Below are 72,089 nucleotides of genomic sequence, written 5' to 3' on the forward strand. Positions count from 1 at the left end.
AGGGAAACAGACGTGACCTACCCCCCTCCATCCCATCCCATCTGCATCCTGACATCTGACAGGGGCTTCACACCAGGCCAATCCAACAATATGTGTGTATGTGTGTGTGCTTGAGGTGCCTCATAGCCAAACGAAAGGTAATAGTATGTAAATGACCCCACATATGTCATCCACCAGAGGATGGGGATGGACACACACACTTTCCCCCCTCTCTCCATTACACCCACTCACACACACACACTTTATGCCCCAAGGGTTGTGGGGTCTCGGCCTCTGTCTGATTTCTTTGGGTCAGTTTCTCACAGTTCTGACAGGGTCACACACCTCTCCTCTCATTATTAACCTGCAGTAAAAAACCCACACAGCCAAACATTGAGCCGTATATATTGGTGTGTGTGAGGGATTTAGAGAGTGAGGGAGAGTGTGTGTGAAGAAAGGAGAGTGACAAACTGCTCATGTGTCTGTGGGAAGGTGATTGAGACAGAGAGAGATGGAGAAACGGAGGTGTGTGTATAGAAAGACAGATAGATAGAGAGTCACTTGGTTCTGTGTGTGTGTCCTCGGGGCATTACCTATCACATTAGCAATATGACAGACTGCCCAGCCTCCTCTCTCATTTCCTGTCAATCAAGCACAGAACATCACATTCAGCCAACAATACCTCACTTTAAAGAGAGCAACCTGCAAATTACAGCTTTAAAATAATACCACCGTGTGCTTCAGGACAGTTATGTGACATATATATGAACATTCGGCACTAGTTAGTAGCCGTTACCCTTTGTGGCCATTTCCCCGCAGCCATTTCCAGTCACAGATAGGTAGCTTCAATACTAATACTACACACAAATTGCTGTGAGGTAGAACAAAAATCATAAATATTTTAACAAAAATAATAAGTGTAGGGAATATTTGTAAGTTGTCTCCTTTTATTTAGGTCACACACTGAAAACTGAAGAAGAATTACAGAGGAAAGGGGATCAAACTAATAACAAAACATATTGCAAAAATAATAGAAAAAGACAAGTGTGAGTGTGTGAGTATGTGTGTGTGTGTGTGCGTGTGTGTGTGTGTGTGTGTGTGTGTGTGTGTGTGTGTGTGTGTGTGTGTGTGTGTGTGTGTGTGTGTGTGTGTGTGTGTATACATGCATGTCTGGAACCTCACTTTTTGCTATCATGAGTCACAGTGTGCTGTTAGATTTATCAAGAATTAAATCCCCTCTAAATTCCATCAGTTTCTGACAGGATTACAGTGTGTGTTTGTGTGTGTTAGTTTGTGTGTGTGTGTGTGTGTGTGTGTGTGTGTGTGTGTGTGTGTGTGTGTGTGTGTGTGTGTGTGTGTGTGTGTGTGTGTGTGTGTGTGTGTGTGTGTGTGTGTGTGTGTGTGTGTGTGCAGTGACAGGTGATGAGAGAGTCCTGCGGTACTGTGGTCACTGCTGATGCACAATAGGATTATGACCAACACCTACCTGTGTGTAACTGTGTGTGTGTGTGTGTGTGTGTGTGAGTGTGTGTGTGTGTGTGTGTGTGTGTGTGTGTGTGTGTGTGTAACTGTGTGTTTGTTTGTAAGCTATGCAGTGACCATAGAGAGAGAGGCTCCTGAATGATAAGCAGTGACTACATCCGTCTGTGTTTCCTCTTCCTTTGTCTTTATCTATCACTCCATCTATCTTTCCAACCATCTGGACCCCCCCCCCCCCACACACACACACACGCACACACACACACACGCACGCACACACACACACACACACACACACACACACACACACATCAGCCCCTAAGCCTTAACACACACATACATATGTTTATACACATGTTAAGTAGTTCATGTGTGAAGTATCAACATATGCACAGAAATTATGGGAATGTGGACATGACACATCACTTGAGTGCATCTTGCATGTAAAATATATATATTTTTGAATGTTTAATGGTACATTTTGAAAGGAATGTATATTTTTTTATTGAAATATGAGTGGAAAATGTTCTTATCAAGTGTGGGACTTTAACACTGCAGATCAGAGTTCCCCCCTTAGTCTTAAATGTGATTATGTTCAGCCAAAACAACACTTAAGTTCAGGTTAGGAAATGATTGTTGTCATTTAAATGTTGTTAAAGAAGATACTTTGATCGCTTGCTTTGAGTCACTTTTGACTTTTTCAATATCAAAAGAAATTCAACAATTCAAATCTGCTGCATATGATGTGTTTTTATGCGGAAACGTACAAAAAGTGTAGCTTGAGTCACCTTAAATTGTTATGAAGACAATGCCTGCATGTGTGAAGCAATGAGTGTGTTTGTGTGTGTGTGTTTGGCCCCCCAGGCTTACTCCATCAACCTCCCCTCACCACCAGCTGTCTCCCCTCATTTACATGCTCTCTCCTCCCACTAATGGAATTAGCCACAAGTTTCCTGAGGTGAGGTAACACACACACAAACACACACACATAGAGAAACAAGTGTGTGTACTGTATGGTTTGTGTGCATGTAAGATATTGTGTGTATTTTGGAGGTCAATCGGGCGACGCAAAAAGATCACGGCTCAGTCCAAAACTACTTTGCCAAAACAACAAAAAATCACAAAAGTGATTGTCAGAGCTTTTCTCCTCAATAGAGCCAGGTTGGTGTTTTTTTTTAATGAGTAAGCCACACAAAGACAAGCAAGCCAAAAAAGCTAACTCTAATTTGTCAAACACAGACGGAGACAGACATTAAACAAAAAAGAGTTCTAAGTGATAAGATAAATTTGTTACTGTACCTCTTAAGTTAAATGCCTGATTTTATGAACACTTGGCTTTAAAATAAATGGTACATTCAATGTGTACGATCTAACAAATTACTAGTTTCATCAGCCTACACAAGCTAACTGTTGTTGCTTGCATCCAATTCAAGACTGTAGTGTTTTAATACCTCCAAGATGTGGTTGAACCCCAGACGAATGTGTGTCTGGACAGTTGGCAGCCCAATCATTGTCCCTGCAGTCGCTCTTCTCAGTTTAGGCTCGTCTCTGTTCAGGCACCACTGTTATGCAGCAGGCTGAAAACACAACCATTTAAACATGCCAGGCTCGCCCTTTTTTAGCATCTCATTTACAAAAAACAAAACCAGAAAATATGAACAACCAAAATCCTGAGCATGGGACTGCAGCACTGAATACAATATCAGATGTTGGTTTGAAAATGATCCTCGTCATTATTAATTGTAGGTAAAATGGACTGATCCAGACAAGAATCATTTCCTTCCCACGCCTCTTCCCCTTTATCCTTACCCATGACCTTGAAAAGTGTTCTAAGGTCCCAGTTAGCGTACTCCTCCGGCCTTTTTCTCCTTCTGTCTGCTGTATCGTCTGCCCTTCTTCCCCGATGGTGTTGTTTCCTTTTGTTTTGTCTTCTATTTCTCTGTCAGCAAGTCCCGTCCATCAATACTGAACTGTCAGTCATTGGAGTAACAATTGGCAGCTGTCGATAGGGTGTAGAGGGTCGCCAGTCTGTATAAAGGCTTCAATTCCTAAAATGCTATCAGCTGCCAATACATAAACTCACACATGCACACTCAGGGCTTGACATGCACAAAGGTACAAGCACACACACATATACACACACACACACACCTTTTCTCTTTGCATCCTCATCACACTTGATCATCGCTGACGCAGGAAAATGTGGTTTGATAGCAACGAGATCAGATCAGATGAGGAAACAAAGAACCACCTTCTGACTATTCAATCTTTAGAAGAACACACACACACACACACACACACACACACACACACACACACACACACACACACACACACACACACACACACACACACACACACGCTGATGAAGGTCTTTGACACAGACTGGAGTCACTGACACATGGCTCCCCCTACTGGAGACCTATAAGACCTTTGGCAATGACATTCCAGTCCCTGGTTACACTGTTCCATATTAACATTCATTGATTGATTTGATCATCCATCTTTTCATTTAATCACTCCTCCCTCTCTCTGACATCCTCTCCCACTTTTTCAAACGAATCCTTCTTTTCCTCCTGCAGTCTTCTCTTATTCATTTAGTCAAACTTTTATTCTTGTACCTTTTCTTTCCATAGAAGTTTTTACCTTCTTCCATGTCATTTTTTTCCCTGCCTTGTGTCTTTTTGTATGACCTTTGTGATTATGTGATCTCATATCAAAGCGTCTACCGGGTGTAAGAGCAGAACAATGTTCAGGTACGTGTCAGCCGTTTATAAACAGTGTCACTATCACAAAGTATGTTTGCCTGAAAGGTTTGTAACTGTTAAGTGTCCTGCTCAGACTAAAAGCATGCCAGGTGTTTTATTTTTTTCAGCAATTAAAGTGGCGAGTACAACGTTTTAACTGACACACCCCAATCTTCTTTGAAGTTTCATTCAGAGACCACCATTTGTCTGCCTTTGTATATCTCTACGCCCGTGTAAGAATACAAAAAAGAAACAATAAAAACTGATCTGGTCCGGCCTGAGACCTTGAATCACAAGAAGTTCTTTAGAGCCAGATTAAAACAGAAGAGAGAACAGGGCAGATAAATAGAAAATACTGACAAGAATTGGGAGGGTCTGCCTGCTTTTCTCTTCTTTACGCCCATGGCGTCCATCCGTATGAGAAATGTGATTACAAATGAGTGTGAGTGAGAGTGCGGAGTGCCGCAGCTGGCATGGCATCTGGCTTGGCATACCGTTGCCCGGCCTCGCCCGCTGCCTGTGCGCTCTAATGTGGCTGTCGACAAGCCCATTAAGAACCCATTACTAAATGCTCTGTCTCCGCTCCTCTTCCACGCCTTATAGCACAGGCCCGGGGGAACGCCAGCAACTCACAGGAGAGGGAGAAGAGAAGAGTGAAGAGACAGACAGGAAAGAAAGAAAAGGCAGGGGAATGAAGGAATAAAGACGGGAGAAGTTTGAGTTAGAAAATGACAAGTAGATTTCATGCTCTTACTTTTGTCCTGTGTCTCTGACTGAGCCAGAGACAGAAAGTGATGGAGACTCTTGACTCAGGTTATACTTCTGTGAGACAAAGTCCTGCCTCAGGGCCTACAGTTGGAGGAGGGGTCATGGCAAGTCTTTACTCTCACACAAAGTTCAGCACTGGTCCCAGTATTTCCAAGAACTCAAATCATGACTTGAATATAGGTTTTAGTTTCATTTGAAATCACACATTGCCAAAACTCACTGCAAACAAAGTAGCGAGGTTATAGCATTAGCTGCTGATTTACCTAATGTTCAGCCATTGATGGTTGATTAAAAAACATGATACAAACCCAGGCATTCTGTATCAAATCATAACAAATATTACATCTTCTTACTCAGATCGGCCAAATAGTATAATATGACATTTGTATCCGTTTTTTTGTCTTGCTTTAATCAATTAAAGGTGGGGTATGTAATTTATTTCAGAAACACTTTTTGTTATATTCCATGGAATGCTCTTAACATCCCGATAGCAATGAATATATTAAATGCTTTGACAAAAAATCCATAAAAAAATGTCATCAGTGGAAGCCGTAGCGCTATAAAAAGCACGACCAATCATCTGAGCCGGCCCGGCTAAAATGACTGGATGGCCTACCTGCCTGTCAGCCTTCCATCTGTGCACAAACTTATCTCGTGCCCTCATTGGTCATGTGCGCGTTCGTGTGTGTTGGAGGAGGGGCTCTGTGAGGAAGTGGCAGATTTTTTTCGGTTGTGTATTTTCAAATTCTAGCGCACTCGAGCCGGTTTCTGCAAAATTACCTACCCCACCTTTAATGGTTGTGAAATCACCAAATATATTCTCTACCAATGCTGTTGATTTAAGGTTTTTATTACTGGTTAGGACACTGGATTTCTGCTATTGAAATAATATGTGATATGAGTGTCTTTCTGACTCAATATATACAGCATACAGTGGACCCAGTAAGCCTTTATAACAGTTCAGAGCTTTTAGGAGACATTTTTGTATATTTTCCACAGCTGGTAGTATCATTTTCTACATGCGCATGTGCTGTCCCTTATAGATGAGTCACCAGATTACACTTTTGTTGCACCTTACTATTCGCTGCCTCAAATTCAAAACATTATCGACGTACAACTCATATGTTAGGTAGCAGCATCCTGAGAAGGTTTTGACTTTGAGAAAAAGATGACATGAGGTGAATTCTAACAAGGCTGATAAAACTGAACTTCAAGACTCAAAGTAAGAACATGTTCACAAGAACACTGAAATAAAAACAGTATAAAAAAATATAATAAGCAATATTTATTTATTACTTCTCAGGCCAGAAGAAGGTGTATCACATAAAGCGGCCTGCCTTGGAGTAGAGAATGATCAGAGACGCTGTAGGTGGCAAACACTGTCTTCATCGGCTGGAGAGGAGGAGAGGAAACGCAGAGAAGGAAGCAGAAGGAGGGATGTAGAGAAAGATGTACACAATTAGGAACAAAATTGAGAATACATTTGATCTATAATAAATCCACCACCCTCTTCAAATGTGTGCTATTTCATTCATTCCAGAATGAGTCTTGTGCAAACCAATCATGGACCCAGAGTGGATCTTTGATCTATCTTTATTCAGTGGCTGTGAACCTGCTGGAATTACATCTGGATACGTACTGAATGTTTCCAGCAACCTGACAGGCCAAAATGTATTAGAGTTGTCAGGGTGCCATGTGGTGAATTGCGATTGAGGCTTTGAATAGTGGCGGCCAGGCGAACATGGTTTTAGGTGGACAGTTTTCATATCATTCTAAAGAGAAATAACATTATCCAATGAAGATGGCTGAATGACACTAAGGCTGTCCAGACAGTTTGTTCTGGCTTTCATAAATGGGGATGAAGGTGCACATCCATCCAGTATGATTCAATGATACACTCACCAAGACCATGTGTAACTTCCTGCTGTGTGTGTGTGTGTGTGCGCGTGAGTGTGTGGATTGCTCTTTTCATGAGTGACTGTGACAGGTTTCTCATCAGGCCCTGAAGCCTCCTCGCAGTTAGAGACCATGTACAACTCAGCCCCCAAACAACTAACACACACCCTCACATGAACGCATGCTGTACTGGGTGGTGGTGTAAAAGAGAGACTCTCCTGTACACTACAGAGCACCTGAGACATACTTGGTACCACACATGGGAGTGTGTGTTTGTGCGTCTGCACCGGCTGCTGGAACTAAGCGGGGCTCTTAATCACGGTTGTAACGGGCAACATTACCGGCAGCGGCAGCAGGCTAATGATGAATGCCCGAGTCTCCGTGCAAACCATGACCTCCTTTTCTGCTGCGATGCACAAAAAGCTCTCTCACCAAAACACACACAGACACAAGCATTTGTGTACACACAAACAGGAGTACGTTTGCACCAACACATACATCCTGACAAATAAAATCAAACGCACATGGATAGAAATGCTTGCACACACACAAACACACACAATATTTCTGAAGTATGGCACTGTAAGAAGACCGAGAGAGATACATTACAAAATAAATGAGAGAGTGAAAGGGGGGCAGAAAGAGAAGTGGAGATATAAGAATATTAAATGAAATGTAAATGAGAGGAAAGGAGCCGGAGAAATAGAAATAAAAGAGAGAAAGAAAGATCAGTACGTGAGAGAGACAGATGGTTAAACAAAGAAGCAAATGAGAGAGGTTTTACAACAGAAGGAGTGACTAGTTATAAACGACTGTAAAGTTTTGATGAAGGACAAACTAATGTCAGGGATTGGGGCGGTTCGGGCTTCCTGCTCCCCGGCTACCACATGTGATCTCGCCTGTCACTCACACTCCATCGCCATGACAATCATTGTAATGCCGACGCCTAGGGGCGGGGACAAGCCTGTCCTTGTAACAAACAGAACCCCTCCGCGATCTGACGCCGACAACTGCCGAGAAGATCTCACACACACACACACACACACACACACACACACACACACACACACACACACACACACACGACAAACACACGGTGATGCCACACAAATACAAACTCACAAAAGTTGAAGCACATTCCTGTCTAAATTCAGCCACATTTTTTAGTAACAATGATGTGATGTGATGTGTTACTGTCATGGTGTCCAGAGCATGCTACACGTTTTGTCAAACACATTCATTGTTTACGGTGCAGCATGTACTGCTGCATGTGCATCTGGTATGTGTGTGTGTGTGTGTGTGTGTGTGTGTGTGTGTATGTGTGTTTGTTTCTGTCGATTTGTGTTTGCTTTTACATGTATTCATTGTAAGTATTAATATAGTGCATGTGATTCTGTTATTGGTGTGTTCATATATCATATGTGTGTGTAAGAGGGATTTGAAAGAGAGAGAGATGTTTTTTGTATGTGTGTGTGTTTATGTGTGTGTATGTGTGTGTGTGTGTGTGTGTGTGTGTGTGTGTGTGTGTGTGTGTGTGTGTGTGTGTGTGTGTGTGTGCCATGGGGCAGTGAGCAGACTTGTCAAGCTGAGGAAGAGATGGCAAACTGGATGGTGATGCCAGCTCTGTGTGACAGCTCCTTCACACACATATGCACAAGCTCGCACGCATGCACATACACACAAGCTATAACCCCCGAAACCTACCCTAGCCCACACTCTGGAGCTGTGAAAGCTGGGACGCAGAAAGAAAACGAGACTGGTGGAACCTCCTTTTATCTGGAGGCTGATTGCTGTGTGTGTGTGTGTGTGTGTGTGTGTGTGTGTGTGTGTGTGTGTGTGTGTGTGTGTGTGTGTGTGTGTGTGTGTGTGTGTGTGTGTGTGTGGGAGGTGATGGGCTTGCAGGGAGGGAGGGAGGGGGTTCAAAGTGTCACATCAATTTGAGGTTGAGCTGTTTCTGAAAGAGGCTAACCCCACTGCCACTTAAGCTTAGCACAACAGTGAACAGCATACTGTCGGACAGGACACATACAGTACATACATGTACATACATGTACACACACACACACACACACACACACACACACACACACACACACACACACACACACACTGTATACCGTCTACAGTTTGAGGGGGTGATGAGGGAAGATGCCGCCCCCCTTGTTAGCAAAATGACCAAACTGCGCCCCCTTGGTAACCTGCCACCCCCCTTTCCATCCCTCAGTAGCAGAGAGGGTGAAGAGACATTGGTTGCCTAGTTAAATAAACGCAATTGTAGTCTACCTGCCTCATTTTTATTTGTTGTGATTGAGGTTTGTGCATGTAAGAAATAGGGATGCTCCGATCGATCGGTCACCGATCGATATCGGCCGATACTCACTCTCTACCGATCGATCGGTGCTCTCTAAACATGCCGATCGCGAGAGCCGATCGCATGACGTAAAATACATGACACTTTTCTCTGTGTGCGGCAAAACAAGCTCGCCAACATGGCTTCACCGGTCTGGCATTATTTTAAGGTGTCCGAAAAAGACAGTAAAATAGCGGTATGCAACGTGTGTGAAGCAGAAATCCTGCAGCTCCGCCCGCCAGACAGGTAAGCGCAGCGAAACACACACACAGGGAGAACCAGACCGCAGTTCATTTCCTCATATTCCAAACGAGAAATTACGGTAGCAAATCACCCGGTTCTTTACGACCAGAACTATTAACGGGATACAAACCGGAGGAACCAGGCATGGAGGGAGGTGGCAGAGACAGTGGGTGAAACTGGTAAGTTTTCGCCTGTTTGGGGAGTTTATATATATATATATATATATTGCTCGCATAAAATCCCCGGGGTTTTTTGCTTTGTATGTCGGGGGCGCGAGATTCATGTGATTGGTTGTTGGTCGCAAAAAATCCCCAAGCTTTCAGACACGCCCAGCTCCAAGATTTTCAAGATTTTCAAAAAGCTGCTGTGTGGACGTACCGTAAGAGTTAGACCTAACACACTTAGCTATTTTATCTACCTCTGGAACAAGCTAAACTAGTTATTATAAATATATTTATTCTTCATTGTCGGGTCACTCATTACTGGATCAGTGAGCTGCATGAGATACTGACAGGCTGTCTGTCAGGAGAGAGAGAGAGAGAGAGAGAGAGAGAGAGAGAGAGAGAGGGGGAGAGAGGAAAAGAGAGCGCTTCCGCTAATTTCTCCCGTGTTATTATCCAAAGTGAATGTAAACTTGAATAATGTACATCATTTGAATGTAATAATTAAGTTGGTTGTTGTTTGTGGAAGCTCCAGTGAATGAGCCCCATTAACTGAGTTTTAAACATCACTTTAAATGGAAGATTTAAAGTGATGTTTAAATCTTCCATTTAGGCCCCGCCCACTCGATCGGATCGGCGATCGGTATCGGCCGATACTGATTCCGGCGATTGGTGATCGGCGATCAGCCCCGAAATTGGCGATCGGAGCATCCCTAGTAAGAAACTTTGGCCTCGAACATGGCTCTAAAATATCAGTAGCCTAGACCTAGGACATGTGTTGCTTCTTTATGCTTGGAAAGTCAGTCTCGTGCTGGGTGTCTGCTTTTGTACCAACTTTCAAGGACGCAGAGGCAGCTTGCGCATGACATTGGTAAATCATAATTAAAAATATTGTCCAGGCATGGATAGTAAAGATCTTGGTAACCCTGCATTAAAATGATTTAGTTCTTCATTTTAATCATATATTTTTTCGAGAAAAAGGGAAACCTATTGGTGGGCTATGATTGGTTGTTCCTTCTCGCATGCCATTTGGTGCACGTTGCTGCATTCTCAGCAGAAGTTCTAAAGGGTGCAGCCGTCGAACCATAAAAAAAATAGGCACTTGTGTCGGGGCCTAAACTCTGCTGCGTAATGTTGAATCCATGCGCTGTCCGCGGTGCTGAAGATGAAGCCGGATTGTTAATGGCATTTTGTCTTTCTGCAGAACATTATTATTTCCGTACAAAAGAAAATCACTCAGCACCATGCGCCGTAATGTGATATTTGAGGTAACTTGACATACAGCGGGGCTTGAGAAATGGAATACATTTCAAACTATCACTACCGGACTTGATGCATGGAAGGACTGCTTCCAACATCTGCAAACAAAGATAGTTTAGCTGAATGTCATTTACTGCAACTCAATCAAAGCGTTTGCCTGAAATTATATTTTGGTTGGTTGTTCTATTGTGCCTCTGAGCCTAGAGCGCAAGCTGCCAACTGAGGTGAGGTTGCTGGTTAGAAGCCCCCAGGGGTGACCTGGCCCAGGCCCCAGACCACTTTAACCACTCGTCTCCATTAACAGCCTCCCAGATATCATTATGCTCCCTGGGGACCAGGCGTGCTCTAACCAACCATTTACCCTCTCCCTCTCTCCTCTATTTCTCCCTCTCATCTCTCCCACTCTCTGCCATGATGTTACTCAATGAAAAAAGACAGCAGGGAGAAAAAAATATGAGATTGATTTATTTGCTTCAGTGTTCTTTGGGATGGAGTCCTCTCCCTCTCTTTCTCTCCCATTCCTCTCTTTCTCTGCAAACTGAAACCAATTAGCGAGTAGAGCACTTGTAGCGGGGAATGTAGGGCAAGCGAGGAGTAATAAAAAAGTATTGACTTTTCTGTGACTGTACGCGGCGTGAAAGGGGTGCCGCGGCCTTGTCCGACATGAAAGGAGCTCCATTAATTTCACTTATTTCACCCAGGCCCCTGTCAGGAGGCCCTAATGCGTCCCAGGCACACTTCTCACATGCAGACACTCAGACAGCGCAACGCAGCTCGAGCCTGGTTACCAAATGAGTTTACATTATATATCAAAGCGAGGGAGAGAGGAGAGCACTACAGAAAGGAGTCATTTCTAATTCCCTGGTTGAGACACAAAGCGAGGCCTTTCATACGTAGCTAATTTTGCTCAAGACTGATGAGGAGGTGAGACTTGGGCATTCTGCATCACGTTAAGGCCACAGCACCAGGACATTGACCTACAGTACCACACCATATCAGACTGAGAATAAGATAAGACACATTGTTTCCAATGTCCTAGTACATGGGATATCTATTGGCCACAGAGTAACAGAGAGGAGATCAATTGGAGAATGTGGCTGTTTGCAACAGTATAGTGGCACATCATACCTCCATTCAGCTTGTACAAAGAGCCATGAAACCTTCAAAAGCAAGTCAGCAACCTGCTACTTCCTGCTTATGTCAGGGCCTTAGATTATATGCTTTGTCGTCATGCAACTGAGATCTCAAAACATATTGCACACATCTCAGCAAACAGTTCAGTGGAACGCTTGCTTGTCACACTTCGTATACAGTCAATTCATTTCCAATGAACACATCTGAGTTAATTTCCCAAAGTTTCACCACAGTTCTCTTCAAAAGGACTCCTGAATGAATCCTAATTTAGTTAAGCTAGTACGCAATGAGAGGCTCCATGAACCTTTCCAATCAACTCCTTAGATTGACCTACTGTCAGCTAAAGTCCTACCTGGAATTGTAGCATCATTGTGTGTGTGTGTGCGTGTGTGTGTATGCATTTGTGTGTATGCCACAGATAGACGGACCACAGAAATATGTGTGTGTGGGTGTATGTGCAAAAGAGCGAAGAGTGAGAGGCTATCTGCAGAGAGAAACTAATCAGTGTGTGTGAGATAAGAAAGCAGCCTTTATGGTGTATGGTAATCAGCCCCCCCTCAGCCTGCCACCGCCATGCATAATCACCACGACTTATTCACATGATTGATGAAATATGCGTGTGTGAAATCCGAGCTGCATTTGTTATCATCCTGTTTCTCCTCTCTCTCCCCCCGCTCGTTTCCTTTCCTCTCAATCTTTTGTGTCTCTCTAAACATCTCTCCCCTGCTCTGCAGTGGTCAAAGATGTTTGGGACCATGTCAAAACTAGAAATTACACACACAGCATGGGGTCCCTCTTGAAACTATGCACAAACACACTCACTCAACACATACATTTCCCTAACAAGATAGTAATCTGATGCATGAGGGATGCATGAGAACATCTTTTGAGGAAGAATATGAAGAGAAGGAAAAAAGAATAGATAAGCATAAGAAGAACAAGTAAACGAGAAGACACATTTATTGTTCTGTCCTGCAGAGAAGTGTTGGCTGGAGAGAGATCGAGTGATAAAAGGACCTAGATGGATAGATGCTCTAGAGATGCTAGAGAGCTCTTGTCATTGACAGTTATTCGCATGAATCAGGGAACAGATGCAAAAATCTAAACTGATCAATATAGAGAAACCAAGACACCATTTAAACAAAAAGCACCAGCAAGTCCATACAAGGACACGACTACTGAAGAATGAGCAGCTACAGCTTACAAGTGTCTTAAAGGTGGGGTAGGTAATTCACTAAACACTTTTTGTTATATTCCATGGAATGCTCTTAACATCCCGATAGCAATGAATATATTAAATGCTTTGACAATAAATATATACAAACATTTCATCTGTGGAAGCCGTGGCGCTGTAAAAAGCACGACCAATTATCTGAGCCGGCCCGGCTAAAATAACTGGATGGCCTACCTGCCTGTCAGCCTTCCATCTGTGCACAAACTTATCTCGTGCCCTCATTGGTCATGTGCGCGTTCGTGTGTGTTGCAGGAGGGGCTCTGTAAGGAAGTCTGAAGGAAGGGGCAGATTTTTTCCGGTTGTGTACTTTCAAATTCTAGCACACTTCTCCATTCTTACCTACCCTACCTTTAAGTGCATACTGCAGTAACAAAAATGAATACCTCAAAAAGTAATAACTGTGAAAGCAGTCTCATATATGATATCACCAACTTCCAGGAACGTAGTTTCCATCAGAATGACTTAACAAACATCTTCTGCCTCCAGAGGTCTTGTTAGTTTTGCAGTTTTCTTTACACACTTTAAGTTAGTTATGAATACTGAGCTGTGCTTTACTTACCGAACCCCCCATTATGACGTTGCAGTACCATCCAAGGAAATATACAGCAAAAATGATTTGTAAAAAAGACATTATAGAGTGTAAACAGTTTTGATCACTTCAGCTTGATCGTTGTTATTATCATGGTTCATTTCACTTTTGCTTAGCCATGAATTTGCAGGTGAGATTCAGCTTAACCTGCTCAAGTGGTTGTTACAAAACTCATGAAGATGGTCCAGCCAGAGGACTGGGCAGAAGAAGGTTGAGCATTAAGAACTGTTGCTGCAACACAGCGTCATCCATCAAGGTGCAGTGTTGTCTAATGTAGTGTAAATAAAGTGAACACTACATGATGATCATTAAGACAAAGTATAAAGTGATTCCTGCTGTGATAACTACCCAGAGTTGTAAAATCCTATTATTATCAAACTCTGTCCCGTGTTTTCTTTTCCAACAGGCCTTTCAATGTATAGATGTACTTAAACTGGTCTTCGTGTATCATATTTCGTTGTCCTACTGATACCGTGTCCTCACCAGCGCAGCCCCTTTTTGCTGTTTTGCACTGGGCAGCTTTCAGTGTGAATGCCTGATTAGAAAGGTGAACAGGCTTTGGCCCAGGACTTTCAGGGCTTACGCTGATGCACAATGTAGGATAGTACTAATAGAGACACATCTTGGGACGAGAGCTAGGACTAGGACTGATTTGGGTTGAGAGTGGGCCATGGGGGAAGGTGAGAGCTGAGACTGGGGGTAACATTAAGACTGAGGCTGGTGAATTAAGGCCGCGAGCTTCAGGGCGCTATTACAAATCTATAATGAGAAACGGAGAAGAGGGGGGCTTGTCTCTGCACCTCGGCACACCTTAGATTAAATATGCACAATTCCCATGCAAAATGGGCCAGGAACAGCCGGGACCAGCATTGCTGTCTAATCCCCTGTGCTGGAGTTGTTTCAGCCAGGGTTAACAGGCTCATCAGTCAACACAGACTGCTTAGCACAGGACATCAAGGCCATTTGCAGGTTTAAGTGTTTGTGATTGCTTCCCTTTCCAGATCCCAATGCCGCCCCAGCCCCCCACACACACTCCCCGTGCTGGCTAGTGAGCACATGAGGCTGCAATAAGACACACAGAGGCATGCACATGTATCAACCATCTAATAGCATAGGTAAAGATGTGGCCTTCACATAAACATCAGGCTGCTTAAGTGTACAAAACAAACAAATCCAATCACAACCAGAAACATTGGAAAAACCCACATGCAATAACATGTGATTTTGCCCAAAGATACAGCTTTTGTCACAGAAACACACGTATTTGTTGTTGTTGTAAGACAGACAGACAGACGCATGAATCGACACTGACAGACATAACACAAGAGCAAAGAAAAGGTTCAGGAGAAACTGAACAAGTACAATTGTAAAGGAAACAGGCAATGTAAGAGAATCTAAACACATCTTCTACCTGCTATTAGAAAATATATTCTTTGGCTTTTTTGAATGCAAAACACACATGTAAGTATGTATCCTGTCTGCCATGTCCTCTGTGCGGTCTACACCATAGCTCCATCCCATCCATTTGCATTTCACAGACAGGGTTGACTTCTATCACCAACACACCACTGCATGAGAAGCCTGTCATGTTCCTCAAGTATATCTATGTGTGTGTATGTTGGGGGGGCAGGACAAAAGTTGCAGCTAGGTACTGCAGATGAAGAGGACAGGGGGAAAAGAGAACAAGTGTGAAAATAAACAAGACAGCGAGTGAAAGAAAGAGTGATGGCAGGAGATCGAGAAAGGCAGTGATTATACCACACTACATACAGTACGGTTCAGTGGAGCATATCTGCACAGGGACAGGCGCTCCATTAAAAGCACAGACATCCTTATCCTGCTTGTCTGCCTGCTTTCTCTTACATCCATGTATACATGGAGAGGAAACTATCGAAATAAACAGACAAGCAATCTCCACTTGTCTCAGAATAACCATGATGACAAAGCATTCTTTTTTTTCATTCATTAAATATTGATCTCGTCAAAATAATGTCTTAGAAAAAATGTATTTTATTTTATAACTATATACTAATTTGCTTTATAGTTATTATCTATAGATGGACATCACTTTATTTTCGCTACCTCTGTATTCTGGTTCATCTTGATGTATCATGTCTGCTGAATTCTATCACTTGAGTCTCACTAACGTCATGCATACATAATTCAGGGTTTGAAAAATGTCTCAGGGAAAGACTAAACCACTAAACCCTAACCCTACTTGACTAACACTAGAACTAAGATGTATTATATTAATGTTAACAACAAGATTAATGTCAATTAGTTACTTGAGAAATACAAGTTCTAAGGTTCATCTGTGCTTTTGATTTACAGGTCTGAAGGTTGCATTGAGGCCTAAAGAAACAAATCCAAACGTACTACTGAATCCTCAACAGTTTGTAATAAATTCCTTAGATTAAGTTAGAAAATTGGCCTTAAGTGACCTGAGTGAATCTGGTCAAGTCAGGTCCAACAGCTTTGGACATAAATATTAAAGTCTGGTGTCATGCTTTCTCTTAATTCACACCAAAACATGATCGCTAATCATTTAATTGAGAGTGTCCATTTCCTTTCATAACGCATTGTTACTCTGTATGCAGGCCTCGCAGTGCAAAATGCCACCGTAATGGAAGCAAGGTGTTGGGTTAATTGATAAATCTGAGGTCCTGAGTAGGAAGGAGTGTGGCAGAGAGAATGTTTTACGGCTGTGCAAATGAAGGGGCTGCAGAGTTTTACACACGCCGTAAAACGGTTATGGAGAATTAGCGTTCTTTCTTTCTCACCGCAGTAACCCGGACACTAATGCAGCAGAGCCGGAGAGATGGATGGACGTGATAACGTAGGAAATACATACAGACACATAAAAGGCGAACCCATATGAGTTCACGCATTTGCTAACCCTGACCCACCTAATTCCATTGTCTCTACTTGTGGCCTATTTCAGTTTAGGGTATTAATTGCTAATGAATACTGTTCCCATTAAAATGATCAGTTGTATGCATCATGGTGATATATTATAGCTGAGGTCATTAAGTGAGCCAGTATGTGTGTGCATGTGTGTCGACACACTTTTCCTGTCCCCATCGCCTGAAGCTTTGCACCCACAATACAATAATGATAACAATAAAGCCACACCAGTGTCTTGGAGAACGGTGTGTGTTGTGGCGAGAGGAGGTAACAAGGACAGCGGTGCTGCAACATTAGTATCTGTGTAGGAAATTGACAAATGGTCTGTGTATATGCATGCATTCATGTGTGTGCATGTCATTGTCTATGTTGAAGGAAAGAAGGGATGCCTGTGCGATCGTGTGTTCTGGTGTGTATCAGTGTGTGTTGGTTCTGATCAGACATTAGCTTTTGAAAGTTGTGACGGGTGTCAGTCTAATGCGAGGGGAAAGAAAGGCTTGGAGCGCAGACAGACACAGACGTGACCACTCAATGTAGTGTACTTGATTAGCACGTAGCCTCCTAATTAGCTATCCTCTATGGTTACAGGCAGTACCGCTGGTGACATGGCTAATAACACAACCACAAAATTAGCATGGAAAGAGAGGGCTTTCCCATATCTGCATTTGAAATGAATCATTGCTGTTGCATACAAGCTAAAGAACCTTTGAGTATTTTATCTAACAATGAACAGTACATTGCTGGCTGTATTAAACAGATAATAAGTCACTAACTCACAAAAAAACAAACCTTTTACAATAAACAATTCACAAAGTAATCACACCCAAAATGAGCAGGAGGGTACTGTAAGATGCAGCACGGTAACCCATGTAGGTAGAATACAAATGAAAGTTTAACCAGCATCACTTTTTTGGTTCAACAAATATAGGCAAAGCTAAAAGAGTAGGAGGTATTATGAAGGAGAGCCTTACATATCAGGCTGATTTCAGATAAGGATGCTTTGAAATGGTTTTATAAGAGATTAGGGATGGAGCTGTCGATCTAATCTATAGGAACCTGGAAGGTAAAGGCATGGGCACATGCTGTAAGAGCTGAAGAAAGTCAACCATTGCCAAGCCCCCCTATGAACCCCTAAGCCGGGGCCATATAGTTCTTGGAGAGCTAGGGATTGGCATCTATGTGATTTTGTCTGGATGGGTGTGCCCTGACATGCTGGGACACATTTGAATTGATAGATGTTTGACTACAGATGGCTGAGGTCAATAAAAGTCCAGGAGTCATGGGCTATTTCTAGGGCAAGCTTTGAATTTGGGATGCTGAGTGCATACTGCCCAGAGCTGTGATGGTCAAGCCAGAAAGCCATAGTCTGGAACTAGGGAAAAAAACTGGGCTATGTTAATGATGAGGCTTCAGGCTGTGTAGATGGCTGAAGCACGGCTTAGGGTGATGATTACAAGCAGGGCTAGGTAATGTGGCAGAGGGCTGGGTGAGAGGGCTGTGGCTAGGGTTTGAAAATAATTAGGAGCATGGCTGGACAACATAGCTAGATAATGTGGCTGGGGGGAGGCCGGCTGGGCAGGGTACGAAGATGATGAGTACCAGGGCTGAGCTGTCCACTCCATTGGCCCTCTGAGCTGTGACAAGAAGCTCTGCTGGCTGCTGCCGTAGCTGGGGGTGATGCCAGCGATAGGACTAATGCACTAATTACCACAGAGAGGGAGAAGAAAGAGAGAGTAAATAGAGGTAGAGAGAGATACAGAAAGATGAAGCGTCAGACCGAGAGATGTAAGGGGGGAGTCTGAGGTCTGATGAGCTCTGAGTGACAGCAGTGACACGACGGGGCTGAGAGCAGCCACCGCTATCTTCCTCATCTTCAACATCTTGCACAGCAACGTTATCACTGAGGAAGTGGAGGTCAAGTTTAGCCAGCATGTATGCATGTGTGTCTCTGGCATGTATGTGTGTGTATCTATGTGTGTATGTGGGTGACTCCATGCATGTGTGTTTTGATATGTGCATGTGCAAATGTGTATTTGCAAGATATGGTTCAAGCAAATGGTAAGTAGAAAGCTGTCATTCTGCAGCATCCATCATAGAGACAGTTAAATGATAGGAATTAGCTATTTGTATGTGTTCCCTAAAACACAGAATTTAACTGATATTTTGGTGCACTCTTTGACCACTGTGATGATGCAGAGAAATGTTTGGAGAAGCCTGTCCAATCAATGTTTTTATCTTGCATTAGATAGAAGCATGTGTATACCATGAGCATGGAGTGATGACGTGATGATATAAACCAATGTCAAATTATCAAACGGTAGATACATTTCTATCATCTGATATATATATATATATATATATATATATATATATATATATATATTACATTTAGCTGACGCTTTTATCCAAAGCGACTTACAATACAGTACATTCGACCAGGAAGACACAACCTTGAAGAAAACAGAATCATATAAGCAGGGCCGTATCCAGGATTTCCTAAATACCGAGGTCCAAACATGTTAGGGGGGTTCGGGGGATACCCCCCGAGATTTTTGGGATTTTCATGATCTACTTAGGTGCTTTTTAAGTCTTGTGAGGGGTCACAAATTGGATAATATATTGATTTCAAACCATGTCAGTGGGCTGACAATGTCAGCATCAATTATTTTTGAAAGTGTAATACATAAGAATCAGTTGATTGTTACTATTAATGATCTGGACATGCAGAAGAGGCTAAAATGATCACAACACATTGTCAACATTCATTTTCCATGTCTCTCTCCTTTCTATAACCTGCAGCCTCTCTTCCATCTTCTTTAGTCTCTCTGTCTTCTTCCTGTTCATTACTCTCTCTGTCCTCTACACTTTCTCTTTGTTCAACCTCTCCCTCGTTTTTTACTTTTTGCTCCTCCTCACTTGTCGCTCCTGCCAGTGAATTAAAAGCAATTCAGCCATTTAGTTCATTTCACTTGTTTGTTTGCATTTTTTTTAAAGTTAAATCTGTTTTGTTTGATTCTCAAAAGAGAGCAAAGATGTAAGCAAACGGTGTTGTATACAATTGTATGTTATTATGACATAACTGCAATAGATGTATGTTGTTTTAAAATTATGCCTATTGTTATAGATAAACAGATAGATAAATAGATGGGGTTCTTAAGCCTACATTCTTTTGTGTGACTGTACCTGCAGTTCCTCCCTGACTTCCATCACTTTCCCTCTCTCTTTCTCTCTGCCTGTCCTGTCTCTTCCTTACCAAAGCTGAGCTTCAACTGACATAGTCTTTTCATTATATCTGAGTCAGTGTAAAAAGAAAACAATACAATGTTATATTTTCAATGTTTTACTCAAATTGAAATGAAAGAAAAGCATTACAACGTTTGTTAAAAGGTAATCCTTCTGACATTGGATGAATGTAATTAACTTTAGCTCTCTAGCTAGTTTATTCACACTATTTAAACCAAAGTATAGCCTATAGCTGCAATATAAGTTAGTGTGCATGTTGTCGGAAGTCCACTGACTAACAGAGGGTTCACACAGGATCTGCTGGTCATATGATGTCCTGATGAACAGGAACACAAGCAGCCCGCTGGACTCAGATCTCTAGATCAGTGGTTCTCAAATGGGGGTACACGGACCCCTAAGGGTACATTGGGGTACTGCAGGGGGTACGTGAGATTTGAAAACAAATAAAAAAAGTTAATAAAAAAAATACCATGCATGATTCCAAAAATAATCTTAATACAATAAGTTAAATAGAAAACACAATTTTATATAACATAGTCCTAGAACCCACCAAGGGGGTCCTCATATAAACATGTCAAATTTGTGTATTGTATTTTATAGTTTTGCATAATATATCATTTTGTTCATTGGTTTGTTAAACAGATATTACTTCAGTTGAAAAACTCCTTGGAAAAATCAGTTTAAAAAATGTTGTTATGTTATTTTTTTTCATGCATAAAATGAAAATATCCTTAGTTTGTTGTAATGCATGCATGAAGGAGTTAATAAATCACACACTGAGGGAACATCACTATATTGTAATTATTTGTATAGGCTTTTTCGATCAAAAATGTTCGGGGTCGGTCAGGGGGTACTTGGCTGAGAAAATGTTTCAAAGGGGGTACATTACTGAAAAAAGTTTGAGAAGCACTGCTCTAGATACTTCATCACTCCTTCGCTGCTCCGATACAAGTCCGGGCTGCGGTGGTTTGTTGATAAATGTCATCTTCTTCTGTTTGCTTTAACAGAGGCTATGTAGTTATGCAGCGCCCTCATCGTCAGTAAATGGAAGTACTACAAAGAACCCCGTTTAGTGCAATTATTTCACAAGTTTTGTTATACACAGCTCGGAAAATATTACCGAGGTCCGGACCTCGGTGACCTCAATGGTGGATACGGCCATGCATATAAGTACATCAGGTTTCATAGAGCCAAATATTTCAAGTGCTACTCAACTGGCTATAGATAAGCCAGTCCTTTATTAGTATATAAGTGCTCTGTTAGCAGTTCTTTGTTAATAGTTATATCGCTCGAAGTGGAGTCGAAAGAGATGAGTTTGCAGTCTGCGCCGGAAGATGTGCAAGCTTTCTGCTGTCCTGATTTCAATGGGGAGCTCATTCCACCATTTTGGAGCCAGGATAGCAAACCCACGTGTTTTTGCTGATGGGAACTTAGGTCCCCCTCGCAGCGAGGGTGCAGCGAGTCGTTTGGTGTGTACAGTTTAACCATGTCCTGGATGTAGGATGGGCCAGATCCATTCGCAGCATGGTACGCAAGTACCATTGTCTTTAAGTGGATTCTAGCAGTTACCGGAAGCCAATGAAGGGAGCGGAGGAGCGGCGTGGTGTGGGAACATTTAGGAGGGTTGAAGACCAGACGAGCCGCTGCATTCTGGATGAGCTGCAGAGGTCGGATGGCACATGCAGGTAGACCAGCCAGGAGGGAGTTGCAGTAGTCTAGGCGTAAGATCACGAGAGCCTGGGCCAGAACCTGCGTCGCTTTCTGGGTCAGGTGGGGACGCATCCTCCTGATGTTGTAAAGCGTGTATCTGCAGCAACGGGTTGTAGCAGCGATGTTTGCAGTGAAGGACAGTTTGTTATCTAGGATCACACCCAGATTCCTTGCAGTCTGCATATATAAATACTATCTAGCAATGACATTTACAAACCTTAACATTTATTTATTTTTGTTCGGTTTGTTGAAGTTAGGATAAATTAGAGCTGACTTTGACATCCGTTAAACACCTGAAACTGTTGAAACAACATCCATAACATTCATCTGGCTGCTATTTAGAAATGACTGGATAAAGCGCTATATAAGTACAGTCCATTTAATACATCATATTCCGATAACTTGCATATAGACTCTTATTGCACTATTTCACTTTTTAAACTATTTTTCTTTACTATTTACTATTTACTTGCACTATATTTTTCTGTTTACCTGTTGTATTGTGTTGCACTGTTGGAGGAGCCTGTGACCTAAGATGTTCATCGTCATAACTACACTTTAGCTATGTTCGTATAACAAAATAAAAACCTTGAACCTTGAACTTGCGGCCTTCAATGCGTTTCAGCTATAGCAACTCTCTGCGTGTAGGGTCTCTTATTTAAATGGTGAGCTAAATGATCACCAATGGTTTTAATTGTAATGGCCTCAGCGAAACCTTCATTACAACACATGCTCAAACACAAAGACCCTACATGCTTTCCATCAATATTGTATTTTTACAAATATAGCATACACCTGCACCAAGCAAAACCATTCTTACTCCCCCGGCCCCTGCTGTCAGCAGCAGGAGACCCCACTCACCCGCCCACTCACTCCACATACTTATTTATCTCCACTTCCTGGGGCCGTGTTAGTTCATTCCCCTGTCGCTGCTCTCTCCTTCTTTCCCTACTCCTCTCTCTCTCTCTCTCTCTCTCTCTCTCTCTCTCTCTCTTGTTTCACTCCTCGTTTCCGGGCAATTGGGTCTGGGTGCTGGTGGTGGGGGGTAAGAGGTTGGGGTGGAGCTGCTGGGAACTTTGTGTGTGTGTGTGTGCATATGTGTTTGTGTGTGTGCTGGGAAGTGAGCTAATAAAGGACGGTGATCCATGAAAGGCCTTGAGCAAAGACACAGTCAATTACCTAATGCCTGGACCAGACCGCAGGGCCCACGCACACACACTCTCTCTCCAACACACACACACACACTCACACACACACCCATGCATACACCTCATTTACGTATACATTGAAAGAGGGCATTGGAGGGCATAACTGGGAATTGTGTGTATGTGTGTGGGTGGGTGTGCATATGCGTGTGATGGAGAGCGCCGATTTATTAAATTGCTGTCACTTTTGACAAATTTGTGCAACTCAAGTTGAAAGGGTTAGGCTGCACAGCGTCTCTGTTTTTCCTCTTTTTCTTTTGGAGGAGAATTATACCTTTCAGACCAAAACCCAGGAAACCCGGGGATAAACCTCTGACTGCCATCCGTCAGCAAATGTGTTCTGACTGGGCTTCATGTCCCAGCGCTAGACCTGGGTTTAACAAGGATCTGACATTGATGCAAAATGGTAAACACGGGTTTCTCCGCTGTTGCAGCTGTATGACCACTATCAAATGATTATAGGATAACTATAAACCTACAGCAGAACGATGTTTCTCAACCACCATAAATGCTTTTTCTATCTCAAAGACTTTTGACTCTTGGTTGAAGAGTTAAGGCTCATGTTGAATTTGGAAACAACTTCTTTAAATGAACTGAAACACAACAGCACTGATTGTGCGAAAGATACTTTATCTATCTTCTTAGCAATTTAGTCGTAATATGTGTGGTGAAAAACGTTGTTTGACAGCATGTTTGACAGCAGTCTTAAATAAATGAGTAATATGCAAATGTGCAAATCTTTATTGTCCTGTGCAACACGCGTTGCTGTAAGTGTTCTCCATCTTGATGGTTTCTGTGTGTGAGCGTTGTTTTGAGGCCCGGCAGAAAAGGAACCCTTCACCACATTCACCTTTTCTGAATAGAATGATGCCTAGTCAGATGTGTAAGGGTTAACCTAATTCAGGCACTTAGTAGGTATACCCAATAACTAAATGAAGGTTTGTGTTTGTAGTGTTCAACCTACCTCCTCTTGGAGTCAGAGTGTAATCTACAAACTGACGCTGTTGCCGCAGGCTGGCTGAGTAAAGGATTTGCTGTTGTGGCTCAGATGGCGGATTATACTTCCTGTTTCTCTGGATTGCCAAGAAGGACAAAAAGAATAAAAACATTATTTGTTATAAAGGTTGCAGTTCAGCTTAGGTTAGTCTTATGTAGAATAGCCTACTGACACGATTCCTACATAAAATGTATGCAAGCCATGAAATAAAGAAGTGACAGGCTGTTTCAAATAAACCCAGTCTGTGCAGACTTAGAATAATCTCCTGGCATTAACCCATTGGTTTTCATATTAAGTGTCTACTTGTGTATGTTTAAAAAATCATGTACGTAGTGAAGAAAAACCTTTTTTTGACAAAAAACTCATGTTTATATGTGTGCGATTGTATAAAATGCTTTTGTAGTCTAATTCTGGGTGTGTTTAAGCATGTAGTATGCGTGTGTGTAGAGTTCTCACATTCTGCCAGAGGGGAGTGTCATGAACTTGTGTTGTCGAAGCTGACTCTGGGCCTCCTCCAGGTGTGTGTAAGAAGTCTGCAGACGTAACGTCAGGTCAGGACAACGCACACGCTGCTCCCACACTTCCCCTGGCTCTCTGAACAGACCCTGGAATAATCACAACCGCATAGACACACACACACACACATCAGATAATGATCACTGTCTTTCTTTCTCTGATCCCTCTCCCACAGGTAGTGATGGCTTACAGCATAAACCAGAGGCCAATCCTCTTCATGTCTCCTCCTGTGACACACAGGCCAAGAGGGAAGCAGAGGGACAGAGGAAAAGGAGAGTGAAGGAAATGATATCAGGTGGGAGAAAAAGGAGACCAAGCAAGCCAGAGTGAAAGTGTAGTGAAGTGCGGGGAAAACACAGAGGGACATGGAGTAAAGAAGGTGGCATCATACACACTCAGCTGTATATCTACTATGTAGTTTGACTAGTTTCAGAGGCATTCGTTGAAAAAAATAAACAATAAAAAAATATGTCTTTAAAATGCTACTTTAGTAATTATTTTTTTAACTGTTTTAACTGCAAAATTATATTTCTTCATAATGAAGGCATAAGATATTTTAGACTATGGCTCCAACGACACCAACGGGTAAAACAATTCCTAGTTTTTGTCTTTTCTGGGGATTTGTTAATAAAAAATAAAATGCCATAGTTATCTATCAATATATATCTGATACATCTATCAGTATTTTATACATTTCAGTTGAATTAAATGTATATACTGTTTTCTCAACCTCCACACAAATCTCCGGGACCGAATCTCAGAAAAAGGTCAGTTAAACTTCAAACAGCTGTCCGTCATTTCATTCCCTCTGCATCTTCTTGACATTGGAGCTCCTACCCTGGAGTGATGGCTTTCTGATGTCTTCTGACATGTCAAAGTGGAAAAGACAAAAAAGGTTGTTTTTAGCAACACATTTTTGTGCCAATCATCGTCTAACCTCAGTTCCCACTTAAAATCGCCTTAAGAATGTATCATGCTCATCACACTGAAGGCCATGAATACACTTGAAACATATTCAATAACATGGTTGCCATCTTAACGAATAAATCAAAAGTGATCTCACAAATCTAAACAGGCTGGATTCTTGTCATTTCCAAAAGCCCAACCTGTATTCTGTTTAAGCCAGAGGAGAATGCGATCTTTAAAACTCAACAGTCAGCGGATGTTAATTCTATTTGATGGTATATAGGGAATATTTGGTCTATTTTCCACATTTCTCAACATGCATTACTTTGTGATCTGTGGGAAAGTATAGTATTTTTTGTGAGGGTGATGTGTAAACTTTGTGCAGTGCATATTAACTTAAGTGTTGTTGCTTTGTTTGAGGTGACCTTCAGTTGTTGTTTGGTGTTAAAAAAAGGAGGGAGGATGATGGGGGAGAGATAGAGGGAGGGACGGGGACCCTGTCCTTGCTCCTATCGCCACGGGATCGGTGGCCTGGCCTGACCACTTCCACAGCCAGCACCTCAACCTTATCCATCACTACCAGATAGTTATCACACCGGGGTGGGAGGGGGTGGGGTGTAAGAGTGATAGCAAAAGAAAGAAAGGGGGACTTCCTGCACTAATCACACACACACACACACACACACACACACACACACACACACACACACACACACACACACACACACACACACACACACACACACACACACACACACACACACACACACACACACAGGCAGGTAAAGAAAAAGACACATAAATAAATATAAATAAAAATAGTACCCTTCTCCATGTCAGCACCAAGAGACTAGCTGACACTACTAATGAACTCACTCTAATCATAGCCAGCTGGAGTATGTGTGTGTATGTGTATGTGTATGTGTATGTGTATGTGTGTGTGTGTGTGTGTGTGTGTGTGTGTGTGTGTGTGTGTGTGTGTATTTGTTTGTGAAGGTAGCTTATAAAACAAGACACATCCACACCTCATTTCTGCTCACTTATGTTTTGCATTATTAGAAACTGATAATAGGGGACGTGCTTTGCAATAAAAAGCTTCAGAGCGCAAATAACACAACATGTGAAATGGCTTCTCATACCAATCACATGCGATCATAGTCACATGAAACACACAAAAAAGTAACAAACACACAACTGGACTATACTAAATGAAGGATATATTCTCAAGAAAGACAATCTCTGTGGAATGCCCATGTTGTTGTGTATCAGAAGTATTGTAAGTTTATCTTTCAAAAAAGGGCTGTGGTCAAAAGCTGCTGATGCAGCTTTAATATAGTATCATAAAAGGTCCCTAAACACACAAAATGACAACGGGTACATTTACAATAAACCCTTGTGTGCCTGTCAGAGCTCTGATTAAACTGGTTTGACAAGTCGCATTGAATAGATCAGTATTAGAAATGAGAGCTGTTCATTGGATGGGCTTCTGATATACACACACCGTGGAATACAAACATCTGACAGACACATGAAGCCACACAGTCACACACAGTACAGCACTCACTGCATTACAGACACTAAACGGCTCTGTGCAGTAGCTCCCCAGAGAGCTGTCTGCCATGTTTTAATGATGTCATTCTTCTTTTAAAGGATCTCTGCTTTCATCAAGAGTCATCTCCAGTGGGACAAGAAGAAGAGGTTCGGGGTCTTTAATAATTAGTATGACACTTATTACTCTCTTTCAACTGTTTTGCATGCTCTACTGCTTTAAACATCTCATTGTATACCTTTAGAGTCTTTTATACTGTCACTTCTGTTTCTCTGTCTGCACCTGCTCGTGTTTGTCATGGTCCCACATTGAACTTACTCACCTGCTGTTTCTTGGTAGCAATGGGAGGCAGCACGGGCCTGGGTGAGAAGCCGGTTCCGGTGGTTTTGTTCAAAGGGGACCCAAGAGTCCCTGGGTAACTCTGGGCTGCAGGGCCAGGCATACCCAAGAGACAAGACTTGCCACTGGGGGCCAGCCTGGTGGGGGTCTGGTACTTGACCTGCCTCAGCAGTAGCTCCATCTCATGGGGGGCCGGCCTAAATGGAGAGTTGAAGACCCCAGGGCACTAAAGAAGGAGAAAAGAGGGAGGTTAACCCTATATGATAGGAAGTTGAGAAATTGAGAGAGACAGAGTATCAGTATGAAATATTTAATGATGATTGGGATTATAAGGCAAGGCAAGGCAAGTTTATTTAAATAGCACCTTTCAACACAAGGCAATTCAAAGTGCTTTACAACAATGAAAGCCATTAAGAAAATGGTATTTAAAAACAGTCATTAAAAAGAGATAATAAAATAAACATTAAAATAAAAAAATACATGGATAAAAGTTACAGTGCAGTCTAAGATATGAATAGTTCAATTAAAAGCAGCGACAAAAAGAAAAGTCTTCAGCCTGGATTTAAAAGTAGTCAGAGTTGCAGCGGACCTGCAGGTTTCTGGGAGTTTGTTCCAGATATTTGGATTTGCATAATAACTAAACGCTGCTTCTCCATGTTTAGTTCTGACTCGGGACAGAAAGCTGACCAGTCCCTGAAGACCTGAGAGATCTGGATGGTTCATCATTTAGCAGGAGATCAGAAATGTATTTTGGGCCTAAACCATTCAGTGCTTTATAAACCAGCAGCAGTATTTTGAAATCTATTCTTTGACACACAGGAAGCCAGTGTAAAGACTTCAGAACAGGAGTGATGTGATCCACTTTCTTAGTGTTAGTGAGGACTCGAGCAGCGGCGTTCTGAATCAGCTTAGTCTTTAGTGAGACCTGTGAAGACACCATTACAGTAGTCGAGTCTACTGAAGATAAAAGCATGGGCAAGTTTTTCCAAATCCTGCTGTGACATTAGTCTTTTAATCCTAGATATATTCTAAGCACATTTAGCCACTTACAAGATCTATTTCTGATTGACTATGAGGATATGACTAACATCATGCTCTTAGTTTATCTTTAAACAGCAGTGTAGTGCAACTGATAATATCATGGACAATATAACAACAGTTGAAGTGACGACATGCAATAGAGGCGTTCAACATTCAAACAAAGGACATTTCAGTTGGTTTACTACTATTATTATTTTCAGGCACCATGATGTCCTTTTGGGTGTTTTACTCCCCTAACAGTATAACATATTCAAATCCATTTGGAGTTGTAAAACTAAAAGTAATTTTGTTCATCAGGGGGACCATCAAATAATAGAACGCCCACCTCCTGGGACAGTTTAAAATGGAACCAACAACTGTTAGTCAATCAACTATTACGGGCAATATTCCGAGGTTATTTGAACAACTTTTCATACATATAGTTTTTCATCAAGGCTTTGCCCTTCATATCATCCATATTAAACTACACTTTCAGAAATGCATCATTCTGTATCTCTGTTGACAACAGTTGTTGATCTTCACTTCCACAAGTGGATGCAGCATGGCGCCTGGCCAACCAAAAGCTTTGCCAGGTTAAATATTTAGCTGGAGCCGTTCACCGTGTGCACTTATTAGAAAAATAAATAAATAACAACAAATGACCACAGGAAAACCCCACTGCATCATTATCAAATATGGCATTATTGAGGACTTTAATAACTTAACCAACACACGGACAAATACACACATGCAAAAGTACAAAACATTGCTTCCCATGTTATGAAGTGGGGTAGAGATTTGCCAGAGACGGCCTCACTTATAATTATTCAAATCACAGTGATCCTTTTGCCTGTGTGTTAATTACCAGACCAAAGCTTTGAGTTGGAGGACTCTGTATCTACTCTATATGCTAATAACACCGCTTGCTATTTAGGCCACTCTAAAAGACTGGGAAAAACGTAAAGAGAGGAGAGAGAAAGGACATAAAATTACTCTAACTATATCGACCCAAACCTCTAAAATCACTCACTCTAAAATAACATATTAACAGACTGGTTAATTAGTAACTGTTTCATTATTACATCATGAGTATGTCTGATTGTAATGTCAAGTGTTGCAGAATGAGTAGAGAGATTGATTCAACACCACTGACCCTAATTTATTTAACAATGGGTTTGTAGAGACAACTGGATAACAGCAGATGTGTTAACTATTGGGCCCTTATGTATGTGCAGTCTTTTCTGCGAGCACAAAGCTGGCGGTAGAGCTAATGCATTATTTCAGTTTGGTCAAAATGGGTGGACCCCCTCTTCAAGCGAGAGTCATTTTCAGAACTCATATTAGCAGAAGCACACTTGCATGGAAATACAATTTTTAATCTGAGTCACATCTGCTCTAGATGTGTGGGTGAATCATTACAACTCTAGATTCCTTCAGCTTAAGGCAAGATAGACATAAAAACGAGTGTAAAATGTCAAAAAGACTATGTTGTTGGGTGCTATGAAACCAAACCTTGCCACCTAGGCAACCAGAATGCACTCACCAAGGCTTGCAAAAACTCCAATGATGAATGTTTACTGAACTACAGCAGGACAACAATTGTTTATTAGGCACTGACACCGTACTGAAAAAAGCTTTACTATAACTAGGTGTATCAGATAGTACGTGTGACTTAATACAATGTTCCCACATGGTGGTGTACACAGTAGACCCCTCAGCATCATCTTAAGGAGTTGAATGCAACATTCCCATTATCCAAATGTTCTGTTTGTTTAGTGACATTTATTTAGTGTTGGGTATTAGTCTATAAAATGCATTGGGGATGAGTGTACATACCTACAATATCTCAAACTGGAAGGGACAGAAGGTAGGGGACACACAAACACATACACAAATACAATCCTCACTACTCCTACACACACACACACACACACACACACACACACACACACACACACACACACACACACACACACACACACACACACACACACACCACACACACACACACACACACCCACACACACACACACCCACACACACACACACACACACACCACACACACACACACACACACACACACACACACACACACACACACACACACACACACACACACACACACACACACACACACACACACACACACACACACACACACACACACACACACACACACACACACACAACGCACGCATACAAGCCCAAAAGTACCAACCTAGCTACGGGAAGAGCAATGATGTTGACCCCAGGAACACACCATCTCTGTCTCTGTCATAGGGACTTGGGGCCTTTTGGTAAGCTGTGTGTGTGTGTGTGTGTGTGTGTGTGTGTGTGTGTGTGTGTGTGTGTGTGTGTGTGTGTGTGTGTGTGTGTGTGTGTGTGTGTGTGTGTGTGTGTGTGTGTGTGTGTGTGTGTGTGTGTGTGTGTGGGCTGGGGTCCGAGAAGTGAGGAAGGATGAACTGTGTGGGAGAGCCATCTATTCACTGCTGACAAGGTCAGAGCTACGAAGGGGAAGAGTCCCCAGCCGTATGCAGAGAAAGAGAGCGGGAGATATATAGAGAGAAAGAGATGGACAGAGGGCGGGAAGAACATGCAAACTTTACTTCTAATTTATTTCCGACATTCCCATTCGAAATATACATATTGTCATAGTAAAGTTGTATATACAATTAATTAACATATAAAACAATAAACAACTGAGTGTATAGCCAATCCAAAGCTTTTGAAGTGTCAAATATGATGTGACAGAATCTTACTGCTCATCAACTTCATAGTGAAATGTTTAGAAGTTGTGTATATCATAGTGTATTAGGTGATGCCCGCCACATGAAGTAGGAAGCAGGAAGTAAGCCAGATGATGACGAGGCCGGTCGCACAGGCATGAAGGAGAGAGGGAGAGCGACAGGGAGGAAGGGGAGTAGTGGTGCTGAATCAACAGTGACCAGTGTGCTTTGTCTTCATTATGATCCCAGTGGGGAGTCACAGAGATGCGTTGTTGCCACATACACACATACATACATGCACATCTGTGCCAGGGGAAGCACTAAAATACTCCACTCAGCACATCAGAAGAGCCATGAGGACACATACTTACTCATACACACACAAGCACACACAACTCCATACAGCCCACCTGTGATTTTCTTTCGCTGTAGACTGTTTATGAAGTTGCTCCCAATCTGTAACTCTTATCTCATTGCCTATTTGAGTCCCTACATCTTCATCTGTGCATTCCTGTGTATGGGTATGTTGGTGTGAAGTGGCTTCAGCCTTTCCTCTTGTCCGTCTCCCTCCCCCTATGTGTTTCCTTCTTTCTCCCATCTGTGTGAATGATGTGCTTCAGTTGTGCTTCTTGTGTGTTTGCATATCCTGTCCTCTATCCAGAAGGTCATGTGACTCAAGCTCTAGCTGTTGGGTGACACCTGGAAGCTGCTTGACATCCTCTTTGATGTTCAAAAATGTTTACATTGTAAGTATCAAAGTGTCATTTGGATATTTTTATTTGATTGTGTTGGTTTATTCTGCATTGACCATTTTTAGAATAATGTAACATTTGATACCAGCCTCTGGCCATGTGTTGCTCTGTAAGATTGTGTTTGAGTTCCCGTCGACTAACCTGCTTGGTACTGAGGAGGTGGTGTAACCGGTGAGCTTTGTAGACCTTTGCAGTCTGCTCTTTCACCATCTCCAGGCAGTCCCTCTCTCTCTTCTGGAGTTCCTCAAGTTCACCCAGCTCCCTCCTACAGGGCACACACCATTCACAATTATTTCTGCAATTCAAATTCCAAATTTCCATTTAAAGTATTTACATGATAGGTGTTTGATGAAGCTCACAGTCCAAATGAAAAATATGATATACAATGCCCGATATATAAATACAAAGATGAATAGTTAAGTTCATAATTGTACTGTACACATCTAGGATACTATTCTGTGGCTTTGTAAGTGATCATATCAATCTAAAGACAGAGGAGCTGTGTGAGAAAAAGCGGGGAATGAGACAGCTTGGAAGGAAAACAGCAAAGTGAGAGCACGAGAGGCTATAAGTGGGAGGATGATGGATATATTTCATCACCGCAGCCAGGACAGGTCCGTCTGTGACATCTGTTAGCGAAGCTGGCTAAATGGGATGCATTAAAAGCCCATACACAGCAATTTCATTCCGCAATCACACAGCCTTATTGTTACAAGGGGGTAATAACTTAGAAATGGAATGGAAACAATTACTTAAACACACAGGACATGGTAATGTGAAAATACACACAGAGACACACAAGAGTAAAGCCAATCTAATTCCACTAGAGCAATACCAATAAGAGTTTAGCCGTTGCTCATCAACAATCCTTCGTCTCCTTTCGCTTTTTTTTATTCCTGCTTTTTTCTCTCCTTCTTCACAACGGTTTCTTTCTCTGCCCAACTTCTGTTTTCAATTACAAGCCTCCACAGAGGAATCAGAATATTCATAGTGTGTCTGTAATGTGAGGTTAACACATTCTGCGCGGCTACTGACATTTAAAAAGAAATCACAACACCGTTCCCGTTGCCTTTGCATTCTCATCTCTTCCTCCGCAGCAGATTAAATTACAAAATAAATGAAATATGCAGAGCACTTTGTGTGTGTGTGTGTGTGTGTGTGTGTGTGTGTGTGTGTGTGTGTGTGTGTGTGTGTGTGTGTGTGTGTGTGTGTGTGTGTGTGTGTGCATATGTGTTGAGAATGAGAGCAAGTCTAAATGTGACTGTGTGCATTTATGCAATATTAAGCTCAGTAATTTAAGACCGTGTGTGTATGGATGTGTGGCTGTATGTCTCTATATATTCTTTTGTGTGTGTGTGTGTGTGTGTGTGTGTGTGTGTGTGTGTGTGTGTGTGTGTGTGTGTGTGTGTGTGTGTGTGTGTGTGTGTGTGTGTGTGTGTGTGTGTGTATACTGTAGAGGTTACACAGCCTCTATTTGTCATCCTAGCTAACAGGAATATTACTGATTTTGTGAAATATTAAGTTAAGGTTTATTGTTGGACCTTCTGGTTCACAAATCAATCGGTGCATGTGTATGTTTACAGTGTGGGTGTGTCTTTCCGTTCGTTCATGCATTAATATCGACTTAAAAAGAGACTAGCAATGTTTTCGGGGATCAGGACCTGTTCTCATACGTCTGTGCCCGTCGGAGCTGAAATTATTTAAGTGTGACTGTATCAGTGTGTGCATGTGTGTGTGTGTGTGTGTGTGTGTGTGTGTGTGTGTGTGTGTGTGTGTGTGTGTGTGTGTGTGTGTGTGTCTATCAATGTTCATATTACTTGTTCACATAATTGTGCTTGTATGTGAGTCCACACGCCTGTGTCCTTATATATATGTGAGTGTGTCCGTGTGTCCGTGTGTGTGTCTGAATGGGTGACCTTTGCTTCCCTGCCCCCAGCCCCAGTGTTATTAATTGCTGTGTAGTGGACAAAAGCCAAACAGATTTGTAACGGCTGAAGGCACCTCGATCTGTGTCGACCCAACCAGCCGCCACAACATACAACCCTCATTAGCCCTGTTCGGCAGGCAGCACGTGCCCTGAGTGTGTTTGTGTGTCTGTGTCTGTGTATTTGCTTGAATTTGAAGAAAGACAGAAGCTTGGAATGTATCGATTTTTGTTATATGTCATTCATTAACATACGCTGATACCTTGGTAGGAATCATCGTGATCAACTCAACTTTGGAGTTTATCTAATGCTTATATGAGTCTTCAGCTTTCTGAGCAACACAAACCAAGTGGGGATCTGCCAAAGCCAAAGCAACAGAAAGACTGCAGAGTTTGTCCCCCCTCGCTTAACTTGAAAGTGCATTAGGAAGTGGTTTCTTCATGGCCAGTAACACAAGGAGTTATTATAGATAGCACACCTGTATCAGTGTACATATTGACACCTGGTGTCGTTTTAAAATCAACATGAAGTTTAGTTAACCTATGCATAATGCTTGTTGGATATTGAAAAATATATTTATGTCTTTTAAGAGATAAGAGTATTACTACGAATGTGATCTTTTAGCTATGTTACTTATACAGTTTCATTGTGCAATGATATTTTCATTTTTGTTGACATTATATTTGCACATTATAACATAATTTTAACATTGCATTTATTTAAAATTATATAGATTTTTGGTTGGTTTTGATGAGCTTAGCAGGGCATATTATGGACTTCCAGCACTCTGACTACAGATTTATTTGAATGACTTCTGAAAAGTCAAGCTTATCAAACACACTTGAACTTCTTTCAAATCATTTAAACTCTAACTGAGATGTTCACCCTGGACTGTTTACTTATTTAAATGGCTAATATAGTACAGCTAAATTCTTACTTCTTCCTCAATTATTCACTACCTGGTTCACAACGGGGCGTCAAAGGCTGATTGAATATCAGAAAGTGAGGCATTGTGGGACAGCAGGCCACACCTGCGGTCATCCAGGCCAGCACCGGAGCAGCTAATTGGCCAGGTCTAAATATTTAATGGAGACTTGACCTGATTGGCTGTTTTAATTGCTACAATTAAATGATTCAATAGCTGGCAAGGAGAGGGTAGTCAGCCAGTCAATTTAAACAGTGACCGGTTCAATGTATTGAGCCTTCAACAACCTAATAACACAAGGTTTCCATTTAAGTGAGTGACTGATTGATTAACTAAAGTGAAGTAGCAACAGTGATGTCCTCAAAAGGTGTGGTAGAAAACAATATTTTCAGACTTAAAATGATCTCTAACCAATCCTTCCAAAACAACTTCACACATTTTACATACTTTTCTCCATTGTTTTTACTTTTCAAATTCATTTTCTTAAGAGGCATAGGCACCCAGATTACACACACACACACACACACACACACACACACACACACACACACACACACACACACACACACACACACACACACACACACACACACACACACACACACACACACACACACACACACACACACACACACACACACACACACACACACACACACACACACACACACACACACACACACACACACACACACACACACACACACACACACACACACACACACAAATCCAATCAGACTGAAGGAGTGAACTCGTCTCCACCCAAACTGGATCAGAAAGAAAGAGCAGCAAAAGAAAGACTGACGCATAGAAGCGGAGAGCGATCGCAGGCCCGCACTCTCTTCACCATCGCAGCTCTCCTTTCATGAATGTCCTTGAGAGAGACACAAGAGAAGCTGGAGTAAAGAGAGAAAGAGAGACAGCATAGCACCAGAAGAGAAGAATTTAAAAAAAACAGTAGCGCTGCTCAGCCTAGCAACACCAAGTCCATAAATTCTCCCCTTGTTCTCTTTAGGAGAAGTTAAAAGATGTTGCAACATCACAGGGAGAATTATTTATCTGATTATGGCAGTAATAATCACCCTGCTGTTTATTGCAGATAGAGGAATAATTCATGCAGTCAACAGGCCGTGTTGGTGGCGGCAGCGATGACACCGGCACATTTAGTAAATATGCAAAGCGGGCCTGCTCCGCTTTCCTAATTGCCCCCATCGTCCCACTCCCTGCCCTTATTAAAGCCCGGGAACTTTAAGTGTCTCCCTGACAAAGTGATAAATTGTTGGGGTATCAAGGAAAACTGTGGCAGAGTGGGGACTGCGCCGGGGTCCTGACTTCATTAGGCTATGCAGAAGGAGAGGAAGGATGAATGAGGATGGACACTGAAGCACTGAGAACCAGAGGCAGAGAGAGGGAGAGAAGGATATAGAGCAAAACAGATTGAGAAGGAAAAGGTGAAAGCAGAGATTGAAGGAGGAGGTGAGGAGAGGGCAGGGGATAGAAGAGGGTAGTGTAAGTATTAGCTGGATGCTGTACCTAATGAAATGACACAGATGGTTTCGTGTGGGGGAGATCTGTCATGAGAGAGAAAGAGGGACTGGAACCGAGTCAGAGAAAAGAGGCAGTCTATGTATTACTCCTATATCATTACCATGCGCAGCCGATCAGCCTGCACTAAACGGGGACCATTAGTCCAACTTTGAATAATTTATGCAGTGGGACGGACACACAGACTTATAGGAGGGAGGGAGCGTTGTGGTGGATTAAAAAGCGGACCTCTGTGGGGTGAGTGATCAGGCAGCGTGCGATCCGAGGGCTCAGCGGCTAACACAGAAAGGATATTTTAAATAAATACCGGCACGCCGTTAATTGATCGTGACCCCGGCAGCACTAAATAAACATGTGATTAACTGGAGAAAAAGTGACCTCAACACCCCAAACCACAGTGGAGGAGGGGCTGTGTGTGTGTGTGTGCGTGCGTGCGTGCGTGCGTGCGTGTGTGCGTGCGTGTGTGTGCGTGCGTGCGTGTGTGTGCGTGTGTGGAGACAATTGATAATAAAACAGTTTGAATCAAGAGAAAAATAACATTACATCTTGTGTCACTTGAATTTGTTTTTACAATTCCACATTTCTCTGATCTATTCTTACTCTAATCGTTGTATATAATTGTATATTTACCTATAGCAATATTTAAGGTGTGAAGGTAACAATAACTGTGAATACAAATGTCACACAATGCTATGAGCAGCAATATGCAAACCCATCATCTCCATCCTAAAATGTTTAATGTATGAGGGAAACAAATGTAGTTTACTGGTTGGCATGAAAAAAATATTAAGCTGTGTAACCTTTACTCTTATTAAACATTACAAATATATTTTCTCTAATACTCATTCAAATGTTCATTGTGCTTTATAGTCAGGTTTGAAAGAGAATACGCTGTGCAGTATAGGAATGAGGACTACTTTCTGCAAGGCAAAGTGGAACAAATATATTATTATAAACACAATTGTATCGGTTCAAAATCTTTTGTCCCCTATATAGCGACTAAAGACTTGACATTGACAGTAGTGTGTGTGTGTGTGTGTGTGTGTGTGTGTGTGTGTGTGTGTGTGTGTGTGTGTGTGTGTGTGTCTTTCTGTGTGTGATATAATGCTAAAGTGGCATCACTCTTAATGGACTTTAACAGCCTAGTTCTCCCTACCTCTAAAAGGGGCACGCCGTGTGGAGGAAAGGTGGAGCGCTGCTGGGGCCGTGAGGGGGAAGTCAGTGATCCAAGGAGCACTTTAACAAATTTACATTTAATTTTAGCAGAAGCCTAAAGATATTTTCTGGTAAAATATATTAGCAACATTAAAAATGTGACTATTAGCTAAACGTGATGTTTTTTTTTGTCAAAAATAAAAGATGGCGTATCTCTAGCAGTAAGCCCTGGAGCACAGGATGTTTTATTAATGCACGAGCTGCGGTTCAAATCAGAGGCTAATTTTTAATTTCTTCACATCGTTCACTTCTCTCTCTCTTAGCCTCGAGCGCTTTAGAGGACTTCCCTCTCTCTATTTCTCTCTCCTCTACCTCTTTGTCTCTCTCATTCCTTCACTTTCCTTTCCTCATCTCCTGTCCCTGCTGCTTTTCCCCCGAGGTAACAGCTACGCAAATACAGAGCTCTCTAACACACACATTTTGGGTTATACGTATATAAGTACACCTTTTAAAAACTGCCTTTACCCTAATCAAATCAATTCATCATGTCTGACGTGTACCAGCTGAAAGTCCTGTTACGGGTCCCTGCGCAAAAATATATGTTTTAACACGACACATAAGTGAAGATACAAAAACACGGCTAGACAGAGAGAGAGAAAGGAGAGAAAAGGGAAAAGACAGGAGAAATAGTGAAGTACTGTATTTAATCGTTTCCTTTCACCTTGTTTCCTTCTTGTCACTGAGGCACCGGTCTTAACCTGTATAATGTATAATGTGTAGTATCCTTTCAAATTACAATGATATCAAATGTTCTGCTCTCTTGAGCCTTATTTACAGAACTAATTATTTTTGTTTCTAACCTGACAAGTGCGTTCTTCCTGGAAAGTCCTTCCAGGTATCTCTTGCGTGCGTAGAAGTTATGAATATATTTCCTCACAAAGAATCCTCTCCATCTCCGCTGGATCTGTGAGGGAATAAAGGAGAGGTGTTTGTTAGATGTTTTCAACAACAAATGTATGACCAATGCAGGTGTGTGGCAACCTTGATGCCTCAAATATATATTTAGTATTTGAGTAGCAATTCTTTCAATGATTAACAAAGTCAGGGATGCCCTCACAAGCAGTAAGATAAAGCGTTATGACCCCTAACCCTGATGTTACTGTTTTTTGAGTTCTTAATTTTTCAAGAGACATTGTTTTGAGTTTTTGAGTCTTGTCATTGTCATCTAAATAAATACAGGGTTTTATTCATATTACTTGAACCTGCAGAGAACACATGAAAACATAAAGCAACATGAAATAAGAATACAGTGCAGCATGCAGTTTTAACTCTGCAGTGGTGGAGGGACAACCCAAGGGAGGACAGACAGCTGTCACAGCTCCATACGTTTAACTGTATCAGTCCACATTGATTGTGGAGGCTGCAGATTAGCTAGCACACACCCACACCCACACACACCCACCCACACCCACCCACACCCACCCACACACACACACACACACACACACACACACACACACACACACACACACACACACACACACACACACACACACACACACACACACACACACACACACACACACACACACACACACACACACACACACACACACACAACACACACACACACACACACACACACACACACACACACACACACACACACACACACACACACACACACACACACACACACACACACACACACACACACACACACACACACACACACACACACACCACTGGACCGTTTTAAAGCAAGGGGGCGGATGTCCTTCAGACTAATTAGGAGATTAAAACAATGGCAGGTAAAAGAATAATCACACTATGAGAGGAGGGAAGAGGAGAAAAGAGGTGGAGTGGAGGATGGGGAAAAACAACAAAGAGCAAAATGAGAATTAGCATTGATCTGCCAGTCAATAGATAATTTTAAATAAAGTAATTGCCGCCTCCCGAGTTCTTGCTGACCTTTGTTGACTAGTGAAATCGATGCTGTTGAATCTAATACAAATCCGAGGTGCGGCATGTAAACACTGGTTTCTATTACGGCCCTAATACATTATCCTCTGTTAGCTACCACGCCGTGATAAAGAAAACAGGAGGGGAGAGAAGGGGAAAAAAGAATCAGAATTGATTCAAAGGATGTGTCACAAGGGGATTCTGAGATGATTGTTTCTCCCTTTCGTTATCTCTATTTACACGTTGAATATTTATTTGGTAGAAGATGATCTGTGAGCAGAAATGTCCCTCTTTTGAACTGTGTCCTTCTATTTTTCTAAACAAAAGGTCAATGTATCAGAAGGGCTCTTCTGAGGTTATACTTTAGCGCTAACAGCTCTGCTACTGAGGCTAAAGACTTTTGCTAATTGCAGTGGCAGACGTGTTGCTAATACCTTCATCTATGTCCTTTTGGTGGGAGAACATTTCAGAGAAAAACACAATAAAATGCACACTGCACAGAAAGGCCTCATTTGGCCCATGTGGGGTTGAAACCCAGTACCTTCTCCAATTGCTAACCATTGACCCACTTTGCTTGCCTCTTAACATACATTTCATTTCCATTAAAATTCCTATTGCTTCCTTTAGGAAACCGTGGTTATTTTATATGTGCAATAAATGCCTCTTAGCTCAAACTTAAAAAGCTTCTGCTCCGCTCTACATGGTGACATCAACCCTAACCTTTCCCCCCCTGACCTAAAAGCACTGCTCCTGGTTCTCTGGCGCTCCTATTATGTGACATTTATTGGAACAACCGGGTGGTCAGCTTTATATGTTTGGGTTTCTATTAAGAGTTAAACGTGAAGCCCTCAATTTCCAGTCTTTTTCACCAATGTGAAAATACTGCAACCATCTCTGTCCATCTGGACGGCAACACACCCTGTTCAATAAACACTAGTGGATTGTTTTTGTTGGCCTATAAAACCCTTTTAATGGTTTAGCAGAACGAAACAGTTAGCCAAAAGAGTCGGCTATATGGAATTGTAAGAATATAAGGTTTCTGAGTAATTTCCTTGTGTAAAAGTGCCAAAGCATCAATCACAGCCACGGCCTTATGATTTATGAGTTGTACCTTCTGAGGGGATAGAGGAAGAATGTGTATCAGCACTGAGAAAGATCCATTTATGTTGCTAAAATGATTAAAATGAAATACAAGCAGGATATTTATATTGAGAAGTGACTTTAATCAGAGGGCTACTTACTAAGCACTGTGCATGAATAGAACAAGGTTAATGGTTATGTATAAAAAGTGGACAATGTTGTAAGTGTATAGGAACTAAATGATGTCTGATGTGTTGAGACATTATAATGATATATCCTTTCTTTATACCAGGGGTGTCAAACTCAAATACACAATGGGCCAACATTTAAAAATGGGTACTAGTCGAGGGCCGGACTGGTTCAATGTTTATTGCAAAACTTATTGAAATGAACTTATTGCACCTGGAACTAACAAAGCTTAAATGATTGCCTATAAAAACAACATTAAACATTAAATAATCAGTTGCATTCATTTCGTATGGCTCTATCTGCAGAGTCATTTCTTATGATTACATTTTTCCACAGGCCAACAACAGCTTAATAAAACAATTTCCCTCAAAGAACAAACCAAACATGCCCTGTTGTCTCAAGAAACAAAGTGCAGAAGGAATCATCCATGTAAACTCAGTGTGCTGCTCTGTGATGCTAGCTCAAGCAGATACTTGGCATCTCATCTTGGGTGCAAGTTCATCAATGTTTGGGCTCAGGCTCTGAGCGGAGGAAATCCTCAAGTTGAGTTAAGGTGTGGGTACAATATACCGGCGGGCCAGATCTAATAGTAATTAAAAATTATCCTGCGGGCCGAAATTAAATCCACCAAGGGCCTGATTTGGCCCCCGGGCCTTGAGTTTGACACGTGCTTTATACCATAATCAGAATTTGCTGTATGTTATATGTGATTCTAAAAGGCCTGAATAATGTAGGCCGTGTGTCAACGCAGTGCCATGTGTGAAAAGAAGACTGCATGAAGGATTTATAAAGTCCCTATGATGGACCTCTTTTCCAATGAAGTGGTTTGATGAAGTTGAACAGGTTGCTATTCATGGGGGCTCCCTTTCACAGCACACACAAAGAAACAGCGTGTCCCCACCACGACAATCCATTTGCTAAAAACAAGTCGCTGTGGTGATATTTACCCTGACCGCCATCTCCTCGTAGAAATTCATCTTCATGATCAAATATGCCGCCTGTGAACACAAAGGAAAAGATGGCGTTACATCTTGTCTCCCAGCCCTCTGATCTGTCCACAGCAGGCGTCAAAGATAAAGAGCTCTTTATACATAATACATTGCACACAGGCAGCCCAGATAGGGCCATTGTAGAGGGGGGAGGGAGAAGGGAAGGGGGCCGAAAAGAAGAGAGGGAAAGCAAGAGAGACAAGAGGAACAAGAGAAGAAGTCAGGGGATGGAGAGAAAAAAGAGAGAGAGAGTGGTTAGCAGGACTTTGTATCAAGGGGAGGACCGTGCTCTCTTAATACACCGACGCAGACAAGGGCCAAGAAAATCTATGGTAGTCAAGCAGCGAGCTAATGGAGATGTATGACGGCCAAGCGCTCTCCTCTGGATTTCATAATCAATGACAGCGCTGCCAGAAGTGACAAACAAAAGGCCAGAGAATATTCAGCGGCGCACTCAACGAGCCGACGCACACCAAATGTGTCGGCCGACCGCTGGGGGCACATTTCAGGAGCAAACTGGAGAGTCGGCCATAAAAGGGATTCATATCTCAACACGTCTTGTTTAATAATGACAGGGAAGAGAGGGAGGAGAGCAAGGGGAAGGATGACAAAGAGTTGAAAGGAGGTTGTAAATTCAGCTTGATGTTTTGAGATGAGGCTTTGTGCATGTCACATTACACATGATAAGAGTAAGAGAAGAAAAAGACAGACAGAGAGAGCGAGAGAAGAGAGGAAGAATAGAATCTCTCAGGGCTAATTCAAAATAGTGCACTGTGGCAATTTTGAGTGATTCAAATTAGTGCTCGTCTGTTTCCAAATGAGACCAAACAGCCTCTTTTTAGCCCATATGTGTGTTGTGACACATCCTTCATCGTTTACTTTAACACCCCTCCACCCCACCCCCCGCCATTCAAACCCCCCCTTTCCATTTCTTGAACGCCTCCCAAACGGCGGCTGGCAGTTATGCTTTAGCAAACAGTCAATTTACAGGCATGATAAATAGCTTGTTGTGATACGTTTACAAAACTCAATCCAGGGGAAAATTATACGTGAGAGCGCTGGGTATTGGATCCGGTATCAACAATCTGTTCAATTAAGAAGCAGTTGGAAGCAATATGCTGAAAACGGGGCCTTGTTTTACTAAAGCACACACATTACGTACACACACCACACACACAAACTCCACTACTCTTTCCTTCTTTCTGTTCCTCTCTTTTTTCTATATACATCCCAGGAGTTGCGATGTCGATGGAATTCCTTATCATATTGCATCATATTTCCTAAGTGCTAATTTCCCAATGTGTAATGAGTGAATTATATTTCTTAAGGTCAGACGCAGGGACTTAGGAATATAGCAATTGAATTCTAATGCATGCTATCATAACATAATCAATATATCTATAGCCGTTCCAGGCACAGGCTTACCTTCACCATTTGTCTGAAACGTGCCCTTGCTGTGAAGCCCCGCCATATCTTCTGTATAGTGATTGCCTTCTTGTGCAGATGGCTGTTCCAAAGAAAAGTCAATTTGGAGAGAGGATGGGATGGGTATTTTTCATTGGTTAAAAAGAAAACACTAAACAAAGTTATTCAGACACACAGAAAAGAATATGTTTTGGGGATGTTTTGTTCGGTCTTTAGTCTGTTTATGCTAAAAGAAGAAAAAGTCAACCTTATGCAACGTTGAGAAGTTGCAATAGAAAGATACAAATAGCTACAAAACAAATGATATACAGAAATGCTCCTGTATGTAATACAATTTAATTCATTAAATCACAGTATTCATTTAATTCACTACCGCTATAATACATTATGATCTCTTTCATCCTGATTAAACAATAACGGAAAGAGTGCTTTTGTTTTCTGCATACAAATGGTAGGTTGAAAAGGACTTCAATTAAAAGGTCATGGCAACATTATGCTTACAGATACACACTCTCAGAAACACACACACACACACACACGGAACATTTCTACTCCAGGCTTTTCGATCATGTCCGATGAGCCTTTCACCGCCTTTAGTCAGCGGCACACATTTGTATTCATCTTCAAACATACTCTAAATGCAAGTCCACTGCGATTCTCAGCCTCCAATGAGGCCATCAATTTCCAAAAGGCCATTCATATGCCCAGAAAATCAATGCTTATAGTGGGGATAGCACAACCCCGGAGTTGCACTTAGGCAGCTAAAATTGTTGCTAATTATCCACTTAACGCATTGATCAATTAACTAAAGTAATCTGAATTAACCTACTGTCTGGAAGTGTGTCTGCTGACCCTACAGAATGGTGCTGGGGTCACAGTATAGGAACAAGCACACACATAGGGACATTCATTTTTCTGTGTGTGAAAGGAGCACAGAGTGCAAGTGACATTTATTCCTCCAGGCCATTTGCAAAGCTCTGGAAGTGGGATAATTATGAAAGTGAGCCAGTATCAGGGTTTCCTTTGAAATTAACCATTCGAGTCCTGTCTGAATGTGTTTCAACCCTTGAGGGAAAATGCAAACCTCAAATTGGTATATCAAATATTATGTTTTGTATTATTTGTGTTGCCTTTGGCCTTTGAAGGAAAACAAAATATCTCTTGATTTACAGATTTTAGTGGTGGAACAAGTATTAGGAAAATGTAGTAAAAGTACTTATTGCAGAAAAAACAAAACAATTATTGAAAGAATTTCAAATATTGAACATAAAACTTCTTTACATTACTTTTCTATGAACACACTCATGGTTTTAGTTACTTGCATAAATATAATGTTTGATGGATTAATCTATAACAAATAACCACATTTTAAAAGTTTCAAAGGTTTTCAGTAATGAGTAAATACATCTATAAAAATCAATGTAGTAGAGTAAATAGTACAATATTGGCTTTCAGAATGAAGTAAAGTTAGAAGTATAAAGTAGTATAAAAGGAAAATACTACCTAAAGAGTACCTATAATGTGTACTTACAGTAGGTACATTAATTGAGTAAATGTACTTGTACTTTCCACCACTGACAGATTCAAATTGGACCAAAACACCTCTGCCACACAAACTCACCTGAGGTAAGCGCGCGCCCTGCAGGCTCTGAACCAGCTCTGGATCCGGAGGGCGGCCCGGTTCTCCGTCTGTCTGCTCTCCTCAGCTTGGCTAAGGCACACAAACAACAGGTATGTGGCTACATTATCTTACATGCATATTAACGTCAATTAATATTCCTTACAAACCACACATAGTATCTGCACTTGCAAGTAGGTAACATAGTCCGACTATGCAGGTGCTCCAGAGTTTCATTTCCTTGGTCTAGCTTACGAAGTAGGACAAATCATGTCTCTGCTAGAACACGACAGAAAGTCAGTCATCTATGTCTATTCCAACAAACCAAGGCTGCTTGCTGGTTAATATAGCGTCAAAACTATGATAGTTTACGCTTATAGCTAGTTAGCAAGGTTAACTGAAGGAAGCATGATGCTAGCGTTTGTAAATATTTCGGTTAACGTTAGCTAATTGTTGTGACGTAAACGTAAACCCTCTTAACAATATCCACAATGGTTTTTCACACCTGAATGAGGCGTACTCACTAAATGACACATACCTGTTTCTGTCGAAGTATTCCTTTTTGAACTCTTCAACTTCGCGTTTTATCTTCAGCAGCCCCGCCATGTTTGAGGCGACAGTTTACCTGTTGTCTTGACAACACAGCAGTTTTGCATGGTGCGTTCAAAGCAGAAGGTAGGGATGTGCTTCTTCACCTGATAAATAAAGTGTGCTTTACTAAACCTATCGAAAGCAGTCAATCATCATAACAAACCAGAACAAGTGTGTGCCTTCCGTTGATGTAGGCTAAGTGTCCATATTTGTCAAAAATACATTAGCCTATATTTACCGTGTGTTACCATTTAGAAGGGAGTCCTATACTTGCAATTAGCGGTTGTGGTTTGAAACATGTATTTAGATTTTTTTAGATGCTTGTATAGTTTTGTTCAGTTTTATTTAGACTTAAAGAAACACAAACTAATTACAGTGATTAACATATTTTAATTTATTAAGTAACATTTACAGTTTATTATAAAATGAACCTAGATCGGCATAGTTTGAAGTTTAGCAAAAGCCACCTTTTTATTTCTGCTTTCTTTCACTACTTTACTTGTTGTACTGATGCAAACATGCTGTGTACATTATTAAGGAATGACAGGGGGGGGGTAGTAATGTCAGAACCTACATCAAAAAAGGCCTGCTCTGTAGATGCAGATTGTGGAACTGAGTATTGATCTGCCAGCTGCACTTCTTCCATCCATCCTTCCATCCATTTCGCTCCTCTCCTGACGTTATCACCCTTCATCATAGCCTACAGTTATCAGTTCATTTCTTCCCACTCTTCCTTCCCTCCTTATTTCCCATCCTCGTCACTCCTCCATTCCTCTTCAGCCATATTCACCTGTCAAAAATGATCACCTCAGCAGGGTGATGTGTGTGTTTATGTGTGCACTTGTGCATCTCTGCAAGAAAGGACATCTGTCTGGTCAATGGTCAGAGGAAAAGACTGCCTGCATTACAAATTACTCCTTGGAGACAGGCAAACGACAAATAGTGAAAGTGAATGAGTGTATCTGTATCTGTCTCCATGCTCTTTAATGTCTGTGTACTGGGACTCTAGATTCTCTGTGAGCTAGGCAGGGTGCTTGTTTAGGTCTTTTTTTCTGACTCTCCGTCTTTCTCTCAGGCCAATTTGCTGTCTGAGGGCAACCACAGTGGTGAAAAGCAGTAGGCAGACGTAGAGTTATGGCTGGAGGGGCGAACCCATGGTGGCTCAGCCCATCCATCGCGGGGCGGCAGGAGGGCGGCCACCCTGGTAATTACCGGAGAAAAGTTGTTGTGACAAGACGGGGAGAACAGTGTATGTGAGTGAGAGAGATTTTTAGGGAAGTGTTGTTTTTGACAACACTATAAGGACGGCTGAAGCCATTCGTCCTGCCACAACACTGATTAGGTGTCACCAGAAGCGTATCTGCAAGAGAACTGCAAAAAAAGGCGACTGAGAGCACTTCATAAAAAGACATGCTGTTTACACACTGTCTAATGACCCACTTCTAGACCCAGCCAGACTATCATCCTCTCCACGTCCCTCTACTCTTGTAATACACTCATCCATCGAGTTGTATCCCTTTCGTCTTTCTTCTTTTGTACTTTCACCTGTTCTCTACACTTTTCTGCTTCTTTTTTATTCTCTCTCCATCCTATGTCCTCTTCTCAATGAAAACATTTGTGCTGCTCAGTGAAGCAATGATTCCTTATCCAGGACTACCCATGTCCCTCTTTTCCTCTCTCACTCCATCTCTCCATACGGGGCATGTCATTTAACATGCCTCTAGTCACCTCTCACAGTCAGGAAGCTCATCCAACCAGTCATTCTCCATGCCCATTGTTCCTAAATGAGGGCCATATGCGCTGTGGCCAGCTCTGGTCATAAAGACACACACAAACTCACACATACACACGCATGCAGGCACACTCACACACACACACACAGACCAGTGTGACACCAGTGTCTTTAGTAGAATGTGTGTGTGTGTTACACTGTCACACATTGCTCTGCTTAGCGTGTGTGTATGAATCATTATTGTGTGTGTGTCAGTATATGAGTGATGACATGTGTCTGTGTATGTGGGCCTATCTGTGCAGTGTGTCGGTCTGTGTGTTGCTACAGTCACAGTGGGGTGCGACGGGTGGAATGTGTGTTTCTCTGCAGGACCAGTTCGGCCATTATTATTAAACATCTGTCCGCAGCACATTAATTCCCCCACTCTGACGCATCCCTCTCTGCCCAGGGATCACTTAATTGAAATCCATAATGACTCTTTCTTCTCTTCTCTCCCACACTGAGCAAAGTGAAGCTGGGAATCTTATTTTAACAAAAAATGTATTTTTTTACACTCTTTTATCATTTTGGCAGCACTTTTAATGAAACACAACATATTGATTTAGATTTCCCTGAAACATTTAGCTATTAAGCCAAGTTAAGGACTTAAACTGGATGGTTTTGTTGCTCTTTAAGTCCAACAATTTGTAATGAAATATGGAAATTAAATAGAACAAATAAATAAAACTAATTAAATGCATGGTTGACAATTATGTATCGTAACATCTTCTTTAAGAATCAGTTAGATCAAGCCGAAATTAACATGTTCAGCTCATATTGTATGAGCTGTATGTGCTACGTGTGAATTTTGTGCTACTTTATATTTCTATCCAAAAATCTAGTAATATTTATTTGACTTTCAGTGGAGACAGTCATTCGGAATCGGGGGGAAATGTTAGGTTATACAAACTTACATTGGATTCACAGATTTTCAAAGGATCAGTATCTGTTAGCAGGCCCCAGTTAAAGGAAAGGAATGTATCATAATATAAAGATTTTGAACCAACTTAATTTTTATTTCAAACTTTAAGAGAAGGACAAATACAAAAGAGGGCAGCACCATATTTTGATATCGAGATAGAGTTTGGTGTTTAATAAAATAATACTTTTTCCATCAAAGTTTTATTGAATCTTTCATTCATGGTATTTTCACCCTAGGCCCTATTTTCTCAGTTAATTAAAATTCCCCATCACGGAGATAACTCAAAAAAGTGATTACACCACTTTCAGTTTGACCTGATGTCATACAGTATGTGTGTCACTAAATGTTATTAAAAAATATAGGGAAGGCCTTCAAACCAGAAGCTCACCTGGAGCCTTTTCAGGCTTGAGGCTGGCCCTGGCTCTTCTTGGTAAAAACTATGCAAATTGCTCCTTAATTTTCTACCTGGGGCTGCTGTCACTTTTTACAGTGGCATTGCTTTTAAACCAATTTAAAGCCATCTCTTTTCCCCTCTCCACCCCTACCCCTCCCTCCCACCTTTCCTCATTCCCCATCCTAATATCCTACTAATGGATAAAAACTATGATTGTGCCGGTAGAGGAGAAATATCATACCTTTATTAGCTCACCTATATCCACAGAGAGAGGGAGAGAGCGAGGGAGAGCGAGGGAGAGCGAGGGAGAGAGAGTAGTAATGAATTGAGCATTGTGTAAAATAGTTTAATGCAGGGGTGGTTCATCATTATTTGTGGCGGATTGCGTGCAGACAGGGGTGATCCATTAGTGTGGTCGTTTCCATCTGTGTATGCGTGTTTCAGTGTGTGCATGCGTGTGTTTCAGTATGTGTGTGTGTGTGTGTGTGTATGTCCCACCCAGAAGGACATTCGCTGCTGCCGGCCCCACTGTCACAATGAGAGATTCATCACCACACACACACACTCTCACACACACACGGGCTACAGTACACATGTGGCATTATTGTTCCATCATTACTCATCTCATTCTTCTTTTCAACAATTTGTCATTTTTCTGTCTGTGTTGACACATACACACAGACACTCACACAGATTCAAATTGCAGCATGTTTTCTGTGTAGACGGTCAAAGACAGAATTAGAAACATTAAATTGGATTTGAAAAAACAAAAATGTTATTATGCCAAAGTAGAAATCATTTATTCTTCACATTACTAAACTCCTCAACTGTAGGTGGGTCGCAACTAAACTCGAGTTGGAAACTATTCAAATGTCTATTACACTTGCTCGGATAATTCTGTTAATTGCAAGGTGAGCCGGACTTATTAAAACAATGTATTCAAAAATGAATTCAGATTACAGAGATTTAAACATGTAGTCCCATCTCCAAAGAAACAATTTGATGATCTAAAAGCCTCCAATCTTCTTTTTCTGACCACCCCCTTGCGTCAAATCTCCAAACTTCAAAACTTCAGAAAACCCACAGTTGGTCACACTAATGATAAACAATTCTGTTTTAAAAAAATATATATATTCGTTCCTCAAAGTTATACGCAGAATTAGGAACAAGAGCACACAAGACACACTGCCTTTCCCCATTGATCTGATATGATGGTTTGCTAAATAACCTGATGACATTACAGGAACAGCAGGTGTCTGAAAAAAGGGCTTAGTGAATGTGGCTTCAAGGGATTATCATAAATGTGTCTTATTTGGTTGCAATCACCTTTTCTTCTACATAACGTTCATTACACCCCTCACAGAAAAGAGTAGAACAGCAGTCAAAGAGGAGAGTTAGAAAGTAAAGATAAGGAGAAACTTTTTTTTGTTGCATGATTGCCACATCTGATGGCCATTCCTTTACCCCCACACATTCACACCCACAATCACATTCTCCTTTCAGAATAAAACCCTCAGTAGTTTAATGGAATGTAGATTTCTTTCTTTTTTTACCAGGGGCTCAATATTGGAGAGGGAAAATAAATCATCCAGTGTCTACTCTGATCATGGCAGGGTGTAGGCATGCATCTGACGATTCTCCGTCTTCTCCCTCTCTGTAGCACTTTTCCACTTCCACTTCACTTGTTCTTTTCATCTGCCCCTCCCCGTCCGCTATTACACTCATCTCTTGTTCTATTGTTCTGATTCACATCTGTCTTTGGCTTGCTCTGTCTGGATTGCTTGCTTTATCTTTGTCTGCCTGATTTTTTAAGAACTTTTTGAACAACTGTCTCTCACTCATTCTGTTTCACTGACATTACCCATTTTTTCTCTCCTTCTTTTTCTACCCACCCAATTGTTTATGACATTCTGAACACACACATTCTGCTGGCTCTATGACAAATATAGCAAACTTTAGCATTCCTGTGTGTGTATATGTCCTATCACCACAGGAGCTAGTCTATTTCTCTTTGCTTCCAGCTAATTGGTTGGACCGTGAGAGAGAGACAGGCTGGAGAGGTGGCCAGATCTGACAGTGAGCGTGTGTGTGTGTGTGTGTGTGTGTGTGTGTGTGTGTGTGTGTGTGTGTGTGTGTGTGTGTGTGTGTGTGTGTGTGTGTGTGTGTGTGTGTGTGTGTGTGGTGTGTGTGTGTGTGTGTGTGTGTGTGTGTGTGTGTGTGTGTGTGTGTGTGTGTGTGTGTCAGATGTCCTCTGGCATGCCTCAGAGAGCTAATCATAACCACACTGCAGAGATTAATGAAGTCAAGAGCAATCAGCCCTGACACACAAACAGGGACACACACATGCACACACACTCACATACTTGCACGCACACAGGAATGTATAGTAGTTCTGGCTCAGATACATTGGGCCTTGTTTAGTTGAGGCAGTGACATGTGGAGTGGCTCAATGATTAATTGAATCTCTTCTTGTGTGAACATCTGCACCTACATATGTTGCCATTGTCAAAGTTACTCTTTGCATGCTTGCTTAACTTTACTCATCCCCTCTGGAGATGTTTTGGGTTTTTAATCTAGTGGAATTAATTCATATTATATCGTATAGGTAAATAAAGGAGGATTAGCCATGGCTATAATACATTATAACCCAGGACAGATGCTGGGATGAATAACTTCTGATGCAATATAAAGAAAGGACAGATTGATGAGTTGTGTTGTGCATCTAATAGAATACATCGTAAGCCTTACCTAATGCATAATGGTGGATGATGTACCTCTACAGAACTTGGATATCTGTGTCACTTTTAATGCTAGGGGATGAATCCTTCTTTTCAAAGGAAGCATGTGCAATTAATGAATTCACCATTCATTCTCTCAACAGCCATTAAAGCCTTTAATAATGAAAACAATGGTATTGTTTCCCAGTAGTGAGTGTGACAACTAGGTTTCAAATCGAAACCATCGTCTGTTTGTTAATAGAAATAAGTGGGGAAAAGTTAGCAGCGGTTTAGCATTGGTACACGTTCCTCTTCTTAAATGGCTGCTGGCTTTGCTTTGTCTATTGGCTTGGGTCTTTATTCCACGATAAGCCAAGAACTGGTCATTACCAAGATGTTAAGAATGAACCACCAACAACCAGAAGCTATGCAAGACATGTCAACTCCTTCACATTATGCTTAAAGGTAGGGTAGGTAAGAATGGAGAAACCAGCTCGAGTGCGCTAGAATTTGAAAGTACACAACCGGAAACAATCTGCCCCTTCCTTCAGACTTCCTTACAGAGCCCCTCCTCCAACACACACAAACGTGCACATGACCAATGAGGGCACGAGATAAGTTTGTGCACAGATGGAAGGCTGACAGGCAGGTAGGCCATCCAGTTATTTTAGCCGGGCCGGCTAAAATGATTGGTCGTGCTTTTTACAGCGCCACAGCTTCCACAGATGACATTTTTTAATGCATTTATTGTCAAAGCATTTAATATATTCATTGCTATCGGATGTTAAGAGCATTCCATGGAATATAACAAAAAGTGTTTCTGAAGTGAATTACCTACCCCACCTTTAAGTCTGGGTCTCAGGCAGGTGGTAATGGAAGTGGATTTATCTAGCTTGGGGCGCACTTGCCTTTGGAACAGGAGTTTCCCCAGACACTGAATCTCCCCCCGCCCAATTACACACTTTTTAGGGGTTGGCTGCGAGTCCTGCCTTGGGGACTCCAGGTCCACAGCCTCCATCTGCAGACCCTGCTTCTAGTTGTCAGCCTCCATGATGACATCATCTACGTATGCTGCATAAAAAAACACGTTGTGCTAAAGTTATTTTTCCATAGACTGCCAATGTGCTCCAAAGATATAGTACAACTATTGTCGCTTTAGGCGTTAAAGGAGAACAAAGGGAGTGTTGTGCCCCAAATCATCAACAGAGAGGAAATACAAATGAACACTGGCCACTTCAAAAGCCTTACTTTCCTGTTTGTTGGTACTAACAACATCAGTGGTCATGGGAAAACAGATGTTCAGCTTCTTTGCAAGACAGATTAATCGACATTTACTTCCAACTGACAGCAGCTCTGAATGTCACGCCATGCCAGCCACTGACTAAAATCTCAGACTGATACCAAGACCACACCCTACTAACAACTTTACTCCCTGCAGATAGCTAAAGCTGTTTCCTTCCTGAAATATCCTGTCATTTCTCAGCTTTTATCTGACCAGAGAGGAACAAAAGACCAAAGGAGTGGTTGAAAAGTACATTTCTCTGTTTCAGAGCACAGGGCTTTCAGCTCCCCATAAAGACCTTGACCTTTGGCCCCAATGGGCCTCTGTGCATGATTCACGGGCTACAGAGGCCCCTGATCCCATTTATCTGTTTGAGGTGTGTGTGGGTGTGGTTGTGGTGTGTGCACACAGTGGAGTGAACATTAGATGTTTGCCCTTAAGTGGGCATCTAATGTGTGTATGTGTGCATGCTCAGGTAGAGTCAGTTCCAGCTTTACTTTGTGTGGCTGTAGTGCTACACATGGACAAACAAATCAAATCAACCAGTGCAACTTTTCCTTACAGAAATGGATATTTAAAACACTTAAATTCCACCAGGAGGAATACAAACAAAATATATAATCCTTAAATGTCCATATTTGCAGTTTATTTTGGGATATTTTCCAGTGTATAATGAACTTTGGTGGTCCCACGAGGCTTGCTTTAACACAGTCTGTACTTGATTCTGGCCTTTCTTTGAATATAAAGCACTTTTCTGGTAGTCAATGACCACACTATAACACGCATCAACACACCTGCATTTCAGTTCACTGTGTGTGTCCAAAGAACTTTGACTAGGTTTGGCCTTTGTCCCCACTGATGGATTTGTTTTTCCATTACCGCCAACTGATTGCCATGGCTGGACTATTACTTTGAATACTACATTTGGAAACAAATGTAGTATTTATGTTAAGGTAGAAAAAATAAAATGGTATTATCTTTACACTCAAGAAAATAAATTCAAAAGTACACAGGTTAGGAAACATAATGAAACGTTCACTTTAATTTCATTAGCACCATTATAACACCAGTAAAACAACTTTTAAATATTTTAAACTACTGTACACTATTGAAATAAGATTACTGTTATAGAGTTATATACTGTAGTCCATTACACTCTTACTCTGACCACTCACATAAACAAGTCTCATTCATCACAGAGGCAATCTAACTCTCAAATCAACAGAAATAAACGCTGGCCACAGGCGACTGGCCTGGCCAAATGGCATGTTTTACGTGTGTCTGTGTGTGTTTGTGTGTGTTTTTGGCCTGTGGCTTTTGTTGTGTATTAGACCATTTAGATAGAGGGCAGGGGTGTACTTTAGTTAAGGTCCCTCGATTGCAATTTGCAAAGTAACCTACATGTCTTGCTTTTATTCTCACATTATTTCAAACATATCTCTTAACATATTTCTCAAAATACATTGTGTTTAATTCATTATAATGATTTTTTTCTCAAGGGGTCCATGCAAATATAACAAAATGAACCAGTTGTGGTCCCCCTCTGGCAACATACAGTAGCAGCAGTGCCTCATGAAACACATGTAGGTAGATATGCAAACTAAATTAAGAAAGGGCTGCAAACAAAGTCATTGCAATGGAAAGACACAAAGAACCAATGATAATAAAGAGATAGTGACAAAAACAGTAAAACCATAACACCTCAGGAACCAAGACAAAGACAGCTAACCCATGAGCTACACAGAGCAGAAACCAAGCAGTTAGCACTAAGGCAAACAGTACATCATATACAGGCATTACCATACAAACTGATAGCAAACTGAATGTGTAAACCTGATGATGATGGGCTTGTCTCTTCACATGTCAGAGGCAGCAGCAAAGGTCACTGAGCACTGGGGAAATATGAGGCTTTTAGGGAGGAGGAAAACACTAAATACTACTAATCCCCCGTTTATTTGCCGCATGGATGGTTAAAAGCTACTCTCAGCCTCATAAAATTAAAACCAAGTGTGCACCGAACTGTGGAGAAGAGGAGCGGATATAGAAAGATAGCAGAGAGGAAGGGAATGGAGAAAGGCTAAGATGATGAGGCGAGGAAGACAGTGAGGTGGAAGGAGACAGAGAGAGGGAGGTAGAGAAAGTGTGAAGAAGAAAGGGGAATTGAGAAGCGGTGATGTGCAGCTCCAAAACATTCTTTAGCAGAATGAGCTGTCACCTGTACCTCCTTTGCCTGGCGATCTATGGTTCACACTGGCTGCCTTTGATTAATACATCCCACCTAAATCATCGCAAGTTCCCCTTTCCTTCTTCCCCATAAAATGCAATACACAACACAAATCAGCCCCTTAACAGTGCAGCCGGATAACAATCGGAAAATAATGCATCTTACCTGGGCCATCCCGATAAATTGTTCCTTATAACACCCTCCCTTAAACCAAAATCAATTCATCCGCCTCCCATTTTTATTAAAATCCCCAGTAATAAATCTTCCTCCAATGTTTGTTCATCTGTTTTTTGATACATTTATATCACTTTCAGTTCTGCTCCAGTGTTTTCCCTGCCTCTACAGCGTAAAATGGGAAAATCTATTTGGGGCCAATAGAATAGTTAAAGGGTTGTTATGGGTGCCTGTTCTTGTGGTGAAAATGGGTGTCAATTTGTGTGTGTGTGTGTGTGTGTGTGTGTGTGTGTGTGTGTGTGTGTGGTGGGTGTGTGTGTGTGTGTGTGTGTGTGTGTGTGTGGGTGTGTGTGTGTGTGTGTGTGTGTGTGTGTGTGTGTGTGTGTGTGTGTGTGGTGTGTGTGTGTGTGTGTGTGTGTGGTGTGTGTGTGTGTGTGTGTACGTGTGTAAATGGAATCGATAAATGTGGCAGTGCGGTGAGTAGATAGCACCCTTCCTCTTGCCTTTCTGATTAACCCACACCACTGACAGCAATATAACAATATTAGAGGTGAGTATGAGTGTGTGTTTGTGTGTCAAGGTTTGTGTATGCATGTACGTGAATATGTGTATCAAGTCCATTTAAAACTACCTTTGTCTTTTCATAAAACCTTCAGAGCACAAACAGCCATGCTTACAGTTGTGAGTGGTTTGTGTGTGAGTGTGAAGCTTATTGGCTGTGCGTTTATGATGCTTAAAAAACAGAATAATACATGTCTTTGGAAAGTGAGTTCCATATAATATAAATAATAAAGAAATTCAATGAAGAATCAGCACTTTATTTTGAACTAGCCTCTCTCTCACCTTGCATCAATCTCTTTAACATTTCACTAAATTACAACTTCAACAACATTGTTTGTTTTATGTTTACATCATCATTACACTTGTACAAGGTCATAACTTCAAATCGAGTGGAAACACTGCTGAGTTGTATTAATTATGGTCTGTCCATCAAGGCTGCACTTGAATCAAATTGTTTTCTGGCGAATCTGATTGTTTTACCCCATTTAATCAAAAGCTGACTGTTATTTTCCCTAACGAGACAAAAATAAAATGCTGCAAACAATTCCAAACTTCAGTATGATTTAGTTGACTGGGCAAGTGTTCACTGTGCACATTCAGTCACAGTCAGCTGGAGATACACATGTTAGTGGATGTACCTTCCATTATTGTCTTGGCCATGCACTCTGGTTGTTCCAGAGGTACATTTTCAGTTGTTATTGTCCTGGCTGCTGGAATCCATATTGAATCTGATGTTTCACATTGTTAACATCATTCAAAGCAGACTGAGAACATCCTCTTTTTTCTTCCACTTTGAACAACTTGAAAAACACATTTGACTTTTTTGTATTTATTTCAATAGATTATCAGCACATCTATACATTTCTGTTTGTACTGCTTTCTCTGAAGCATATTGTATTTCTTTTAAATCTAAACGGCAAGACAAATTAAGTTTGCCTTGCTTTCTACTATTTATGCACCTTTATTTATTGGTACCATGTTCTAATCAAAATCTATCTGTTTGTGGCAGGGTAATGATGGATGATGTAAGAACTCAGACAGTACAATACAATAGGAATACAATATAATAAGCCTCATCGCCCTGCATTGTTTAATTTGTTGGGTGATCAATGAATGCTTTGCAGACTGTTGGATCAGTCAGTGCTGAGAAATGGAGAGATGTGCCGTGATTTATTCTAGGTGTTAAAAAATAATTTGTTTGGATTGATTAACGTTAATTAATTATGCTAATTGAGCAGGATGAAAACAGATGTCCAAAGTGCCCTCCTACTCATCCCTTGGTATAACTGCTCCTTTAATTACAGATGCTATTGGTTAATCTCAAAGTAAATCATATCAAATGCAAATGTTTGGACACAGTGCACAAACAGACAGACATACCCTCACAGTAACATGGACAGGACACATGGCGTGTTTAGATTGGTGAAACTTCAAAGTCTTATTTCTCTTCTTGGTCCGTTAAACTTTGCTGGTAATATTCTGAACTCCACCAGTTTTGTTTTGTTATATTATTTTATTAACCTGGCTATGTTTGAATCTACTTTGTGTAGAGAAGATTCTCTTGCTCATCTTATAAGATAGTCCCGTAGCCTCACAATATTTATTATGTTTTTAATTCAGTATTTAAATCTGTTGTTCACCCCAAGTAACTACTTTCGTTTTTTGGGTTATTTTGTGTTTTCATGATGTTGTTTCTTGAACTTGCGCAGAACTACTTCTTGACTTTTCATGATCCTTTCAGCACAAATCCAGCTGTGTTTGTGTTGTGATCAACTGGATTGAATTGCTATCTTTCTTATTTAAACCTGTGTGTGTGTTTGTATTCACATGTGTGTGTGTGAGGGTATGTGTACGTATCTGTGAGCTGAGATGGGGCAAGAGGCTGCGCTGAGCCGCATGGATTTGCTGCTAAAGTTTGAACAGTTTTAAATTAAAATGTATTGCCCATTCTCAATGTATTGATCTCAGGCCCAGCTGTGTCAATACGCCGCCCCGGCTATTTTTCCAATAACTTATAAAGATCTGCCAGCCAGGCATAAATTCATTACATAGCTCTGAGTTTATATTCTCTCTCTTTTTTTCTCCCTGTCTCCTCCATCTCTTTTTTCCACCCATACTATTTTCTCCGTCTCCCTTTTTACCATCTCTCTCCTTTTCCTCTTACATTTTCTTCACTGCCTGCCTCTTATTTTCATAGCTGTCACAACCCGTATTCCTCAGCTTGAGTGTTAACTCAGTAGGCTGTTCTTGCGGTTGTTTCAGACGTGATGGTTATCGACCACCAGCACTCCCTTCTGGGATTATGTTGCTGTTATGTAGTCCAAAATGACTCCACCCAACACTTGATGAAACCCAAGGTGAAAAAAGAGTGATTATTGCTGTTTGAGCTTAATTTTAAGAATGAAGTGTCCCCTCGTTCCTTAGAGTATGATATCCCCATGATTTGCTGCATTACCTTTATAGGGTGCTCACGTTTGAAGTGACTCTTCTTAGACTTGTTTAATGCCTTTGTCATTATAAAATTCATTAAATAGGAGGAAAAGTACTCTTACCTCAATACCTATCAACGTGGAACATACATCGTTGGAAATCTAAAGATACGTGAATTATTTTACACCACTATTTAACTCGTCTTTTTCTTTTGTCACTTTTTTCTCAGCGTCGATTACATTTCCTCTCGTCCTGCTCTTCCTTCTCCTCAGTCATTTCTTTATTGCACTTTCCCTTTCTTTCTCTTCTTTACCTTGCCATTATTTCCATTCTTTTTTTCTACTTCTCTCATGTCTTCCTCCCGTCTCTTCTCCTTTGCTCTCCTCCCTCCTCTACTCTTTCCATCTCTTTCCCTAATCTCCCTCCACCTCCTCTCATTGTCAATACCTATCTAATTCCACTTTAGCACCAGTAATTGGCTGATGGATAGAAGCTATGGATTGGCCTCTTCCTGATGACTGCATGACATTTTTCCCCCTCCCTACAGCTGGTAATACTAATAGAATTCCAAATCCGCGGCACTGGGATCCTGTCATGAGTAGGTCAACCGCTGTGTCAAGGTCCTATTGGAAAGCCGGCATCCAACATCTTAATTTAGACTTAGCTTCTTTTTTTTCTATCTCTCGGTGCCTTGCTGGATGATCACTGTGTATTCCTGTGTCTCTGTTTCTCTAGTTGTCGCCTCCTATGCTGTGCACCACTCGTATGCTCTCTGTTTAACTTTGTGTGTCTCATTAGCTGGTCCCACAAATAGGATGCCTATCAATTAGGCCCATTAGGCTCATCATTTAGTTTAAAACATGTTGAAATGTTAGTATGCACAATGTCTTGTTTCACTGTTTCTGGTATGGAAACTAAAACTCTGTTGGGAATCAGTGTGTAGAACAGGTTTGGGATGAAGCGTTAGTCTCTGTTTGGCCCTAAATATAGCCTTCAAAGTAAATCGTTTTTTGATAAGACAAGATATAAGGTGTAGCTCAAATCACATCCTGTAATTCTCAAGTAATTCAGAAGGGTTCTCTGTCATTCTTCAGATATGGATACCTTAAGTCAAAGGTAAGAGTCAAATGTATACCAATGAGATCTGATATAACGTGGCTTAACAGGTGGAATACCTTTCAAAGTCGAATCAGACTTAAAATATTAAGTAAAGTAATTTCATACATCATTGAGTTTCCTGTGTGAAAAGGATACTTGAACTTACATTTCCGTTAGCTTTGTTGGATTTTTATTTCATGTAAATCTCAATTTGACCGACTTCTTGACTGATATGTTTTTTTATTTTTAGTTAACTTAGTAGTAGTAGTTGTACCCTGCTGGTCTTTTTGTTCAAACATACACAGGCATACCTTTGTGAGTGAGTGTGTGGCTTCAACAAGGCATACACACTTCTGGCAGCACAGCTCATTTATATCTGTCTATAGACTTTGAATTGAATTTCTGATCAATGAGGAGGACATCTCGTTCCCCCTCTCTCCCTCTCTTGTGTCTCATGACTATGAACTTCAGCAGCTGCCAACAAACCCAGAAAGTTTATTGGATTAAATACGGTTGTGGCTTCTATATTCCTATCCATCTATCCATGTGTGTGTGTGTGCATGTGTGTGCATGTGTTATAGTGATGAATTGGGGAAAAGAGGTAGACTAAATCGGGTTGTCATGCTAATTCAGTCAGCTGACTGCATAATGCAATGCATAAGGGAGACGGTCTGAACTTGACCCTGTTAAACCTGACCTTGGTCTCCCTCTTTCTCTCTCCCTCTCTCTCACATATGAGGGTGCAGGGGTCGGCAAATTAAGCCAATAAATCTGTTTTGTGGGATTGGAGGTTCTAGGGTAACGTATGAGTTTCGAGGTGTATAGCAAATCCCTACATCACAACTGCCACACGTAGAGGAAGGTTTCAATATGACTGAATATGAAATGCAAAGTGTACTCTTTCTTGGTTTATTACTAAGTATTACAGTATATAGTACATCTTTCTCAGTTTGTAGCCAACATCTCAAACGTTTACAGCTATTAATCACCTTGTTTCTGAAGCACTGCTGCTCAGTTCACACCATCTTTCTTTATACAAGCGAGTAAGTGGGTTTAGTTGATGAATGGTCGACTGATTTTGTTGACTTGGCATTTTGTTTTGCATGTCTTGAACTGCTCCTTTGGCTGACATGTTAAATGAAGCACGTCAATGGACTGCCATTTAGTCATCGGTAATGTCGGTGTTTGCCGTGCAGGAATTGATTCTGTTAATTTGTTGGAGAAAGAACATAATGTGGTCTTTGATTTGGTCCAATGAGCTTTAGTGCCGCTTCAAAGCTGCCAGAAGCTTCTAATAACATGTATAAGATGATTTCGTGCTTCGAACTATGGTTGCAATATACATTTTTGATTTAATTGTGCCACCTATGACATCAAGTTAAAATACTAAATGGCACAATATCATGGTCCTTACAGCTTTTGTTTACACAGAAAGGGATAATAGTTCATTTAGTTTATTTATGTAATTAGACTTGACTACCCTGTCAGCCTTTGACCTTCAGCTCTACAAAAGACTGTGATTGCAAAAATAAATGACCCTGTTGAATATCTTATACTTTTGATAAAAACTCTGTCATGTATGAAAAAACGAATGGAATGATAAATAACTTAAAAAATAATACAATTTGAAAGATTTACAAGCAACAAATGGTTTGAATCAGCCATTCACCTGAAGTCAAGAGTAACATTTGTTTATTTTAGCTCGGTGTTCGAAGGTGGGGTTACAAGCCTGTGTGGAATGTCCCTTTAAATTATTCAAAGCCCAATCAGGTGTCTTTTTCTCCTCTGATCTAAAGATGGGTATCGGGGGTCATTCATTCTTCCTTCCAGGGTCACCTTTCCCACTTTTCCTTTTAGCACTGACACTGTCGCGCACTTCCACTCCCTATCGCTTTCACTAATGTTATCTAGGACGCTGTCATGGTCACATGCCGGTACATATGTGCATGCACGCAGACATTAATAAAACAAAGCAGGTGTGCGCACACACGTGCATGCAAAGACTCTTTGACCCAGTCATGCACACATGGCATGCACATACCTGCACACACACACACACACACACACACACACACACACACACACACACACACACACACACACACACACACACACACACACACACACACACACACACACACACACACCTGCACACACACACTGAGAGGGCCAGCCTGGCTCCCTGCAGTGACTTCTATTGTACGTGCCAGGACATTCTCCTGCTGTGTTTCCATGTATCTGAATACCTCCTGACCTTCTCATACACTGCAAGGATGTGAAGCATTATTGCTCTTAATGCAACTTGCTTTTGTGTGTTCCCAACAATGGGTGACAAGGGTGGATGAGACTGTAGAGAGGCACAAAGTAGACAGGGAGGAGGTAAGGATACTGTTCAGATTTAGCTTTTGACTTTGCATCTTTCTCCCTTCACATGAGCATTTTTTATAGAAAATAGTTACAAATGATTATAACAGTGTGTTTTGTTGTGTGTGAGGGGTTTACATCAATAATATATATTTGTTTAATGCATTTCAGTTATTTAAAAAATGAAGTATAACTTTCTGTTTGAATTGATGTTCAATCAATGAATGCGGCCTCAAACATCAGCATTTAAAGTTTCCTGCTGTTATTTGAGCATACTTTGGCACAATACAAGAACTTGTGTGTGATGTCCTATACAGTATGTGTGTCTATGTATGCCTGCTCACCGCTGTGGGGCTTGTTGTCTGAGCTTCTCTCGACTGGCCAATTAATTATGATGGCCTACTTATGATGTGTAATAGAATGATTTATTAGTAAACACACAAACAGAGAGTGCGAGGACACAGACAGTCAGGTAGCAGCGCTGCTTTCTGTGATCTGGGATCATACACTGGGGCAAGATCAAGAGAAACCTCTGGCTGTGTCCTGCTGGACGGAGACCAGATGAGAGTACACTTCACACACAGTCTGATCTAATGGCTGTTACGGTACCACTTTTAGCTTTACACTTTTGTCTTTATCTTTTCGATTTAATAAAGTCAAGTGCATGTTGCCTTTTTTTTTTTTTGGCAATTTATTGAACATGTCAGAAACAAAAACATACAACAATAATATATATATATTCTCTTTTTTCCTTTTTTTTCTCACTCAAATTAATAATTATAACAAAGTACAAAAAAAGAATAATACAAAAAAAAAACGCAATGACGTGCTTAAAATACAACACAATCACATGCACACAGGAAACCAGGGTATTCAGAGAAATCACGTCAATTAAGAGTAGGTGTACTGTAACCTCTTCACTGAAAATGTAAGTACATGCACTTCTAAGTGCAATTTAGAAATGGTGTGTGTCTGTTTCTACTAACATTTCCAGTGTCAAGTGTTGAAAGTTGATTCATTTATATTTGTAAAGGCTGTTTCACTTTCATGTGACAATCCTTCAGTTACTCCCTGTCATATTGATATGAGTGTTTTCATGCACACCAGTTGCCTTATTAATGGCCAAAGAATCAGCTTGTGTAAGAGTCATGTAGTTGGATTACTGCAGAAAGCTGAATGTTTCCTGGTTGTTTGTATGCATTCAAAATGATTCAATGTCTTTCTTATATCCAAAACCTTGAGATACCCGGTTCAACCAGTCTTCCTCTGTCCATTCCTGGGCTTCTTTTTGCATTTCTAGGTAAGCTTGTACACCCAACCCATACATGAAGGAAATACAAATACAAAGTATGAAAATATTAAGATATATTCTCTCGTTCAGGCTATGTTATTTTTCTGTTCTCCGTAAAGTGTGTGTTTGCTGGGTTTGAGAGTGTGCATAGGGCGCATTTTTCAGTGTGTGTGTGTGTGTGTGTGTGTGTGTGTGTTGTGGGGTAATATTTGTATGTATTCATATTAGCAAACTATGGATGAGCTTAAAATGGGAATAAGTTGTGTAAAACTGTGAGCTGGAGTTGGGGCTGTTTGGAGTAAACAGGGTTGTATTGCTCTGTGGGGGAGGTGTAGGTATGCAGGTTCTTGAGACCTTTTGGTTGTGAAGTGAGCCTGTTTGGTTTCCTGCTGGCCAGCGTTGCGTCGCCGAATGAGACGACCGGAAAAGATGACCAGCTGACCTAACCCTTAACCCCTCCTTCTTACTCCGGCATATCTCCGGTTGATCCCTGGCTTTCTGCCTCTTCTTCACATGATGCCCCGGGTGAAAGTATCTCTGCAGTATGCGAACCAGTGCAGGAGTAAGCCGGCATTACTCTTTTAAGCATTACAATATAACTGTAATATATCATGTGTATTGTAATGATTGTATTGCATTGTCATATTGCCATTAAAGTAGATTATTGTTAACGGTTACTTTGTAGATATGGATTCCTTCCTGTATTATAACCAGCTGGATAGGGACGCGCGGAGATTTGAAAAGCGGCCCAGTTTGCCCTCCAATTCTCTAACAGTGTGTGTGTGTGTGTGTGTGTGTGTGTGTGTGTGTGTGTGTGTGTGTGTGTGTGTGTGTGTGTGTGTGTGTGTGTGTGTGTGTGGTGTGTGTGTGTGTGTGTGTGTGTGTGTGTGTGGTGTGTGTGTGTGTGGTGTGTGTGGTGTGTGTGTGTGTGTGTGTGTGTGTGTGTGTGTGTTGTTGTGTGTGTGTGTGTTGTGTGGTGTGTGTGTGGTGTGTGTGTTGTGTGTGTGTGTGTGTGTGTGTGTGTGCACAGCATTAGGCCTGGCTTGCATCAGTGCAGCAGGTCCTTCCTGGTAGATAGGAGAGTTATTTTTTTCCTTAGCGAAGCTGGGTGGGTGTCCTATTTCTGGATGACACACACACACATACACAACGAACCCCTGTGCCCCCTCTACCATACGTTGTGGGACATAATTTATGATAGCTCGGTAACATATGGACTTTTCATCACTCAATGGCAACAAAGTCTCTCCTCAGTGTTACAGCATATTGTCTCTCTCCCTCCTCTTCCTCATGTGTTTCCCTCTTCTCTGAGTTTTTTATTCTTTTGTTTCCTGTTTCTGTGTCAGAGGTCTTGGTCTCATTTCACAGCTTGTTCTATGTCTGAGATTGAAGAACATTTATTTCCCTCAGTTCAGATTTTTGGGGAATATACTGTACATCCAATTGTTTCCCTCCTAATTAAATCTAGGTGATACTTTCACTTCTATAATGTGTTAATGCTCACTAATAACAGATTCAGAATTGAAAAACATGTTCAAATAATATTAGATCCTCCATTTAAAATGTGAAACTCATCTCTCTTACAAAAATCTCTCATCACTCAACCAATACTTTTATTCTCCTAAAAATTGAATTTTTTTCTTAAGTGCCAAAATATACTTTCAACACTTCTGTCTCTCTCTTAAGACTGCTTTCCTAGTCCTTTCGAAATTTGATTTATTGACAAGGACCCTGACCTTTTTGCCTCCTTTTTCCTTTAATTTGAAAGATTTAGGAATGAATGGTTTTCTGATGCTAGAGCGTTTGTATAAGACAGAGATGTTTCCTCTGTTCATTGTGTGTGAATGTTAGTGGTGATAGTGTGTCAGTCTTTCGTCTTTGTTCTGACTGCCAAATAATTTGATGCGGTCTGGTGTGTGTGTGTGGTGTGTGTGTGTGTGTGTGTGTGTGTGTGGTGTGTGTGTGTGTGTGTGTGTGTGTGTGTGTGTGTGTGTGTGTGTGTGTGTGTGCGTGTGCGCTGGCATGTTGACACCTCATCGTCATGCAAGGACCATGTCGCCATGGTGATTATAATAAAACACTTGCTAAGTGCATAAAGGCTGCGATCGTTACTGTTTTATTAGCAGACACACACGCGCATAGCCACATCATGAAATGTTTGTTACGCATTATATATCAACCATACACACACACGCATACACACACACACACACACACGGTGTCCCGATTTTAGATTTATCATGCAGTCCGCTAGAAATTCTATAAAGAGCAAAGGTGGTGATTACAATGTTGATTTTACCTGAATAAGTCTATTTATCACTGAGCCAGCTGTGCCGATGGTATGTGACTGAGAGAGTAGGGGTGATGTGTGTGTGTGTCTGTGTGATGAGAGTGTGTGGCTGGCAACAGGGACATTGTTGGACAGTGAAGGCCTACTTTTATTATTGGTTTAGTATATTAGTATTTAAAGACAAAATGTATGATAATGTCACATTGCAAACATTATATTATGCAGTATCAAGGTTCAAGGCTTTTTTACGTTACATTACATGTGACTTGTTAGACGCTTTTATTTGACTGTGGGCAATCCCCACAGGAGCAATTTGGGGTGAAGTGTCTTGCCCAGGGACACAACGACATGCTGACTGCAGTGGGGTTTGAACCTGTGCTCCCCTGATCCGAACACCAACGCACTATCCATTGTGCCACACGCCTCAACACTTTCATTAGTCATACGTACATAGCTACAGTTTAGTTATGACGATGAAAATCTTTTTTTAAATATATGTTGACTTTGAGCGTTGCCAACTGCAATGTTGTAATATGGGACAACTGAATTATGTTACATTAAAAAAAATCCTATTATAACCCTATTATCACATTCAGTTTGTAAGAGAGATGTTAAATATAATATTTAGTCATTTTGAGGCATGAGTTTGTTTCCCTCTGAACTGTGTTTTATTTTAAGATGATTCCTAAAATGTTTTAATAATCGTATTTCATTGTAAATGCGGTTAAAAAATAAAAAATATATATATGTATATCCCCTTTATCAACCTCATAAAGTGCTGCCTCAAAAGTTACCAAATAAATTAGAAGACACACAATGAAAAAAAACTAAAACTGTTGTCATGGGACACAATCAAATATTCATTTATTGTCATACATTTGAATAACATGCAGTTTCTCATCTATGTGGGCTTTCTCCTGCTCTTTTCAGTTCGTAAGCAACATGCTGGCACTCTCTCTGTAACTATTGATGCTACTTTGTCCTAGTGATGAAGCAAGCAGGCCGTTGCCGGGTCGATGCGTCATTGTTATATTGATGTGAGGACCGACCCCTGGGCCTGCAGCCTTCTACTCCCCTGAAAGCAATAAATCTATGGCCTACTGTTCCCTGTACTGTACCCAGCGTAGCTTCTCTCTCGATAACACACACTCAGTATACTGTATATTTACAAAAGGGGACAAATAAAAAAAGGTAACCTTGTTGCTTTCTGTGAACATAATCTCAAACCCAAAGTAAGGGTACCTGCGTTTTACATTTTAATCTTAAATATATATTTGTTGCCTCGTGGGTGCGTTGGTTTTTGAGGTAGAGCGGCCCTGCATTCAGTTTCTATGAATCATTTGAATTCCCTTCAGTCTGCCAGTAGAGGCCACTCACAGCATTCAGTACAGACAGACAGCACACACACACTCACACACTCACACACACAGACGACAGCTGTCCATTACAAAGCAAAGGAGAGGTTGAGCAAGAGAGAGCGCAGGCGGCAGAAAAGAGAGGAGATGTGAGGGTTGATAGAGAAAAGAAAGGCAAAATATTCCAAATAAAAACAGAGAAAGAAGGAAAGAAAGAAGGGTGAATAAAAAAGGCTGGGAATGATATGCATATAGAGAGAAAGGTAGATACAGCGCTGATGATGACAGGTTTTATTTAGTCTGCTCTTGTTTATTACTCTCAACCCAGCTTTACTCACAATCACAGCTTTGACTGAGGCAGAGAGAGAAATGGGTGAGAAATTGGAAAAGACACTCCAGTTTTTCACAGGAGAGTTCAGTTTCCTGTCGTTACTGTAATAACACACAATCCTGCTGTTATTGTTTTGCATTCACTCTAATGTAATGTTCCTTTGTTTTCCTATTATTCATGGCTGATACTGTTAAGTAATTTCGACGCAGTTAAGTTTCTGGCTGCAGGTGAGGTGTAGCTTTTTTTTTTACCTTTTAGCAAAGTTATTTAAAAATATGTGTGCATTATGTTTTTCATTAAAAGAAATATTCAATATCTTGACAAAAAAAAGATAAACCGTAATAGAAAAATAGACTATTTGTATTATTATATCAAAATAGATGTCAAAGATTTGCAAAATAATGAAAATCAAATAATGAACATAACCCATCTGTTTGAACAATGTAATTACGTGTTGAAAGATACATTGTTAAATTCTCATATTCATTTTTTTTGGCAGGGTGACACGCGTCTGCCCGCAGTGTGTTGGAGTCAGCAAGCACAACTGATGAAGAAAGCAAGGTGTGTGTGTGTGTGTGTGTGTGTGTGTGTGTGTGTGTGTGTGTGTGTGTGTGTGTGTGTGTGTGTGTGTGTGTGTGTGTGTGTGTGGTGTGTGTGTGTGTGTGTGTGTGTGTGTGTGTGTGTGTGTGTGTGTGTGTGTGTGTGTGTGTGTGTGTGTGTCATCTGGGGGTTTAAGGGTGAAGTCACAGAGGATAGTTAATGAAATCATCTTAATCCTACTAGCTGCTCACTTCCCTCTCAACAGAGGAATCTTTATTTCTGTGTCCTCCTTTCCCCTTTCCTCTGTATCATCCATCCTTTTTTCCTCCTTCCTTTTTCCTTTCTCTCTTTATTTCCTCGCTCTCCACAGTCTTCTCCCCCTCTCTTTCTCTCCTCCACAGTCACTAATTATTTCATCTTGAGCATGGAAAGGAGACGCCAAATCAATAAGTCTCCTCTGTGGAAGCTGAGGGGAGGAAGGATGGGGGAGGAGAAGAAGGTGAAGGGGAGGGCTGCCAAAATAGACAGACTAAATACTAGAATTGTGTTTCTTCCGCATCTTTATTGTCTTGATATTAACCGTATGGAAAAAACACTCCTGTATTTATTCATCGGACAGTTAGCTGAAGCATCATCATCGTTTTATTGTTTTTATAAATACACATTAAATGCAAATTAAAACTGTGTACACTTTCACTATAATATTTCGTTGTATTTACAGCAGAAGTTACGTTGCTGTGGTCGCTATGCAGGAAACATAGCTCTGATAGAGTTCAATGAGCTACTAATAAGTATAAGTTATTTGATATTATGAGGGATCTTATAAAGAGCATGTTCCATTTGTCTCACCTGTGGTCATTTGTCAGTTAGGGTGGGAGTATGCATCATTCAGTCATATTCAACATTTGAAGGCAGACTTGGCCAGCGTTAGTGATTCATGCAGTCTGGCAGTGAAGCCATAAAGAGAATGAGAATATGAAGTGAAGAAGTGAGAAATGCACAGGAATGTTTTACACTGCAGGTTGACCTTCACGAGGCAGAAAGGACACTGGAGTTTGGAGGATTACTGCTTCCATATTCCTTTGGTTATATTTCTTTCTGGGTGGGGGAGTGAGAGGAGATCCCTCGCTGTGACTAATGTGATGTTTGTCGAATCCCAACTTTCTCCTGCTGCCCCCCCCCCCCCCCCCCCCCCCAGCTGCTCACAGCCTCACATGGACAAGTTTCTCTCTTTTCTTGATTCACTTTTTTTGTTATTGTTGTTTGGTTGTTTTTTCCTGACCGGCCCACCTGCAGGTAAACAGGCAATTGTATTCTTGTGACCAGCTTTTGTGTGTGTGTGTGTGTGTGTGTGTGTGTTGTGTGTGTGTGTGTGTGTGTGTGTGTGTGTGTGTGTGTGTGTGTGTGTGTGTGTGTGCCTGTGGAGGTGCTATCTGTGCTCAGATAAGACTGTAAACCAGATTAATCTGGCGTGGAAGAGCTTGTCAGCAGGACCACTGTGCATGTATGTGTGTGGGTCTTCTCCCTCCATCTCAGCCAGCCCATCAGGTGAGCCATTGGTTCATATAGTCTTTGTGTGTTTGTCTGTGTGAAGGAAATCAACAGAGAATGCTGTATAAGCGAATGAGTGTGTAGGGTCCAGCGCTAGATAATGTGATCACGGCTCCATGTAACACAGCATGACAACCACTGGTGTGTTTGAGTGTGTCTCTGTGTTTGTGTGTGTGTGAAACACGCCATGGCAACAGTGTCTCTCCATACCACTGTGGAGAGAATGGATTACTCTGCTCTCTGATTTGAAACACCAACACACACACACACACACACACACACACACACACACACACACACACACACACACACACCTACATTTCCCATCCCTCTACCTACTTCTGGTATATACACCTATAAATATATATGTATGTATAGGTGTGTAGGCCTACTATTCACAATCTATTCCAAGGGAATTCATATTGATGATATAGATGGAAGTAAGAAAGAAAACTCTGAAGGAATTATAAACCATCACATAAGAAAGTTAAATGAAGGTTAAACATTAAAACATTTCAACATAATAGTATCAGTATTACCAGAGTCTCAGAGTTAAACATTTGAACAGTTTTTTCAGATGTCATACTTTGCATATTATTATTATTGAGTTAAGAGTCTGTGAGGTGAAAAGACATGATAAGATCAAAATCCGTGATTTCCAACTGATTTTTGCCATAAACTTTGTTCTGTCTAACCACAAAAGAGATACACACATAGCTTTATCAATCTCTTGTCTATTCTTTGGGTGTTTACCACATGTTGGAACACCTACTGAGTTGACAGATACTTGAAGGGATGAGGCCATCATTTTATGACCTCACCATTAAAAGACATGCAAAACTGTCTTTTGTTACAAAACCGTAAGTTATAAAAGATTTTCTGGACCAAAGAAACTGTTCTCCACCCAGTTTGCATTCACAAAGCCCTCTAGTGGCTCAATTGGTTACTTCTTTTGAGAATAGGCAGTAAAGAAGAGGGTTTGTTTCACATTGATTTAGACCCACATGCAAAATGTTTGACATTTCTTTACAATGTTGATTCAAGTCATGCTGATTCGTAAAGTATCATTGTATGAATGGGAGCATATCTTTAACTGGTATGAGCCCTTTTACACCAAACTATAACTGCTGAAGGTATAGTGAATTAATGCACTTACTGAATTAGCTTTTTAGTGATTGTGACGGTGTATTAAAGCCCTGATTTTCAGAAACAATGTTGCTTACATTGTCATACCATGTGATGTGGCAGTTTACTTTCACATTAGTTTCCACTCTGATCTGTAGACGTTATATTTGTCTTTTTAACATGTTTTCACTGCTGAATCAGTTTGACATTTGACCTATAACATTTAGACCGGTCTGTCATGTTGGAGTCAGACTGAAGTTATGGCCACTTAACATGCATTTTTAATAATGATTCTCCATTCAAACACCTGCAGTTTAAAGATGCTCAAATGTTTCATAATTGACTGTAACCAGCTAGCGAAAGTAAGGTCTCACTGCAGTCCCTCCCTCACATACAGAGTTCTCTATACATTTGCATTTCATCAGAGATGGCTAGAGGCCACCCTGCAGTGCAGCATGGGACTTTGTGTCTTATTCAAGGGCAATTGCTGGTGAGAAGTTTAGAAGTAATACCAGCATCCTCCAGCTGCCAGCTCACAGCCAGAGAACACCCCTGTCTGTGGCGGGGATCAACCCGACAACCTTTAGGTTATAGTCAGCCTCTGCATCCAGGCCAACCTAGGGAGAGGTGGTGGGTGGGCGGCGGCGGTGGGATGGAAGCCAAATGTGTGTGTGGGTGAGTGTATGTGTGTGTGGTTGAGTGGGTGGGGGTGTTGCTTCCCCAGTGTAAGGAGCACACTGCATCTTCCCCGACCACTCTCTGACAGGCCTACATACATCACCACCCCCAACACCTCTGTTTCTCTCTCCTCTCCCTCTTCATCATCCCTATTCCCTCTCTCCCTCCCTCCCTCCCTCCCTCCATCCATCCACCTCTCCTCCCTCCCTCTCACCTGCTCCCATCTCTCACGAGTGCTGGTGTCTCTCTCAGCTGCCCACATCCCTCTCTTTTTCTCTCTTTCACCTGCTCCCAGCCCCCCCACACCTCTCGCCAGGCCTCCCTGAGTATCATTTACATCGATGATGCCTCATCATTACCCCTGCCCTACTTTATCTATCACCCAGCAGCTCCGCCATAGGACCTATTCCTGCGCCGTAGGCCTTATTCATATATAGTCTATCTAGTAGAGCTCAAGCACTGAAGCCAGGCGGGAAAACAACTGATTGTTGTTTTCACAGGCAGTGGGAAGTTTGGCTTAGAGATCGGTTTTAAACTCTAGGAATGTCATCGTCCAGTTTAATACAATAAACAAAAGGCAACAGATTTTTTTTTATCAAGGCAAGTTTATTTATCACTTTTCAACACAAGGCAATTCAAAGTGCTTTACAAAAATGAAAGACATTGAGAAAATGGCATTAAAAAACAGTCATTAAAAAGCAAAGATAATTAAATAAACATTAAAAGACAAAATACATGAATAAAAGTTACAGTGCAGTTTAAGATATGAATAATTCAATATAAAGCAGCGGCAAAAGGAAAAGAAGTCCAGTAAGATATTATATTTGATTATCAAATCATTCATACTTGTAAGCAATGGAGTGTTTTAGACTAACTATCTGATTAATTTAAATGTGTTTCCAGTTGTAATGTCTGTGATCTAGACACTGACTTAACTGACTCTGGGGGGATATCAGATCTGAGGTTTTACTAACAATAGTAAGAAAAACAACATATTCTCATGAAGTCTTAACATTTGTTTGGGTTATAAATGACTCCTCTACATGTTAGTAGTTATTTGTTGTAAAGAGACCACAGTGTCACATGTCTGGTTGATAAGGGTTTGAATTTACATCTGTCACGACCTTAACACAAACTGGAGAACCCAAATGCACGTCCCAGAGACAGTCTTGAAAGTAGCAAAATATATCTTTTTACTTTCAAGAAAACAGAAAATCCCTTTTAACAGAGTAGGAACTGGATTAAACAACAAGCGCTCACAAGGAGGAAAAAACAAGCGCAACAAAAAGAGAATTTAAGATGAACTTAAGTCAGCAATAAATAACAAAACCTGACTAGCCTGGAAATGATCCTCTCTTGGCTGAAGCCTGCAAGACTATCCATGGAAACAAACAAGACGAACTGACACAAGACAGGGGGAGACAGGACTATTTAAACATGAGGTGAGTGGAAAACAGGTGGAAAACAGTCAGGGGGCGGGGCAGACACTGATGATGGCGGGAAAAACACACAAGGGGAGGAAGAAACAGGGCCTGAAATGAAAGACAAGAGGTAAGTGCAAAATGAAACAGGAAATGACAGACAAAATACATAAACATAACTAACATATTTGACGAGACACAACAACTGTTACGATTATTGTGTTATGTCACGTTTTGTATGTCTTGTTTTGGGTGTTTTGCTGTTCTCCCTGTCGTGTTTTCCTCTGGGTATATTGTCTGGTCCTTTTCCCTGTGTTTTTCCTCCTGTCGTTAGTGTCCCTGGTGTGTCTAGTTGTCTGATTGTGTTCACCTGTGGCCCTTGTGTTTCTCCTCCCCTGCCCGGCTGTTTCTCGTCTTGTGATTACCCCTCCCTGTATTTAGTCTGTTCTCTTCCTGTG

At 41.3% G+C, this 72,089-nt stretch overlaps 1 protein-coding gene across 1 annotated transcript; it reads right to left on the bottom strand.

The window, feature by feature from the left end:
* Positions 1-6,279: 6,279 nt before the first annotated feature.
* Positions 6,280-45,128, bottom strand: spata17 (spermatogenesis associated 17). The gene is made up of 10 exons (XM_034207907.1): positions 45,060-45,128; positions 44,525-44,614; positions 42,904-42,985; positions 41,437-41,487; positions 38,119-38,222; positions 31,850-31,973; positions 27,193-27,435; positions 24,356-24,504; positions 23,867-23,975; positions 6,280-6,365 (listed from the first exon to the last, which is right to left on the bottom strand). Exons 1-9 carry the CDS (start codon positions 45,125-45,127, stop codon positions 23,891-23,893), a joined length of 996 nt encoding a protein of 331 aa, XP_034063798.1. The 5' UTR covers position 45,128; the 3' UTR covers positions 6,280-6,365; positions 23,867-23,890.
* Positions 45,129-72,089: the final 26,961 nt, after the last annotated feature.

This window comes from Gymnodraco acuticeps, unplaced genomic scaffold, assembly GCF_902827175.1.
Source record: "Gymnodraco acuticeps unplaced genomic scaffold, fGymAcu1.1, whole genome shotgun sequence".
NCBI lineage: Eukaryota > Metazoa > Chordata > Actinopteri > Perciformes > Bathydraconidae > Gymnodraco > Gymnodraco acuticeps.

Coding starts and splice junctions, on each gene's coding strand:
- spata17 (XM_034207907.1), bottom strand. CDS start 45,127: ATGGCGGGGCTGCTGAAGATAAAACGCGAAGTTGAAGAGTTCAAAAAG. Junction 44,615..45,059: donor GAATACTTCGACAGAAACAG/GTATGTGTCATT, acceptor TGTGTGCCTTAG/CCAAGCTGAGGAGAGCAGAC. Junction 42,986..44,524: donor AGGGCGCGCGCTTACCTCAG/GTGAGTTTGTGT, acceptor TCTTTGGAACAG/CCATCTGCACAAGAAGGCAA.